Source organism: Gossypium raimondii, chromosome 10 (genome assembly GCF_025698545.1).
Source record: "Gossypium raimondii isolate GPD5lz chromosome 10, ASM2569854v1, whole genome shotgun sequence".
Lineage (NCBI taxonomy): Eukaryota > Viridiplantae > Streptophyta > Magnoliopsida > Malvales > Malvaceae > Gossypium > Gossypium raimondii.
The window spans coordinates 1,690,174-1,752,776 of NC_068574.1; the positions used below are offsets into that span (position 1 = coordinate 1,690,174).

The 62,603-nt window shown below is 32.6% G+C and overlaps 7 protein-coding genes across 17 annotated transcripts; 2 read left to right on the plus strand and 5 right to left on the minus strand.

The window, feature by feature from the left end:
• Nucleotides 1-998: 998 nt before the first annotated feature.
• LOC105776529 (uncharacterized) lies at nt 999-4,388 on the plus strand. The gene is made up of 5 exons (XM_012599233.2): nt 999-1,219; nt 1,608-2,946; nt 3,026-3,295; nt 3,451-3,606; nt 3,942-4,388. The coding sequence occupies exons 1-5, from the start codon at nt 1,212-1,214 to the stop codon at nt 4,059-4,061; spliced, it is 1,893 nt and encodes a 630-aa protein (XP_012454687.1). The 5' UTR covers nt 999-1,211; the 3' UTR covers nt 4,062-4,388.
• A 517-nt stretch (nt 4,389-4,905) lies between these two features.
• Nucleotides 4,906-10,585, minus strand: LOC105776528 (lysine-specific demethylase JMJ28). Of its 6 annotated transcripts, none has more exons than XM_052622908.1 (14): nt 9,569-10,585; nt 9,349-9,494; nt 8,938-9,038; nt 8,698-8,844; nt 8,534-8,597; nt 7,698-8,442; nt 7,036-7,365; nt 6,205-6,738; nt 6,056-6,128; nt 5,888-5,973; nt 5,579-5,698; nt 5,425-5,492; nt 5,257-5,320; nt 4,906-5,180 (listed from the first exon to the last, which is right to left on the minus strand). In XM_052622908.1, exons 1-13 carry the CDS (start codon nt 10,250-10,252, stop codon nt 5,290-5,292), a joined length of 3,129 nt encoding a protein of 1,042 aa, XP_052478868.1. In that variant the 5' UTR covers nt 10,253-10,585; the 3' UTR covers nt 4,906-5,180; nt 5,257-5,289. The 6 variants fall into 6 exon arrangements, with proteins under 6 accessions (XP_052478868.1, XP_052478871.1, XP_052478869.1 ...); XM_052622911.1 differs by having other exon boundaries at nt 5,257-5,314; nt 9,569-10,584; XM_052622909.1 differs by having other exon boundaries at nt 4,906-5,320; nt 7,698-8,439.
• A 5,259-nt stretch (nt 10,586-15,844) lies between these two features.
• LOC105776742 (PAP-specific phosphatase HAL2-like) lies at nt 15,845-18,916 on the plus strand. Its single transcript, XM_012599614.2, has 3 exons — nt 15,845-16,389; nt 17,409-18,096; nt 18,372-18,916. The coding sequence occupies exons 1-3, from the start codon at nt 15,996-15,998 to the stop codon at nt 18,673-18,675; spliced, it is 1,386 nt and encodes a 461-aa protein (XP_012455068.1). The 5' UTR covers nt 15,845-15,995; the 3' UTR covers nt 18,676-18,916.
• Nucleotides 18,917-18,995: 79 nt separating this feature from the next.
• LOC105776743 (uncharacterized) lies at nt 18,996-24,291 on the minus strand. Of its 2 annotated transcripts, none has more exons than XM_012599615.2 (15): nt 24,123-24,291; nt 23,073-23,167; nt 22,384-22,491; nt 22,085-22,120; nt 21,783-21,890; nt 21,574-21,657; nt 21,379-21,497; nt 20,841-20,942; nt 20,577-20,693; nt 20,423-20,488; nt 20,272-20,338; nt 20,061-20,114; nt 19,877-19,984; nt 19,598-19,633; nt 18,996-19,321 (listed from the first exon to the last, which is right to left on the minus strand). In XM_012599615.2, the coding sequence occupies exons 2-15, from the start codon at nt 23,130-23,132 to the stop codon at nt 19,184-19,186; spliced, it is 1,203 nt and encodes a 400-aa protein (XP_012455069.1). In that variant the 5' UTR covers nt 23,133-23,167; nt 24,123-24,291; the 3' UTR covers nt 18,996-19,183. The 2 variants fall into 2 exon arrangements, with proteins under 2 accessions (XP_012455069.1, XP_012455071.1); XM_012599617.2 differs by lacking the exon at nt 24,123-24,291 and adding an exon at nt 23,886-24,108.
• An 8,497-nt stretch (nt 24,292-32,788) lies between these two features.
• LOC105776741 (uncharacterized) lies at nt 32,789-36,840 on the minus strand. Of its 4 annotated transcripts, none has more exons than XM_012599610.2 (5): nt 36,255-36,840; nt 34,678-34,727; nt 34,498-34,575; nt 33,618-34,236; nt 32,789-33,528 (listed from the first exon to the last, which is right to left on the minus strand). In XM_012599610.2, the coding sequence occupies exons 1-5, from the start codon at nt 36,402-36,404 to the stop codon at nt 32,998-33,000; spliced, it is 1,428 nt and encodes a 475-aa protein (XP_012455064.1). In that variant the 5' UTR covers nt 36,405-36,840; the 3' UTR covers nt 32,789-32,997. The 4 variants fall into 4 exon arrangements, with proteins under 4 accessions (XP_012455064.1, XP_012455065.1, XP_012455067.1 ...); XM_012599611.2 differs by having other exon boundaries at nt 33,618-34,227; nt 36,255-36,839; XM_012599613.2 differs by having other exon boundaries at nt 33,618-34,227; nt 34,685-34,727; nt 36,255-36,360.
• A 1,807-nt stretch (nt 36,841-38,647) lies between these two features.
• On the minus strand, nt 38,648-45,447 carry LOC105776975 (katanin p80 WD40 repeat-containing subunit B1 homolog KTN80.1). Of its 2 annotated transcripts, XM_012599966.2 has the most exons (18): nt 45,099-45,446; nt 44,515-44,645; nt 44,211-44,328; nt 43,749-43,975; nt 43,552-43,654; nt 43,153-43,223; nt 42,919-42,993; nt 42,693-42,836; nt 42,394-42,556; nt 41,700-42,188; nt 41,537-41,593; nt 41,320-41,456; nt 40,368-41,159; nt 40,031-40,105; nt 39,790-39,902; nt 39,497-39,613; nt 39,324-39,392; nt 38,648-39,148 (listed from the first exon to the last, which is right to left on the minus strand). In XM_012599966.2, exons 1-18 carry the CDS (start codon nt 45,121-45,123, stop codon nt 39,091-39,093), a joined length of 2,964 nt encoding a protein of 987 aa, XP_012455420.1. In that variant the 5' UTR covers nt 45,124-45,446; the 3' UTR covers nt 38,648-39,090. The 2 variants fall into 2 exon arrangements, with proteins under 2 accessions (XP_012455420.1, XP_012455421.1); XM_012599967.2 differs by lacking the exons at nt 38,648-39,148; nt 39,324-39,392 and having other exon boundaries at nt 39,567-39,613; nt 40,006-40,105; nt 45,099-45,447.
• Nucleotides 45,448-52,833: 7,386 nt separating this feature from the next.
• LOC105777888 (protein STRUBBELIG-RECEPTOR FAMILY 3) lies at nt 52,834-58,242 on the minus strand. Its single transcript, XM_012601391.2, has 16 exons — nt 57,929-58,242; nt 57,188-57,317; nt 57,028-57,099; nt 56,723-56,788; nt 56,518-56,589; nt 56,350-56,421; nt 56,205-56,276; nt 56,040-56,105; nt 55,848-55,913; nt 55,368-55,741; nt 54,869-55,290; nt 54,488-54,759; nt 54,173-54,311; nt 53,749-53,885; nt 53,521-53,677; nt 52,834-53,314 (listed from the first exon to the last, which is right to left on the minus strand). Exons 1-16 carry the CDS (start codon nt 58,017-58,019, stop codon nt 53,252-53,254), a joined length of 2,271 nt encoding a protein of 756 aa, XP_012456845.1. The 5' UTR covers nt 58,020-58,242; the 3' UTR covers nt 52,834-53,251.
• Nucleotides 58,243-62,603: the final 4,361 nt, after the last annotated feature.

Sequence of the window (62,603 nt, forward strand, 5' to 3'; positions counted from 1 at the left end):
AGCGAATTAGATCAATTCAATTGATTAATTCGATTTTAACCGAACTATTCGTGAAGGCAAAACAGGTGCGTATAAAATCCTATCAAATCATAAAGGGTTTTTTCTTTCTTTCCAAAATTAAGGCTCATCTCCGGTAAATGATTAATGGGCTCAAATATATTAATATTTAAGCTTGAATTGAACTGTCACAATTTAGCCATTACTCTAATTAGTGAATTTATTGATTTTGGGTTGGATTAATGCTTACTGTTTAAGTTCGAATTATTTTAGTTTGATTATTTTGATTTTTTATTTAGGTTTGACAATTAATTCTGGGTCATTTTAGATTTGAGTAGCTTTAAATTAGAAGTTAAAATATAATTTTATCATTTATTAATTTATAATTTCGTCATTTTTGAAAAAAAACAAACTTTTTTTATTTATTTTAAGAGTAAAGTGTAATTTTATTATATATAATTTTATAACTTAATGGTTTTAAGGGGGTTGAAATGTAAATGTCCATTTCAGAGGTTGCCCCTATAGTCATTCTGAGTGCATGTCATTTTTGTGTTCAAGTTCGATAGGTTTAAGTTGTTGATTTTTTTAATAATTTAATTTAGTTTTTAGTTCAAATTAATCGAATCAAAATTTTGAGTTTAGGTCGGAGTTACAAGTTTAAGTTCTGGTCATTTCAAGCTCAGATTATCCTAATTTTCAAGTTTAATCATTTCGAGATTTTTTTGTTGGATTTGGAGCTCGAGTTCAAATCATTTCATCTTATTTGAGTTATTCTAAACTCACGAGATTTTTAACTTGAATCATTTTCAGGTTTAAATTGAGTGAGTTAAAAACTTTTAATTATCAAATCGAGTTTTTTTAATAAAGATCATTTCAATTTTTTTATTCGAATTAACTGGTTGAATTTTCGAGTTGGAGTCAATTAACATCTCTAGCTTAAAGGACTTAAGGTATGGGGGTGGCCGATCAAGCTTTAGCATGAATGAAGCCCATGAAAACCAATCAAAGTTTTGGCCCATCAAAGCCAGCCATTGATCTTTCTCTCCTTCTTTCTTTCTTCTTCCTCTACCGCCGCTAGGTCACGAAAAGAAAGAGAATCATCCATGAGAAAATGCATTCAACAGCATCTTCTTCTGCTACTTCAAATTTCCACCGCCTTAGCACTGTAGCCTCTTCAAAGCTCCCTCTTTTACCTTCCCTCTCTCTATATCGCCATGTCCAGGTTCGTCTCTTTAACCTCTATTTCTACTTTTTATTTTCTGGGTTTGTTAAAGGGTTCTTGGGTTTATTGGGGGATTAGTTGTGTTTAATGGTGTTAAAGCCTTTTTTTTTTGTTATAAACAGTTTGGAAGTGAAATAAAAAATGAAATGTTATTGAAGAAGGTTTACTCTGCTGTTTATTGGGCTGTAGCAAAGTGTAATTGTTTTGAATTATTACATTAAAGGCTTGAGTTTTATTGAAATAAAGTAAGTAAACTTCTTGCTGTTTTGTTGAGTGGAATTGAAGACTGGGTTTTTAATACTTTTGTGTTTCTGTGTAAGATTTAGAATTGGTTCTAAGGTTTTTCATAATTTACATGGTAGATGATGAGTGAATTGTTGGAATGCAGAATTTTGAGATTTGCAAATATTAGGAAAGCTTTGGAATCTGCTATTTCGAACCAGAGGTTGAACCGTTCGGAATTTAGGAAATATGCGACAGTGGTTTCTGTCAGGTTGCGTTTGCCGCAGTATAGAGTATTCTCCCATTATAGGTTCAACAGTGGAGGAAAGGCTCCATTCTTGTTGCAGAATACAAAGGAAGGGTTGTGTCGAGGTTATTTTGCCAAGAACCGTTCCTTCGTTTCTGCAAGTAGTGCATTAACTCATCGTGCCCAAGTTGCTTGGAAAAGGCTTACACAAAAATGTTCTGCCGGTGGTCGAACATTCCCTCAGATAAGCACGACTGCTCAAGCGGTCAGCTTAGCTTTGTCACACTCGCACTTGATAGTACCTGGTATTTTTGGCTTGACATGTGGACGAATGGCATTGGCACAGAGGACTTTAATAGAATCAGATTACTACCCATCTCAGAATACTTTATCAATGCGTGCACGAGATGGACACGCTTTTGTTTCTGCTATACTACTTTCAGCTGTAGAAGGTGTTATTTTGCTGGTGAGAGCTTTGTTTCTTGCGGTTTTGTTCTCTCCTAGCATAATAATGGCACCATTTGCCAACGCATTTGGTCCACAGTTCAGGAAAATGTGGCTTGAAGTTGTGCATCGCTCACTTGAAAAAGCAGGTCCAGCTTTCATAAAGTGGGGTCAATGGGCAGCAACAAGACCAGATCTCTTTCCTAGAGATCTATGCATCAAACTGTCAGAGCTTCACAGCAAAGCTCCTGAGCATAGCTTTGCCTACACAAAGAAAACTATTGAAAAAGCATTTGGCCGTAAGCTATCTGAAATTTTTGAGGCTTTTGAAGAAGAACCTGTGGCATCTGGAAGTATAGCTCAGGTGCACCGGGCTTCTTTGAGATTCCGCTATCCTGGTCAGCGGGTCAAGCCCATGGTAGTTGCAGTAAAGGTTAGACATCCTGGTGTTGGTGAGTCAATTAGGAGAGATTTTGTGATTATCAACTCGGTGGCTAAATTATCAACATTCATCCCTACTCTGAAATGGTTGAGATTGGATGAGAGCGTCCAGCAGTTTGCTGTTTTCATGATGTCTCAAGTTGACCTTGCAAGGGAAGCTGCCCATTTGAACCGTTTTATATACAACTTCCGAAGCTGGAGGGATGTTTCTTTTCCTAAGCCTGTGTATCCACTTGTGCATCCCGCAGTTTTAGTGGAAACTTATGAGCAAGGGGAAAGTGTTGCACACTATGTTGATGGCCTTGAAGGACATGATCGGATTAAGTCTGCACTCGCTCATATTGGAACTCATGCACTTTTAAAGATGCTTCTGGTAAGGTTTTTATGTTGTCTGCTTGAGAATTAAATTATGGCAATTCTGGTTTCTAGAAATTACAATTCTCTTCTTTCAGGTTGACAACTTTATTCATGCTGACATGCATCCGGGAAATATCCTTGTTCGGGTGTCTCAAAGCAAGGCTTCTCGAAAACAGCTTTTTAAAACAAAGCCTCATGTCATCTTCCTTGATGTAGGCATGACTGCTGAACTTTCAAAGGGTGATCGTGTTAATTTATTGGAATTTTTTAAGGCTGTTGCCCGTAGAGATGGCCATACTGCTGCAGAGTGCACGCTTAGACTATCACAAAGACAAAACTGCCCAAACCCAAAGGCTTTTATCGAGGTGATGTATATAGATTAACCCAAACCGTTCTTTATCCTCCATCATCTGTTGGTTTGTCATTTTAGATGAATGCATTAATGGTCAGTCATCATTGTTCCAATTTAGAATATCTTTTTCTGCTTGGTTTTTTAATACCTTTTTCCAACTTCCAACAGGAAGTAGAAGAAGCCTTCACTTTCTGGGGTACTCCGGAGGGTGATCTAGTCCATCCGGCTGAATGCATGCAAGAATTGCTTGAGAAAGTAAGGCGTCATAAAGTCAATATTGATGGCAATGTATGCACTGTGATGGTCACAACTTTGGTTCTTGAGGTATCGTCTTGATCAAACATTTGAGATGTCTTATATGAATTCGTTCTACTTTTGGTATCATTTACCTGCTAGAAATAACTTATCGTCCATATGTTTACTCATGCTTATTTACCGTGCTTTCTGTTTTTCAGCAGGAAACAAAATAAATAGATATTTTCATAGTCGTCAGAGTAAAATAGATGTTATGTATTCCCATCTAAGGATTGTCTCATAATAGTCCTAGGTCCAACTTGTAGAAATGCCTTCATAATATGAAGATAAACCTAGTCATTATTTCCATTTTAGATTATTGATTGAATTCGATATCATATTTTGGTACTTGTTTAAATTTGTAGGGTTGGCAAAGGAAACTTGATCCAGGATATGATGTAATGCAAACACTACAAACATTGCTACTCAAAGCTGACTGGGCAAAATCTCTTTCTTACACTATCGATGGGTTGATGGCTCCGTAGAACATTATCCGAAGTACGGTTAGCCAAATGCATCCTCCCAAGGGATCTTTAGGATCATGTATTTCTGTTTCTAGAAAAGAAAAAAAGAAACAATTTTGATAGAGCCAAGACGCTAGAATATACCGGTCGTGAAAAGCATAATGAGTATCATTGATCTTTTAACTTGAAATTTTGAGCTATGTTAAGTTTCATCCATATGTAATTATTTGTTACTTTTCCCCTATTCATTGCTGTTATATCTTTAAGCCCTGATGACTCACAGGTGAAAACAGTTAAAGGGCAACACGAGAGGAATAAAAAGTCAAAAAAACTATTCTTTTTTCTTTATATTCATTGCATAAAATGGATGGACAAACAGTCGATGAACTTAATTAGTTTAGGGTTGGAATGTTTATATGAGTTGAAGCTATATGTATTGTAATGCATTTGGGGCATCACATGACATTTCCTAGGCTGTAAATCTCTTGTTCTTTGCTGTAATATCAGTTATGGAGGTCCTGTGCTAAATTTCATTTCAGATTGCTTATAAGTTAGATAAATTAGTCTTAATATATTAAATTAAAAATAAATTAATTCTTTTGTATAACTAGATCGTACATCACATTTAAAAATTATATCACATTTTGACATGGAAATCAGTTTTTACAATAAAATTAATGAAATTTTAATAAAATTAATACATTAATTTATTTTTTATTAGAAAGACAAATGTAACCTAACTCGGTACAAATACCTTATATACAATGCGAAAATGATGAAAAGGGTTTCATAGGAGATAAGTTAATTGTGTAAAGAAATTGAATTGCATGGTTTTGCACTTAATATCAAAAACAGCAAGAGTCAATTGACAATTGTACAGATTTCAAGCTTTTCATATAAACAAATGGGAGAAATTAACTGTGGTTATATATTCAAAGAAAAAAGTAAATAGTATGAATGGTTTTCCATCCTGGGGTATAAAGTACATGGTTGATGAATATTACACATTTACAAACTCAATTGCAGCAAACTGGCCGAGTTTCATATAATTCAACTTCAATGGACAGTGGGGGGAGAGATAGAATGGACAATTGCATCAAAATCTCTGTGAATGCCACATGCTAGTTGCTGAGAGCAATGCTTCAAAAATGGGAAAAAAAAAACCATAAGAGCAGAAGTCGCCAGCAGCAATAGCCATAAACTGAGAATCTCTTACATTACATGCCATTGTTCTTTAATCCACCCTCAACTACTCACTGAGCTCAGCACTGGACCTAAACCTCAAGAATGAGACATTATGTTATAGTTGTAATTTCAGTGGTAGTTGATGAATATCATTGCTATTTGCAGATAAAAGACCTTAATAATTCCAAAAGCAACTTACTCTGAACATATAAGCTCGCGGATTTCTTTTATTGCTGCACTAATCCTATACAGGGCCATCTTCTCAACCTGATTTTAGGAGCAAAACCAGAATTATATTTGCATTAGTACAGAAAATGAACACTGTTAACTTAAGTCATATTTTGAAAATTTACCTCAAACTTTTTTGCTTTGGCTTTATGATCGTCTGGAAGCAGACGAAATTCATTGATCAACCGGATACACTCGGTCACATTTTCCGGTGAAACAAAGTCCAAAACCACATTAACACAGGACTACAGGTTGTCAGAGGAAAGAAAAGAATACTTACAGCCATATAAATTGGTAAAATTTCTAAGCAAAACAATAACTTGTAATTCATAAAATTGCAAAAGTGGAGAAGCATATCAAAATTTGCAGATAACATCAATCAGTAAGTTCTGTAACAGTTATTCAAGACTAAAGATATCGGTAGTATGTGTTACCTTAACGTTTCTAATCTGGTATGGACAGCCAGCTGGAATTATTATGGCTTCTCCAACATGTTGTTCAAATGTCCAGGGCTCAATTTCTAGAAGCAGTACAAGATCAAAAGGATTTCAGTAAGTTTGTCCTTAATTATAACAAGAGATAACAAAACCGAGTACACTCACCATACTCCTCTTTCAGCCTCCTTTTGTGACTTGTATCAAGAAAGAAATTCTGATCGAGGATTGGATGAACCACCTACAGCAGGAGTGTTAAACAATCAGCATTATGTCCATTCTGCTAGCACATTGTCAAGTCTCATAACTGGCCTTACATGTTTCTGAAAGCCACATGTATGACCAAACTCATTTGAATGCTTTCTAAGGTACTCCATAAGCTTTGGAACATCCTGTCTGCGGAAGACATCCCATTCTGCACCACAAGACTTAGCCAAATCTGTTCTTTTCCCAAAGATTTCCTGATCTTCTAATGCTTCTGAGCCGTGAATGGTATCACATGGATGTAGTGCAGCTTCAGAATTTGAATTACAGTCGGAATCAGAATCAGAGTCAGAGTCAGAGCTGTCTTCCTTATCATGTGCATCATGCACCGCAGAAGGTGATCGAGAAAGTTTTGGAACTGTGTTACGAGAATGCATTTCTTTATAGATCATACCATTCAATCCTACTTTTATGTTTTCACCATTTGACTTAGATTTTTCTTTCACTTCATTAGCCATCTTTTGATCAAGGTGAGTCTTAGCAAGTTCCCTTTCGTCTTGAAATTTTTTCTTTTTCATTAACTTTCTTATTTTATTAAGTTGCTTCATGCAAACAGGAGCATCTGTAGCATGTGCCAAAACATTAACCTGGAATAGGAGGGAGGAAAGAAACACAAATAAACGGCAAAGGTTACTTACATCTGTATGATGTTTACAATAAGGATAATGAACATACGAATTAAAGGGTCTCCAGAATAATTATATTATATATAAGCTTTGTGTCGATCAATTAGACACACATATAGGAACCGTTCATTAACAATTATCTTAGAGCAAAAGCAAGTTACGTTCCAATCAAGATAACTTCAATAAAATGCGCATCATACCAAGTTCCAAATGGGATAAAATGGCCAAGATAAAAGAGAAGGATAGAGATAGACATACCATATCACATAAACCATAACACAAATTTGTCACGGAATTGGCTTGTGCAAGTTCCTCACTGCTGCAATAAGAGATAGAGACAGATGGACCTAGGTCAGGCTTTGTGATTTCTTGTGGCAACCTTGCAGCAATGTTCAAAATGCCGCTTCCAGGATTCATATATTCTCGAAGTGGTAAAGATTGAATGATTTCAGAATAATGATCCGGGAATTGTTCTTGAAATAAAGGAGAAGAAAGCCAGCCCTTCAGTTTCAGCTTCTCATCACACATACTAGATTGTGCCAGCCCCCTTAATGACCCCAAAAATAACTGCTTAATACCAATTTCAACCTGCCAGCATATATAAGGCAAAATTGTTTATAACTTATACCTCACTTAAGATCCTAGAAGGCAGCCAAACATAATGAAAAGAACTCAAATGCCAACTCTCACGATCATTTTTTTAAATAAAAACAAAATGACTGACAAGCAAGAAATCTGATAACTGGTAGGCATACGACAGAATCAAGAAGATAGATGCACATGGAAGTTTAAATGCACTTTAATGAATGCCTTATATTAGGATTATGGAGATGGAGTGATGAACTAAAGAGGACCAGTTTATCTTCCTTTTAACTCCAAAAATTGTAATTTGATATGGCATTGTAATTTAGAAAGCTAACCTCAAACCAGTCTGAACAAGTTGTAGCTTTACTTGGCTCTTCGTTCTCAGCTTTGGCAACACTATTCTTAAGATATGAGCAAAACAAGAATATTGGATCCCAACTTAAAGCAGTAGTCCGAAGAACATTCCGAAATATTACAGGATGGCCTTTACACCAATGCTTCTGGAAGTGCTCCAGGTTATCACCATGAATGTTCAATACAGTGGGGTAAAATAGGAAGTTATCATTTGAATTCTCTCTCCTAGAAGCCTCTTGCAACTGCTTCACCCTTTTGGCTTCATCATCTGTCGCAGGACATAAGGAGCAGCATGAAAAAGTATCAAATGCTTCCGGCAATTCATAGCTGCCAACTATCTCTTCAGCACTTACTTCCAGCTCTTTGAACCAACTTTGCGGCAAAATACATCTCAGATCAAGAAGGCCATCACCACAACCACCAAACTCACTAGGTGGGCATGAGATAGGAACACTGCCATCAGGAGCTTTCTGACTAGGCAATGATACAAAAGAATCAGAATACCTACTGTCAGAGGTCTGCCTGGTTATTCTTACAGATTTCCTATCTGAAAGGCAAATACCGGGCAAACAAGTTTTCCTTCTCTTTGGGCATTTGCAGTTAACTTCTTTGATAGTTCCGAATAAATTCCCTTGAAAGATATCCCGACAACAACTTAAGCAGAGGCTATATGAACACTTTGGGCAGCTTCTATGGAAATCCAGAATGAGAGTCTTGCAGTAACTGCTGCTCCAGAATTAATATCATCACCAAAGAGCAACCAAAAACAAAATTACATAAATTTTATGAAATACATTTTAAGCAATAACGAGCATACCAACAGTATTCCTTATTGCCACCAGATTCAGCAGGTTGGACCTGAATATCACAGAGTTTTTTGCCTATGATACACAAGAAGACATCACAACCTCTTCCACTGATTAAAACAGAATGCTTTAATAATAATAATAAAAAAAATCAAGATGCGTCGTTGTAAATTACCTTGAATTTTGGCCTCCACATCAATCTCAACACTCTGGTCTTGGTTTATTTGCTTAAAAACAGGAAGGAGCATGCAGATCAAATAATGAAAATCTAACACCTTGTCTACTTTGATCTTGTCCCTTAGAAACTCCTGAAATATAAATACTTTTTTGTATTAGGCAAAACATTAGATATCAGTGCGGAAAAATGCAAGCAGCATTGCAAAATTGAGGTGTTTCAGATGATATCAGACCTTACATTCATCGTCTCTACGTTGACTCACTGAGCAGGCCCTGCAGCCACAAGTTCCACGGCATACCGGACAAGCTACCTGAACTTCTTCTCGCTTAAAAAAATAGCTGTATGCAATTCAACATCATAAGAGTCAATAAACATCCATGTTTTAACCACAACCAAATGGTTCAAAATCCATTATAGACCACATTCAAATTATAGTGATGAGACAAAGGCTAAATACATTTTGAATGCATCATTTCAAGTTGGCTGAAACAGGAAATTATGCCTTAAAGCTATTGCATTTTGATAAACTATACATTCTCATGTAGCACAGGATTTGCCTTCTTTGTCAATTAACAAACATATATGATATATCTACATTACAATCACAATTCAAAAACAGAACTAAAAATAAATAAAAGGGTCACTCACTGTTCTTTTATGCAATCCAAGCAAAAGAACTGCTGTTTACAACTAGAACACTTGATCAAATTAGGAGCACCGCCTTTTCGACACCAATGGCACCTTATTCTTCTCCCTCTCCTCAAATTTGCTCCATTCTTCTTGTATGGCAGAACCTGCAAGAATCCCATAATTCAAAAAGAACAAGAAGATATTAATAAAAATTTCAAAATAAAACCATACAAATTACCTGCAATGTACCAACAGGTAATGGTTCAATGTTCTTAGACCGAAACCGCCTTCTGGTAATGGCAACAGCATTATTATCAGTTTCTCCTACTTTAACATTAATACAAGAACCTGAAACAGAACCAGAACCGGAAGCCGAACCAGAACCAGAGCATGAACCTGCATTATCAAAATGTGGACTTGACGAAGAAATAGCCATTAACCCATTAGGCAATTCTCTCATCAAGTCACCCTTTTCATCATCATCATCATCATCATCATCATCATCAAAATCACTACACTCACTTTCTTTCCTTTTCTTTTTCTTCTTCTCAGCTTCTCTTTTCAAAACCATCCTTATAAGCTCCAATGGCAAATCCCCTCTCTTCAGTTTCATCTTACGAACAGCTTCATCTAACGCCTCCGATTCCCCTCCGATCACTCGCTTCCTCTTCACCGGCCTCGCTAATTTCAGCAACTTTGCCCTAATTTCAAGCTTATTCTTCTCAAAAACCTTCTTTTTCCTCTTTTTCCTTTGCATTTTCAAGGATTCCGGCACTTTCTGTTTATTCTGTCGATGACGGCCTTGGATATGGTGAAGCTCACAGAGCTTTTTTCCTTCCATTACACGTCGCTTACACCGCCATTGTCTCCCGTCTGTTCGATTGCACCGGAGATGGTCCGGTATAGCACCTTCCCCCTCCATTCCCCTGTTTGGCTAACTTTCCCGAATAAGAAATCAAATCTTTTCCCGGAAAAACTAATGGGGTTCTCGAGAAAACAGGGAAAAAGATTTGGGTTTAGAGTAGAAAGAGGAGAAAGCAGTTTTTTGGAAGGGTTAAAAACTTAAAAGAGTTGAAGATTAAGGGTTTATTGGGAACAGTAAGAGTATGTGTGAAAGAGTGAAAGGGAAAGTGGCAGATATGGTAATTCTGAAGAAATATAGAGTCCTGTTTGGTCCTGGAAACTTTCCAAATGATGCACAGAGAGGAAAGCTTGACAGTTTTTATCGAAAAAAGCTATCGGTTTTTCGAGTTTTTTTTATTAATTAGCTTTTAATGAGTGAAATATTTATAAACGTCTCTTTTAGCTGTTTTTTGGGGATTTTTTTTTGTAAATTTTCCCCTTCTTTTTATTCATTTGAATGTCTTTGACCATTCCTCTAGCTAATTTGCAGCAGAAAATATACTAATTTCATGTTGTTTTTTTTTGTTTTTTCTTACCATAGGTTGCAGAACATTAATATTGCAGATTTCTTTTTTAAGTGCAAGACACAAATCTAGAATCTCAAAATAAGAATAAAGTTATCTCAATGTTTATTCAAACCCAAATTTCTTATCATTCAACTCAACATGCGTTGGAATGCTGCTGCAGATTAAACTATTTTTTCATGAATTCTACAGAACATATATAATAAAATAGTGATGTAACCCTTGAAAAACTCATCCTTTTTCTTGATATACTGAATTGACCATTGCAGGTCCCATTTTCTCTCCGGTTCCAATTCTACCTTTCAAACACAAAAATTATTGGCATTCAGAGGTTAACCATCAATGCTGCAATACAAATACTAAGTCACAAAATATTGCAAAAAAGGGGTATTTTTTTTGTTGGGGAAAGAGCAAAAAAAAACATCAGTGAGTGAAGTGTTGATGAACTCATCGAAACGAAAAAACAGCTCATCAACGCTGCACTCAACAATGTTTCTTCTATATGAGATAATATATGTAAATGCTTAACTTAAATGAACCAATCAACATGCATATATATATATATGTTACGTTGAGGAAATATTTAAGTCACCTTTCAATTTCTCTGCAGCTCTTTGAATGAAGTTTGCTTGGAGTTGTTGTACTAATTTTCTTTTTGTTTTCTTGGATTGGAATCTTTACCACATTTAACACCCACAATACAACTATCGAGTTCATTTGTATGGATTGCCATAACTTTCTCTAGAGATAGTATAGTGTGTCAAAAAAAATTGTATAAGATTATTTTGGTAGGTCCATGTGAAATGGTTGGCTCTTTTTCACAATTGCAAGCAACTATTTTTCCATATACCAACTCTAAGTTAAGGCCTGAGGGTCTCTTGGTGTTGCAGCTGGTTCTGCAATAGTGTTAGTGGTTTTTTTTTTGTTTTGGATCTATTCTATAATTCACGGATATTAATTCTTTTGGGTTTATGGCTAACCCTCTTAAGAACATCACAGATACTAAACCTTTATCATGTAACATGTTAACAAAATTGGCTTCTAAGCTATTCTACTTTTCTCGTTTAGATATTTATATTTTGTCCAAAGTGATACCTATGTCGTCAATTTTATTTTATTTTACCCAAAAAGTGTAAAATGTCTAATAAGAATATATTATGTGTCACACCATTATCGGATCGTATTGTGTTTTGAAGATAAAATGAGATAAAATTTATAATTTATATATTATTTTTTATAAAAATAAAACTTTAAATATATCTATATAGAAAACATGAATTGATAAGAAAGGAGAAAATATAGCAATTATAATATCTTGAAGATTTCACCATGTAAAAGTAGAGAAGGGATTGTATGAAACAGGAATATTATCACTTTTTTAACAATTTAATGTCACATCAATTAGCAATTTCATCTTGAATGTCAGAACTTTCATTTGGATTCGATTTTTTTCAGGATAAAAATATTGATGTGGCATTAAACTATTTGAAAAGAGATAAAGATGATGTGGCGTCACTGTTTCATATAATATTTTTCATCAAATCCCACAAAATAAGCTACCATATTGGTTTGGGCAGAGCTTTAAGTAAGAAATTTAAGAAAAATAACTTATCATCATACTAAGTAGTGATAATGGGTGTTCATGAATCGACTCAACTCAGCTCATTTTGAACTAGGTTTAAATTTATCTTTTTACTCTCGAGCTGATTTTACTCATTTCAGTGAAATAGACCATTTAAGTGGGCTAGACTAAGCCCGTAAGGATGTATAACAACTATAATATCATAAAAAAATTCATCATGTGAAGATATATCAATTCTCCTAAATTATAAGTTACTCTATCCATTTGAGTCGGACTTGAGTAAAAAAATTTAAAAAAAAATCGATCCATTATCTAATTCATGAATAGATCTAAAGAGAAGTATTAGTGGGTATGATTTGGATATTATAAATTTCAGTTTCCATGTACAGTTCCATGGAGAAATCCATGCCCATTACAATTGGTTCTCTAAATTCAAGTCATGGGCTCTTGAACCATTCCATAAATGAATTAAGCACCATACATGCAAATAGAAGCCCAACGGGTTTAACAAATTACAGTGACGACCTGGCTGGGATGTAAGTGTAACGTACGAAGTTAGAATTTTTATATTAGGAGATCAAAATTGAATTATAATTTTTACCAAGGCATGACTCAAGGTCAGTCCGAAATTTAAAAAATAATGTTGGATCGAGTTTGAGTATCGTGTCTTGGATTTAGAGTTGAGTTTGAGCTTTTGTTTGTTATTATTCGGGTTTGACTTGGCTCAATTACATTCCTATAATTAAGGATGTAATTAGAAATTTTTTTGACTGAAAATAAATTATAATTTTAATAAAGGTTAAAATGTAATTTTATCATTGTACTATTTATAAAATAGTCCTTTAACATTTTCAAACTCACGAGCGGAACATTCCTTCAAATGATATCATGTACCTCTAAATAGTGCAATAAATCCACGTCTTATTATAAAATTTGTATCCAATCGATGATATTTACCTATCCAAAAAAAATCACTTAATATAAATTCTGCAAAATAAACTTAAATAATTTATTTGAAATTAATCTTACCTTTAGGAATGATAAGCTTATCTTCCTTAGTTAAAAGGTTTTTAATGACTCCTGAATATGTAAACTTAATGTCAAAATTATCTTCGCTTTTAGCTTTATTCATCATGGAAGTTAGATAAGATGGCAAGAGTCTCTCTTACATTAACTAGTAATCAAGGGTTCGATCTTCGTCTAGAGAATGAAGCAGCTTTAAAACTCATGGTTAGCAAGCATCTACTACTTTAAAATAATTTTTAAAATTTTTTTGTAATATTTGTTGAGAAAGATCAATTTGTTCATTTTCAATATTGACAGAGACCAAATGAGTATTTACACCAGTTTATTCTTCGAAATATTCAAATTATTCGAGTTATTCGAATTCTAAAATTCAGTTCAACTTGAAGGTCGAATTACTTATGCGAGTTGACTCGAATAACTTGAACAAATCAATTTGATTAGCTCGAAATTTATTTATTTTTTAATTGTTTCAAATCAAATCGAATTTTGTTCGCCCCTATTGTTATTCATTGATAGTGTATGAAACTCATGTACTAATAGTGTATCAAATATTATTCCTTTATACTCCTTGGAACAAGTGTCTGCCATAGGAACCTTAGAAGCTGAGTCATTTTGGGTCTTCTACATCTGTGCATGAGCGTGATAGAACGATCATGTGTCACTCTCTTAAATATTCTTTAATCTACATGATTTAGTCTTTTCCATGGGATAAACGGAATGTGGATAAGGAATTGACCCCTTAGCGGAAATTTTTTAAGGTTAATATACTATTTGATGATTGAGTTTAGTTTAAATGTTCAATTTAGTATCTGAGTGTTTTTAGTATGATACTTGAGTTTGGCTTAGATATTTAATTTAGTAGTTGAACTTTTTTTTTCGTTTTAATTATAGAGTACACATGTAAAATATTCATTAAGACATATAATATCATTTTATTTAAGTACTAAATTGAATAATAAAATCAAAATTTATGTACTAAATTAAGATTAAAAAAAACTCAAATATCAAACAATATAAATATATATATTTTTAAAAAGAATCTGGTGAGGTGTTCGGTCAGCAGGTAAGATTCGTAGCTGTTGACCCCTTTGGATTTACATTTATGAAAAAGCAGGGCTAAACGTATTTGATGAAATCATGGTGACCCCAAATTTGCATTAAAAAGTGTTTTAAGGTGAGTTTGGATTTACGGTGTTAGTATAAAAACAACAGTGATAGTGAGATTAGATATCGTAGTGTGAGACAAAAAGGAAGCTAAACCCACTACACTACATTCAAACGCTCATCCAAACCCACCCTTAATGTATATTAAATATATTAGTAAAATATCTCTCTAGTCCCTTTTAATTTTGAAATTGTGTAAATTAGTCCCTCCTAAAAAATTATAATAATTTAATCCATGCCAATTTTGAAAATGATGACAATTAATTGCGGTGTTAATGTCTTTCATAAATTGTACATAATTTTAATTAGTATAATAATTTTAGCCTTCGATGTTTACATATTTTGTTAATCCGGTCTTTATTTAAAAAAATTAACAAATTTAGCCTCATCATTTACACAAATATTGTGAGCTAAATTTGTTAAATCATGATCAAATTGATAAAATGTGTAAATTATGATAGCTAATTTGTTATTATATCGATCAAAATTATGTAAAATTGACGAAAAAATTAATACCGTAATTAATTATCCTCGGTTGCTCACTTTCAAAATTATCAACATTAAATTATTATTTTTTTAGAGATTCTTTACCAAATTTATTAAAATGCTGAGATTCAAGTTACCAAATTTTGCTTAGTTTAGAGCTTTGGTGTGGACGGTGACGATTTAAAGGAGGCGGGTCCATGAGTAAAATATATTCTATTTTTAATAATAAAATTCATATTTGAATTTTAAAAATCATATTATTAAAAGAAATGTTCATGATTTTAAAATAATAACTTTTATGTATGGTAAAGTAATATTTGATTAAGTAAATAAATGTGCAAGATTATGTTATCAATAAATAAATGGGAACTAAACGAGTTATGTTATTAAGAGGTATTGGATGTGGTAGTAATGTTTGAATTTGTTCAGATCGGTTGAATTTAGTTTTTATTTTTCATAAATTTTTAATAATTATTTAATTAAACCGGTCAGATTAATAATCTGATTAGTTCGATCACAAGTTCAGTTCTAATGTATATTTTTCTCGAAGAGTTTTAATGTATATTTTCTCTTGAATTTGATTATTTATATCTAATATATATTTTTTGAACTTAACAAGAACTTAAAGTTGAAATCTGTCACAAACATTGTTCCGTGATAATGATACCAAATCGGAAACAACCACATGTATAGAATTTTTAAAAACTTTTTAGTTTTTTTTAATTTTGCGTTCAAGATGAACTTAAACAATCAGATGTTTTGATTTATGACTACTTACGGTATATTGGTTGAACCAGGACACTTTAGTTTAATATAAAAAGAGGGCAAAAAGTAAGTAACACCAACATCCACCTTCCTTCTTCCCCTTCAAAGAAGAAACCAGGGTCTGCGGTCAACTTTCTCAGGCTACATATCTCATTAAATTAACTATATATATATATAAACTCCTCAAAGTTGGAGCTGAGTGTGTAATCATTATTATGCCTTCAAATTGCACAAGCCTGGTGTTCAGAGCCCCCCATGTTTTGGGACAAACCAGAATAACCAACAACACCAACAAATTAACACCAACAATCCATGTTGGAACTTGTTTCCCATGGTATGGGAAAAAAACCCACCAAAAGAAGAAGCTTTTCCACATTGTTTCTCAGTTAAAGTGTCGCCAAAACTACCCTTCTTCTTCAGTAATGGAAGATGAGAGGAATCTGGTTGTTTCCTCTTTAGGACCAGACAAGTATTCCAAGGAATTGGATGTTGCTGTAAAGGCTGTCCAGATGGCCTGTTCACTATGTCAGAAAGTTCAAGGGAGTTTGATTTCTAAAACCAATAGTCAAATCCATTCTAAAGAAGATAATTCTCCTGTTACTGTGGCTGGTATGAATTGACCAATCAAATTTTGTGCTCTTTTTTTTGTAAATTGGGGTTCTTGAGATGAAGCTGCTCTCTGATTTGTTTTTGTTGGTTATGGTTTCTTATTGTATATATATTGGGGATGTTTAGTTCTTCTAGGACCTAGGTTAATGCTTATTTCATGTTTATCCTGCATATTTGATGGTTCGTTGTAGTTCAAATTGTTGCTTCATTGTGGCAGCTATGACCAGTCCAATTTGTGCTGGTTTTTACTCCATTTTTGTGAATTGGGTTCTTGAGATAATGGTGTTTTTTCATTTGTTTTTATCGGTTTCTTATTATATATTTGTTGGGTATATTTAGTTCCTCTAGGACCTAGCCTAACGCTTCTTTCATGTTTATTCTGCATATTTGGTGGTTCATTGTAGTTCAAATTGTTGCTTCATTGTGGGAGCTATGACCAATCCAATTTGTGCTGGTTTTTAATCCTTTTTTTTGTGAATTGGGGTTCTTGAGATAATTCTGCTTTTCCGGTAAAAGTTGCAATATGAGTTCAATTACCTTTTGTCCTCTATACACAACAAATGGGTAAATTAGTCTCTCTGTCTTAGATCCAAGAGCAAATTAGTCCTATTAAAAATTTATTTTATTTTTACTTTTAAAAATTGGTCTCTGCACGTCAACATAAAGTACATCGTTTGATTATTCTGTCAGTCATGCTAGTTTTTAAAAGTAGGATAGAAATGGATTAAGTTTTTAACATAAAAGGTCAATTTGCTCTCTGATAGGGACTAATTTGCTTATTATTTTTTAGTAAAAGGGACAAAATGCAATCTGATTCCTAGTACAGGAGCCTCTATGGTACTTTGATTTTTCATTTGTTTTCATTGGTTGCTGGTTATATTTAGTTCCTCAAGTGCAAGTCCCTTTGATTTCTTGAGATTTCTACTACTGTTATGCAATGATCTATAGTGAATGAAGTTTCATCTTTTATGTGAATGGTGTTTGGTCTAGTAAAATCACAAATATTGTGTAAAAACCAGATTGGAGTGTTCAAGCAACCATTAGCTGGATACTATCCAAATCTTTCGGGTGTCGAAACGTGTCCATTCTTGCCGAAGAAGATGTCGAAAGCCTTTCTAAACCTGATTCAAAAGGGTTATTATCTGCTGTAGTGGAAACAGTCAATGACTGTCTAGTTCAAGCACCTCATTTCGGACTCAAGGGTCCAGAAAAGCTGCTTGGGAGTTCCGATGTTCTCGAAGCCATTGGTCGATGCAATTCAGAAGGAGGTCCTACTGGTAGTTTTTGGGCACTCGACCCTGTTGATGGTACATTGGGGTTCGTACGCGGTGATCAATACGCTGTCGCTTTAGCATTGATAGAGGACGGAGAAGTCGTGCTCGGTGTTCTAGGTTGCCCGAACTACCCAAAGAAGAAGGAATGGCTAAGTTATCACCACCGGTATCATAGAATTATATCTAAACTGACTCCGACAACATCTGAATCATGGGATAAAGGGTGTGTACTTTATGCAACGAAAGGCAGCGGCAAGGCTTGGATGCAACCATTACACCAGACAAATAAGCTGCTAGCATGGCCGAACTCTGCAATACCGATACGAGTATCTGCCATCGATGATCCAGCATTGGCTACTTTCTGTGAACCGGTTGAGAAGTCAAATTCGAGCCACTCCTTCACTGCAGGATTAGCTCACAGTGTTGGCCTTAGGTACATATACATATATACACATATATCCCTTTGGAACTCAAAGTTCTATATATATTGTTCTATGGGATCTCATCAAACCTAAGGGCTTGGCTAGCTTAGATTTTCAAGTCATTTCAAGTTTAGTGTTAGTTTTGGCTTTGGGTCAATCTAGATTTGGCTTGTTTGTGTTTAAGGCTTCAAGTCGGGTCATTTCGAGTCATGTTTTCAGATTCTACATGCATTAGACTATGTATCAAAACAAAGCAATGAACATAGTTCTTTTTTGTCAAATGCAGGAAGCAACCGCTGCGTGTATACAGCATGGTGAAATACGCAGCAATAGCACGAGGTGATGCCGAAATATTCATGAAGTTCGCAAGGACAGGGTACAAGGAAAAGATATGGGATCACGCGGCCGGCATGATCATCATACAAGAGGCTGGTGGTGTGGTAACTGATGCGGGAGGTTCCCCATTGGATTTTTCCAAAGGTACCTTCTTGGAAGGTCTCGATCGAGGTATAATCGCTTGTGGTGGAGCCAAACTACATGAAAGAATCATCAAATCTGTTGATGCTAGTTGGAAATGTTCTAGTCTATAGTCATTTTCATAAATTTTGTTCATTGATTTGCTATAAAAAGAAAAAAAAAAGGGTGCTAAGTCATTCTTATAAATTCATAGTTTTGGAAAAAGATTTTGGAAGAAAAGGCTGTTTTGCAAGTTAGGGTTTAATGTTTATATATAAAATGGGTCAATAAAAACACACTTCTTGTATTAGAAATTAAATTGCATTTTATTTCTTATATAAGAGGTTACAACAATGGGGTTAGCTCCTTTACTAATATAGAGCACTTAATCAAGGTTCGAAAATTTAACGTTCAACAATGTGTCTGCTACGATCGTGAGTATAAGGCACATTGGTGAGAAAAAAATTATTCAAATAATGAAATAATTAAGACCCATCCAGCAAATGCTATATGAACTGTAATAAAAAAAATTTCGGTGTAATGTATGAAACTACAACTGTATGTGTATCCAGTAAGCCCCCAGCCCCAAAAAATAAACTAACATATATTCATTGTCCATGATCCCACCATGAGCTGACAAACTCAGTTGTCTTGTCGCTTATGTTTTTTGCTGCGCCTTTGATACCTTAAAAATGGATCCACCCAGTTCTTGTCTTCTTCCACAGATTGATTCCATCGCTCTTTAAACACTTTTAGTTCCCAAGTGGATTGCCTCCGAATCTGAAACAATGCCATTAATGTAAACTGTATTAGAATATGAAGAATCTAAACATAATCGTGTCCCACAAGGCTATGTTATGTCTCGTTTTTCAGGGGTTGGGGGATCGTTGAATTGCATTCGTTCATCGGGAGAAACCCGGTTAAAACTCTGGCTACAAGGTTTATAATATCGGGTGATAAGCATTGAAATATCAAGAGGAGCTTTCCTAATATCTGTTTATCGCATCAGTTTCTTCCTGTAAGGGCTATGCCACTATTCACAATTACGAATCTCACCTCGGTTCTTAGATCAAAGCTTGAAGCACCGTGTCTCTGCACATCAGCGGGAAAATCGATTAAGAAACCGAGTGAATTACTTATCGTAGTTTTAGCTTGATGAAAAGATAACAAAATGACTCGGTGCAGGGACAACTATAATTGTAATGCAATAATAAAGGCTTCCAACAACTAAAAGAAACAAAAATTCAGACAAAACTTGAAAGCCAAAGACAGGCTTTGACACATTAAGGAGAAAAATACAGAAAGTACGAGAAGGGAAGCAGGCAAAGCAAGAACCTTCATGGTTGTCCTCATTGTGGGATGGCCGCTGCCCCCTAAACTCTGTATACCCTTATGAACAATGTACTCGCTATCAACCACGCCAACCTTCTTCGAGCGGTCACCCTGAGTAATAACATATATATCGATAGTAAGCATTTTATTTCTAAGCAAGTTGAAAACAGCATCGACTGAATTGTACCTGCGCGCAATACCCGAGTTTCATATCTACTCCCCATCCGTGTACAAGATCATTCTGAATGAAAGCAAAAGAAAAGGCTAAATGAGAAAATTATGCGTGCCATGATACACGTCTAAAGCTGCAAACTGCAAATTGACCGAAAAAGGGATCATGTGGAAATACAAGGCAGAGCCATCATTAAATGTGAAAAACGGACAACATGCAAAATTACCTGTATGAGATGCCATGCACAATACCAGGCAGACCTAGAAAAAACAGGGGCCATTCCCTCCACAAATCTACAAATAAATCACTAAAAATTAGTACAGTAATGATTAACGAGATAACGACACTAGATGTTCTTTGATAGTAGAATAACTCACCCAGTGCATGGTGGCCCCTCACTCGAATTTGAACACTTCGTTTTACCTCTGAGGTCATAAACTCTCCTGTGATTGTCAAAACTTTTCGTATAAGTATTATATGAGTAATAATATGTAAGCTTTTTATGAATAGTCATGGACAATCCTCATTCACCGATGAAACTTTTTCGTTCTGGCACGTATAGTGATCCTGTGGTGTATTTCTGTTGAATTCGGGTCTAAAGCTGGCTGAGAAATCTCTAAACCTTCCGACTTCACAATTTCTAGGTACCTGGAGAAGGAAGACTTGCCGATTAATCAAATTGTTGAGAAAACCCAAGAGAAGATCATATTATCATTCAAGAACACGTAATACCACGTTAACATGAGATAACATCATAATATTGCGTGTAACGGAAATGTTGTAAAAGCCATTTACCTTGTCGGGTCAAAATGCTCCACCCCCAAATCTTCATCCCAGAGAAATATGTAGTCGTAAACAGACACAATATCGGGATGCAGAAAGCGCTTTGCAAACCACCTGAAAGAGGGAAGAGATCACTAAGCTTAACCGATGTTCCCAAATCTTCATCATTGCCACGTGTCAAATATTCATTGGACCACATAAATAGAAGTTTACACTGTTTGTGATAGGTACATTGTGTGTAACCAAAGCCAAACATAGGTACCAAAAAGAATATTTACACTATTTTCTACAATAAGTCCCAAGCTGGAAGACTCCAACTTAAAAGCTAAAACCACTAAAAAACATCATTATCCCGACTATCCTATAGCTCGAATTATGAAATGTGTTATATTTTGAATCCCGGAGATAACATAAGTTAAACTCATCAGAAACAGATTCAGGAGAACCTACAATAGTTGCAGTGCTTTGATTTTGATACAAGCATACACATCCACCAACACATTCAACAGGATATAGAACAAAGAAACTTTTCACCAGCATCGAGCCTTACCATTTTGTTTGGTTATGAGCTACTATGTGAATGGCTTTCTCGCCCCAACCAAGATCCCACCATCCATCAACATTACCATCATAATGAAACAAAATAATGGTAAAATTCGCTGCAAGAAACTGAATTCAACAAAATTAGAAAAAAGAACGTGCAAATTCATCAAATTTGAAAGATCAACGGGATAAGATGCAATACCTTTTTCACAACATCGTCAACATAATCCTTTTGCTTGATACCAACCGGCATTGCCAGCAAGTTCTTATTTGTCGTAGCACTAGCCTGCAACGAAATAGCCATAACAAAAAGATAAAAATGAGTCATCGACCTGTTAGCCCTACCGAGATCATATGCTACTACACATTTAAGGAGAAACATGCCAACAAACAAACAGATTAGCGTCTCACTTTTGACTGTGAATTGCTTGACCATAGAGGCCTTAGTTCCAAATCCGAACGAGCTTGCATAATGCCACGAGGCAAACCTCTTAATTTCCCAAGATGCAAATGATAATCCTAGGCACAAACATACTCGTTTAGTTTCCAAGACCAGTAATCCTAGCCACAAACATGATACAAACAGCATACAAAGCAAGCACATAACAATAAGAACTATAACCAAGAAGTTTCCTAGCTCTACAATATAGCACAGAAAGGAACTAAAAACCAAATTGGCACGTATATGCTAGTAATTAAGACATGTTTTTTACCTTAACTGTTGCAAAAGGGTGAAATCTTGTTTCCATCTGATAATAAGAGAAAAAAAAAAAAGCATTTAAAAGGGATTAGAATATAGGTATAGTAAGCCTTACAAGATGCTTTTCTTGGTTTTATTATCAAACAGGTTTGTTCCACAATAAACCATTGCCAATATGAAACAAGTGAGCCAAAAAGGTAACAAAAAAGATCCCTTAAACATGACAATACCAGGAAGAACAAATCCATTTTGTCTACTAAGCCATAAACTGAAACCATTGAAATGAAGGGAGAAACAGGAGTTGGCATATACCTCTGTCTTGTGGTATTGATAATCCGTAGTTCTATACACAATGAACAACATAACTGTACAAATAACTCCCATAAATGGAAGCTGCCTCATTTTAAATCCACAATTTCCCTGCAACAGCATTAGACAATTAGAAGCTTTAAACTAAAAACTATTTGTTGAGGGGGCCGACTAGTCCTTCAAGAGAAATCTTCAAAATATCGTCCACTAGGCAACCGACTGAACCCCTTGGTCTATGCAGCTCAAGTGGTACCATATTACCCAAAAGATGACCTATATCCTATCAGTCAGGGGTTCAAACCCTACCGAGTGTGAGACTTACATGTCCCCTCGTTAGGTGGCTTGTGAATCACGCACTGTGGAGCTGGTCAACCTGCTGGTGATCTATGCAGCTCAAGTGGTACCATATTACCCAAGAGCCTATAGGTCAGGGTTCAAACCCAACAGAGTAGGTGACTCACACATGCCCTCGGTAGGTGGCTTGCTCTGCGAACCCCACCTCAAGCTCAAGCTCTCAACAAAGTTAAGAGACAAAACCCGACTCGACTCGAGGATAATATCAACAGTTGAGGGATCTGCCGGCTCCGAACCAACGATACTTCGAAGACTTATCGTGAAGGAATACACCCTAAACACTACTAAAACTTCTATTTTCCAAGGCATTCAAGCTTAAAGTAAACGAAAGAACATACCCCTTCAGCTAAAGCATTTCTTTTCTTGACCAGTGCATTCCATGATTGAAATGTCTTCATAGACAATCAAAGCTTTATTATATTACCCTCAAAACCTGCAGGAAATTGCATTTAAAGCCAAAAAAAAAAAAAAAGGAGTTATATCCAATGGTCTTCAAAGTAAATGATACAACTAATAAGCTACTTAATTTTGTTTTTCACTAAAACACCATAAATAATAATAAGAAAAAGACCCCATTTTCTTCTTTGCTTAGCTTCATCAAATAAGATAAGGAAACAAAAATGGAGGAGGAAAAGAGAAAAAATAGGGGAAGCCATTAAAACTTTAAAAACTTAAAAGGGTGTTTAAATATGTTGAAGCTATTGGCTCCCACCAAGAATGAAAAAAAACGAAGCTTGTGTATATGCATGTGCGGGTCTCAAAATGGCCAGATCTCAAAGGCGAAAAAATATATATATGTTTCACATTCTAAATTTAGAAATTAGACCGACACCCAAAAATCTAGAAAAAAAAAACAAAGACCAAAATCCCAGTAACAAATATTTTTTTTAGGAAAAAACACATAAAAATGGAGTATTTGTCAGATCTAAGGCTGTGGCTGTTACTATTGTAAACACCTCATTGAGATTTAAAACAAAAAATGAAACTATGAAAAGATAAATAAAAAAATGGTTTTTAAAAGTAAAGTTTCGGTTTTTAGATTGAAGTGAAAATAGAAAATAAAAAAAAAATGTAAACCATAAGCTTAAGTTCCCAAATTTCTTCAATCAAAAAGGAGGAGGAAAAAAAACTGAAATACTATCAACTATTACCGGATCTTGATCCACCAACCATTAAAAAAAACACCCATAAATTTGAAGAGAAAATATGATCAGAGCTGAAGCTAGGAACGAGTAAAAAAGCTTGGAATAATAATACGCCATCATCCAATACTGGTTCAACTAAAAACAAGTTGAACGAATCGGAAATAAACCCATAAATCGAAGCAACGCCACGTTTCAAAGGAGCATTCGAAAGAACAAAAAGAAGAGGAGATTTTATGAGGGGACCTTTTGCTTTAGCGGTTAAGCATTTCCATGGCGGATTTTAAGCTTTTTTTGGGGGGTTTGGGGGTTTTGTATTTTTGGGGTTTATGAGTTTTCTTTGTCGAGAAATGGATCGCCGGTGAGTCCCACAGCGGTAGACCTTCCCTGTCATCCAAATACACACATTCCTTTATTTTTATAGAAAGAAAAAAATTTTAAATTATGTTTTTTATTTATTATTATTTTTCATGTAATAACATAGAGACAGCTGCAACAACGAAAAAAAAAAACATCGATGTCGTGTGTCTCACTTCACTTTACTGTCTCTCCCTCTCACATGGATTTTCTTTTTAAAATTGTGTTAAAGATTTTAAATGGATAAATTCTATTAGTAGTCCTTATATTATACATAAGTTATAGATTTAGTTATTCTACTAATTTTGATTGTACATTTTAAATTTTGACATTTCAATCTTTATGGAACGATAAATTTTGACGTTTACAAAATTTTATGTGGAAAATATATTATCACATGTGTAATGCCATACAATGATATTTGAAATGGTGGTTGAATTGTTTTTTAATTTTTAATATTTTAATCGAATCAATTGGACCGATAAATCGATGGCTTGGATTCGACCATCAATCAAGTTCTAAAAACATTGATGTTGAATCATCTTACTATTTCCACGTAATACTTATAGAAACTCATGTTATTTTAGTTAATAAATTTATCAAATATTCTAAAAGTATAGGGATTAAAAATATCAAATTGACGAATCAGAACTAAACCCACAACTTACTAAACTAATAACAAATTGACTAATTTAAAAGTACATGGATTAATTTTGATCAAATTAAAATATAAAGACTAAATCCATAATTTATAAATAGTACGAGGACTAATAACATAATTTTATCGTTTTAAATTAGATAGACATTTTGAACGCCACTTTTGAACACTTTTTGTTTTCAAAATATCATATAAATAAAATAAATTATTATTTTAATATATTAAAAATAAATTATTGTTTCATATATTTACGGTGGCGTTTTTCTTATTTATTTATTTTTCTAAGTATAATTTAAGTCAATATCATATTATTGTAGGTATTTTTATATATCATTTTAAATTTATCAATATTTCAAAAATATTTTAATATATAATTTATACACATACAAGTATATCTTAATTATATACATATAAATTATATATGAATATAATTTTTTAAATGACAGACATATAAAATTTAAAATTATTGAATTTAATATGCTAATTATTTCTATAAACTTATAGAATTAATGATTAATTATCAATCTATTCAAAAGTGACCGAGTTTTAATTTATAGAATAGAAAATAATTTATAGAACTCATGTGTTGACATGATGGTTAGGGTATTCACTGCCGCAAATATATTTTGGTTTTGAATTGCACTAGTCGTGTTGTTATTGAAGTTTCATCCTTCTCTTATAATTCACCAAATAATATATATTATATTGTTGGTGGAAAATGGAGTTGAGTGGGTGCATAATAATTCAGATTCTTAATAATGTTTAATTAAACTATAATATAGATTAATGTTGAAGCTAAAATGACTTAGGTAGGGTGACCAAACTTTTAAAGAATAAATGTGGTGGAGATGTGCTTTGGCATTAACTAAACAAATTCATTTTTATTATATGGTCAAATGAACATAACTATGTATATGGACACTACAAACAATATTTAAATAAAGGAATCTAAAATTCACCATCGATTTATTCAAGAAAAGTTTATAAAATGTCATCTATTCATAGATTACATCAATTTAGATGTGATATCAACATATTTTATATTTATCTAAGCTTAGCTCGAGATATGATCTTAAAGTTTTACCCAAATCATTTATATTTGTAAATAATTAACTCAAACTTATTTTAGGTTTGCCCAACTTTTGTAATAACTTAAAAATACATTTATATTATTTTAATTTAATATTTAATAATTTTATATATTTTTTATGTGCTATAAATTATATGTAAAAACAGTATAATATAAAACATCACAAACTTTAAAAAAAGTTCAGACTTTGAATACTCAAGTCCAAGCTCAACCCCATATTTTAAACAAGTTTATTTTTCTTGCTCAAACCCATTTTTCAAGCCTAATATGTTTGCGCAAACCTCCCAAATTTTGACCAAGTATTTGGGCTTAGATAAATAACTTAACCCATGAACAGGTCTAAAGGTGGTAGACCTTTCAACACATTGGGTATTATTTCTAATAGGAGTTTTCTCTCTCAACTCTACCGAAAACTTGAGTACTTGAAGAGCAAGAGAGTGGGTTAGGTTGTATAAATTCACACCCATAAAAAGTGTTCTGTATGTTATAGGGTACAAGTTCTTGTCCAACCATGTGCAACACACATGATTTACCTTATCAGACGCTTGATGATGTGCTCTCTCTCTATGAGCTTGCAACCTCTTCATCCACTCGAGTTCACAGAGCAAAACATTGTCCATCCGTTGATGATGAACTCCTCAACATGTCTAACATTATCTCTTGTGAATGTTTTGTCTTTCAATTCTATTGAAAATTAGAGTGCCTAAAAATCCATTGAGTACACATAACAAAAGTGTAGGTTAGGTGGTAACATTCTCGTCAATAAAAATATCTTATATGCTACAGGACATAAGTTGGAATAAACAACACTTTGTTAACTTCTTGTCCTATTTTTTTTGTCTAAAATATAATACATGCCACAAATTGTTTCATAGCACATGTTTCGTATCTAATTTGCAAATCTGGGTCAGAATTAGAACAAATTGCAAGATTTGGTGTCATGGACGGCAGATTCCTCATTTTCTTTTTTAAAAATTAATACTACTAATTATTATTTTTTTAAATATTACCAATAAAAAAGTAATTATTTAATATTATTAGTGGAGTTTTTTTACTCTATAAATGGATTGAAAGTGTCACATTTGTTTATGTAATTAGATTTTTTTTACGACAGCCTATAATATACTTGTCAAACTCTCAACCCGATATTCATTAATATTTGATAAATTATGTTACATCCATGATAGCGAATGAAGCAGAAAACTTCATGAAAAAAAAAGCATATTCATACAAAATCAATTTATTGATTTAAACTATAGTTGAGTTTTTAAAGGTGTTGTGTGTAAATCTTTATCAGTTTTCTTTATTTAAACCTTGAGCATTCGATTTATTTTAAACTGTGGATTGTTCAATTGTTTTATTTAAAATTTTATATAAAAAAGATAAAAACTTATTATTTAAAAATTAATTTTGGGTTCTCCGTGAATCATAGTTTTCAACGAAATCGAGAGATAAAATCTCAAAATAAAATAGAATATAAACATTTCGGGCCGAATACTAAACTTATTGTCACAAACCAAATGATACCAAATCCATGTCTAAAAAATATAAATATCACACCTAAATAAACAAGTTAACCATTATTTCATAAACTAATCATTTTTTTTTCAGATTTAGGGAAACAAGTCGGTTTTAGAGAGGGTGTGTGAAAGTACATCAAATTGGATGCTTTTTCTGAAAATTCCAAATAAAACGCGTTTTTCATTCTTTTTTCAAAATTGACCTATTTCCCTAAATATTAAAAAGAGAGAGTTTATTTGATAAATTTAAGAAAAATAATGGTATATAATTAATTTAGCCAAATATTAAATATGTTGTTAGTGGAAAATATGTCGGTGCATAACTAATCATTAAGAATCTTAATAATATGTAATTAAACTATATATCTGTGTTGATTAAATTAATGTTGAAGCTAAAATGGTTTAGGTTATGATGACAACATTGCTTTTAAAAATAGGGATTTATGGTGAAGATGTGCTTTGACATTAACTAAACAATATAGCATCATCTTAATTGGCCCAACTACTATACTGTATAAGAATCAACGATGCACGTGGACGCACCCATACCAGCCTCTTTCCGTATTAAAAATATTTTACATTTAATAGGAATTAATTTGGGTTAATTTACTAGTTGGGACTTGAATTTGGCAATTATTTTTATATTGAGATTTGAGCTTTTTTTTTGTACAAGTTAGTACGTAAACTTACCAATTGTTCTCAAATTAGAGCTTGAACCTTTTTTGTGTTCAAGTTAATCTGTGATATTTCCTTGGACCAAAAAGAAGTTCACCTCCATACAGGAACAATTAACTAGTTCAATCCCTATACTCTTCATAGATTTAGAATTTAGTCCCTCAATTTTTTTTCTAAGAATTTGGGTTTTCTATTTTTCATATTTCAAAATTCAACTTCAACTATTAAGGGTATGTTTGATTGACGGAATTGATTTTCCGGAAAATCATTTCTAACTTTTCCAGCGTTTGATTGGAGGAAAACATTTTTCATTTGGAAAATGAACTCCAAAACAAGGGAAAATGGGTTACATTTTAGGGAAAATGTCTTACCCTTTCAATTTCCGTAAGACATTTTCCGTGCTCTCCTCTCTATCGCCTCCTTCATTCCTTCCTTCATTTCCGTGAAAATTGCTTCATTTATCGATTTTCCAAGAACTTGTTTTTTAATTATTCAATACTTGTTTTTTAACACAATTACAAATAATTTATTTGATATTAGTTTTTTCAATTTATAACGATTAATATTGTAGCTTAATAATTGAGTATTATTATAAATAAATCATTGCAATATATGTAAAATTAATTTAAAATATAAAAATTTATTAATATATATTAATATATGTAAAAATAACTTTTCAGAAAAAATATTTTCAAAAAATCTGCCTAGCAGCAGAAAATATTTTACACAGATTCAATCAAACACTGGAAAATATTTTCCAGTAAATCATTTTGCAGAAAAGTAAAACATTTTCCAGAAATCATTTTACGGAAAATATTTTACTGGCAATCAAACAGACCCTAAAATCGTTGAAATTCTCCTTTTAAATCCATTGGTGAGACATTTAAAAAAAAATACTTACTTGTTATTCATGTAACAAAAAAAAAGTAACGTTTTAATGAACCTGAATATAACAAGAGAAATTTAATAACGTCAACAATTGAATTTGCATTTTCAAAATCCAAAAAGGTACAAAGTTAAATTTTTGGTAAAAGTACCACGGAGGCCCTTATAATAGGAGCCAAATTACATTTTGCTTCCTCTACTAAAAAATAGGCAAATTAGTCAATGTATGTCAGATAAAAGAGTAAATTGGTTATTTTCTTAAATATTTCATCTATTTCTAAAGTTAAAAACTGGTCCACATACGTCAACATGAAGTACCCATGACACACCACGTGTAACTATTTGGTCATTATGTCAGTCATGTCAGTTTTTAATAGTAGAAATAGATGAAAATTTTAACAAAAATGATCAATTTGCACTTTAATCTAACGAACTTACACTAATTTGCCCGTTTTTAGTAAAATAGACAAAATACAATTTGATTCTTAATACAGTAACCTTCATAATCATTTTACCCTAAATTTCTTAAAACAAAACTTGAAGAATTAAATTATAAATATATAAAAAATACAATAACTTTTATATATATATATATATATATTATAATCATGGTTTAATATAGAAAATAGATAAAATTCGGGTCGACCCAATCCGACTCATGAACATCTACTCCTAACTTTGTTTCGTAATAAATTGAGTTAGGTTTTCGAGTCACCTAAAAAGAGGGAAAAGCATTGGTCAATACCTAGGTTTTTGTCTGCTTAATATAAATATAACAATTCATTTAAGTTACCTACATAGGCATAGATCCTTCCACGTATATCATAATATATAATATTTATATATATTAACTCAAATCTCTATGTCTTAACCTAGACAAAACAGAAGTGATTAATTACATTTATTACCAAAACCCATAATTAATCTTGGTTTATAAACCTGCTCACTGCACTTAATTATAAAAACAGAAATTAGCTGCACTTAATATATTATATAATATAGTTTTAATGTTATATCTGCCTGAGGATGAATCATCTTACCATATTGACGACAAATATATATTATCTTATGCATATATGTGTGCTCAAATCATTGATGATTGCTTAGTCTTGATGGTGATACGATATAACCATTATAAATACAATAAAATACATGTCCTAACGGTTATATCGTAAAATCAATTTAATATAAAATATAGTGGATGAAGAATTGGACACATGATATACACATGGATGAAATCAAAAGAATTGTTTTAGGAGGACTAGAAATTAATGATAAATGGTTGGGAGAGTTAAAATGCAAATTTATTATACTAATATGTAATTTCATAAAAATTTAAAGGATTTAATGGTAAATCTATATTTTGGGGGGGGGGGGGAGGGCAAGGACAATAATTGCTTCATTTGCCTTTGTCTCTAGATGTACATGTCACGGGCCTTGAACAAATGCACAAAGAACATTCCATAAAAGTCAATTAATTAAATGGAGCTCGTTTAACCCATTTGAACTGGCTCGATTTTTCGAACATGTGGAGAAACTCATTTACTTAAAGTCTTGGTGACTCGGTCAAACATTTATGAAAAATTAGGATTATCTTGATAAATATGGAAAATAATATTAGAATATATGTAATATGATAATATTTGATTTTATAATATTGAGGGATTATGTAAATCCCTTCAAAATCTCAATTGTAGATAGACTTTAATCTCGACTGTCGATATAAAATAAACTGTACCGCTGGATCTAGAGGAGCTCAACTATAAATAGAGGTCTTCCCCTTATTTTAAATCATCTCACCGTATCCTCATTCATAGTAATTGAACACTATTTAGGACATTTACTCAAACACATTGTGAATGTTGTTTCCTTGTGATTTATTTTCACTTTGCGAGAATTAGGTTAACTTAAACTGGTTTGAAACAAAAAAACCGCTTAAGACGGTACGGATTGCGAGACTAAAGTTCTAGTTTCTTAATTTATACATATAGTGACATTAAAAACCAAAATATTGTAGTTGTATATAAAGAGACTCGAAATTATATACCAAAAAATTTAAAACCTCCACTAATGTAAAATATTTTTTATTGAATTTAATGTTATGAATCAAATTTAAAAAAACCTTTTAAAAATAAAATTTTTAAATCGATGATTGTAATAAAAAAGGTGTTGTAGATGTTTTAATATTATCTTTTAAAAGTTAACTATTTGTTTAAAAGATTATATCATTAAAAACTATTATCTTTTTAAATTAATATTTGTCCTATAAAAGTACTCCTACTCCCATTAAAATTTGTCAACAATTTAAAATTTTTATATGCGGTGGTTTTGTTATATCACTCAGAGGCAGGCCGCCTCTCTAAAATAAAAATTATTATTTAGTTATATTAAAAAAATTAAAATTTAAAATTTAAAATTAATTAAAGTAAAATTATATTTTAGCTCTCATAAAATTATAAAAATTTGATTTAGTCATTTAAAAGTTATAAAGATATAAATTATAAAAATTAAAATTTCATTTGACCCTTAAAAATTGTTCGGTTTTCGCTCTTGTACCCACAAAGTGTGGTAGAAGAAAAAAGTAAAAATAAAAAACTTATTTATTTTAAATTAAAGGTTTTAAAAAAGAAATTAATGATATATTTCAAAAACTAATGGTAATTTTCTAAGGAAGTATTTTTCAAGTGGGGTGATTCTTTTAGAAGTATTTTTAAAAAAGAAAAGTAGTTTAAGTTATTTTGTTTAAATATATTATATACGGTCTTAAAAAAATCCCGAATATATATATATTAAGAACCAAGAAAATAAAGATTAAAAAATTATATAATATTTAGAATTATTTATAACTTCTTTCCAACTCTTAAATAGGAGAATAATGCGATTCAGCACATTCAAACACACGTTCTCTTACACTGAAAATAATACCGATACCAATCAAATTAAGACTCAATCGGCAAATCTCAACAATATTTAATTGTGTTTATAATGGATTGGACGGGGTTGCTTTAGTGAAAAAATAACTGAAAAAAGTTGCTTAAAAAATAAGTGATCAAAGTGGTTAAAGCTCATAGCTTTATCTTAGCAGAAAATGAGGTTAACCAACACCACCCAACAAGTGAGAGAGGCCATAGCCTCATTAAAAATTCATTTTTTTTATATATTTTCTATAATTATTCTGTATACTTTAAAATTAAACAACTCCAGCTAAAAATTTGTCAAATTCCTTATTTCTGTTATTTTAATTATTTTTATATTATGTGTCATGTTTGTTTTTGCTAAATTGGGCCCTAATTGTGGTTATATACCTCAAATTTGCATTGGGCCATCCAATCATTTTTGGGCATGACCCATTCAATATGGGCTTTTAAGTTCCTGGGCTCTAATAATTATTTTGGAATACAATTTGTAAAGCTTTGTGTTAAATGTTAGTTCAAATATAACGTGAATCAAAATATAAATATCCGTCCACGTACTACATATGGATTTGACATGTTAAAAGGAAAAATAAATACAAATTGTATATGCGATAAGTACACACTTGTTACAATTTGGTCCACATTTTATGGATGTATTTCATGTGCCCAAACTAATAGATAGATTGAGAGGACCTAACCAGTATGATATTAATGCTTTAAAATTTAAAACTCGGATCATGTTCTGATGAGATGATTTGATTAATATAGACTCAATTAAAAAGTTTTAAAATTTGAACAATGGTTTGAGGACATTTGGTGCAATTAACCCTAAAAATTTAAGGGTTCCCTCTTTTTCTTTTCTATTTATTTCATTTTATTTTCACTAATTACTGTTAGTGTTACAACTTACAGTGCAGTTCTGCAACTGTTTTCAAGAAAGGAAAAAACTTAATACACCACATATAGACACCTTTCTACATTTAGTACAAAAAAGAAAACCAATATACAGTATACAACACGATCACCGGGCTCGAGTTCTCTTTCTTCCTTTAGCCGGACTTTCCGATTTTTGACTAGCTTGTGCGCAACCCCCTTTTCTCGGTCGAGCCGAACCCTTTTTTGTCACCACTAACGATTCCATCGATGGAGGAGAGCTTGCATTTGTTGGTTTTTTACTAACATTAGAGTTCCCAACTACTGGATTCCTATTGTTGGCTGCATTTCCTGGCGGTTTACGATTACCGGGACGAATGCTCCGGGGCTTTGCGGGAGGCTTATGTATAGGCCTGGTAGGGGTAAAGGTGGTGATCGGAATCTTAGTTCTGCACTCCTTTAAATGCTGTCGCAGAGATGCGGTGACAATATGTCGGAGAAGTAGTGCGGATTTATATTCTCGTGTGTTCTTTGAATAGAAAACCAAGGCGTTGTTGGCGACTAATAGCATATCTCGAAAGAGTTCTCTAACGGAATTGATTGAATTACTGCCTATTCTAGATTTTATGGTGTCGAAATCCATGTGCCGAAGGATCATTTTCTTGTATCTTCCTCTTTTCTGCGAGTGAATAAAGAATGAAACCAGCGCTCGGATTAAAAATGAAAAATGGACATCGTTAGGAAACTAAACGGAGAATATGTCTTTACCTGGCTATCGAGCCTTCGTCGAAAAACGGAAGCACAATCGTTCTCTGCTACGGAACTGAAAATTCCCATTATTTCATCGATTCTGTCCTTGCTTGAATCTCTGCTTTGATCCTCGACACCTGAAGATCGAGCAATCTGAGCCGAGTTGCTAGCTGAAGTTTCTTTGCACCACGAGACACTTGCGAAATCCGATGTGCCTAGAAACTCGCTTTCTCCGACACTCCCTTCTTTGGGACTGCAATATTTTCTCTTCCTCTTTCCCCTTCTCTTCCGTATACTCCGTAACTGTCCTCCGAGTAAAGCATCCGCCAAATTATCAATGGTCGAAATTTTCTCTCTCTCAGCTGAGGTTGGTGAATTTCCCAGCTTCGAGTCCATCTCTTCAGCAGGAACTGCCACTGGGACCAGACAATCGGGTGCCCATTTTGTCTCGGCTTCCTGCGTGAAACTACCAGCAGAGAGGCCATCCTTGTATGTATCCTTACTGGAAAACTCGACTCCTTCAGATTTAACACATGGTAGGACGGATTCCGTCTGACTGGAATCATAACCAACCCGTGAATCATCTCTTTTCTCAGCCTTTAAGCTTTCAAGCTTCGATTCCAACGACCTAAAAGGACTAACATGAGTCCGGTGTAATATAAATGAAAAAAAAATGCAAGTTTTAGGATGTAAAAAATCCCAAAGAAACAATCTGAAATTAAAAACACGATCAAATCCTCAAACCCGATTTATGCATATCTTCGCTAAGCTAAGTTCAAGCTGTTATGCAAACAAAAGAAATCAGCAGATCCCGAAAAACTCGATTTAAGTAAAATGGAACTAGCCGAACTATATGATTAGCCATATCCCGGGTCGGTTACAAAGGCAAACTACTCACCCAATAGAATCTTCGGATTTCTCTAAAGCTCGTCTCAGCTCCTCCATTCGTTGTTTACGTAACTCCTCGAACCAAGCTCTAAGAAGGAAAAATCATAATAGAAATGTTAATAAAGCATCGTATTTCAGAATGTAACTATGCAAACAAGCGAATGAATGAACTCCGGACAGGATTACTCACGTGCTACCTGAGTAACGCTGTTGTAAATCCTCGTACTTAGCTTTACAAACCTGCATTAAGAAACAGACTTCATCAGATAAAATTCAAGAACAAAATTAAGCAATGCAGACAAATAATTCAATACAATTCATTACAGTATTCAATAAAAGACACACTAGGTTCAGTGAATCCACGGCGATGTCAAGAATTGTCGGAATACCGATAAAGACTGTATGTGAATATCACATAAACCAACCAACATTATGTAACTAGTTCAAATGGCAAACCCTTTGCGGGTACGAACATTGGGTCATTCTTATCAAACATTAGGACAAGTTTATGCTCTAACAACGATTGAAGTTGCAAAACATCATTCACAGTGACATCAAGAATTGTCGAAATACTAATAAAGACCGTACGTAAACGTTGCACGAGCCAACCTACATTACGTGGCTAGTGCAAAAGGCAAACCCTTTGGGGGATTCGAACTTTGGATTGTTCTTATCAAACGTTAGGACAAGCTTATACATCTAACAATCATTGAAATCATGAAACATCATTCACAGCAACATCAAGAATTGTCGGAATACTAATAAACACTGTACAGAAACGCCGCAACGGCAAACCCTTTGCAGGATTCGAACTTCATCTCGATCTTATCAAACATTAGGACAAGCTTATACGTCCAACAATAATTGAAGTTGTGAAACATCATTCACAGCGATGTCAAGAATTGTCGGAATACTAATAAAGACCGTACGTAAACGTCACACGAGCCAACCTACATTACGTAACTAGTTCAAACGGGAAACCCTTTGCGGAATTCAAACTCCGGGTCGTTCTTATCAAACATTAGGACAAGAACAATGATTGAAGTTCCATGGTTCTCAAAGGTTAGCTTGTACTATACCTAAGAAAACTAGGCATTAATTGATACAAATAAAGTAAAAGATTAGTAGATACTAATAGCTTCTATAATTAGCATTTAATTGAATCTCATTAGTCCTAATTTCTTAAAAGTTTCCACTTCCAAACTCAAACCATAATTTTTTTTTCTTTTATTGATTAATAATTACAAAGAAAATACATCCGAATGCAAAATAAATTATTACAAAACACAACTCTAGACCAAAATAATTTTGGACCGAGCATGTCTAAAGGTGAAACTCAAACTTAAATACTTGATATCGGAGTACATGATCATACATTATTAACCAATGTCTATCCACTAATCCTCATTGGTCACGTGGACATCACGTGACAAACCAGAAGCCACCATTGACATTGACCAATGACCATATCTTAAATTAAATTTTTTAGAAATAATAATTCTATTGTAATAAAAAAAATTTCAAAACCATGCAAATAGAAACATTATTATGTTAGTCAAAGTCAAGACGTGGTCGCCACATAAAATGTAAACTACCCCTTCCATTCTTTTTTTTGGCAATTTTCCCATTTATTTAATACCAATAATTAAATAAATTAAACAAACAATTAAAAAATATATAATATTGTAAATAAATTCTGAAAAAATTTATGATGATAAAGGAAAATTTATCATAATTTGAAGTAACTTAATTGGCTTAATTAATAACCTCTGGGGTGAAATCAAATGGAGAAATGGATCGGGTTCGGAGCTCCGAAGCGACGAGGTTCCAATCTCGGGCACCGTGACGGAGAACCGCCCCACCTAACAAAAGCTCTTCCCACGTGCCCCACCGCCCCGTTACCATATCCGTTCCCATATCCACGTGTATGGCCAAGATTACTTCAAAAAACGACGAAGACCCACCACCGGAAAATTTAATCAAATTAAAAAGCCACCGCCTTCGCCTTCGCCTTAAGGCACCTCCGGTGCACGTTAGCCAACGCCACCCTCTCCAAAAAAAATTCCCCGGAAATAAAAACAAAAAAGGCGGGTTTTTTAGGTTTTTTTTAATGAATTTTGAAATTCGTTTAAAAGGGTATAATTTTTTTCGAAAATTTCGAAAGAATTCAGTTGAGAAATAAAGGAGATTTGTGGAACAATGTCGAAGAATTGAAGAAAGAAAAATAGAGTTTAACGATTGCAAAGATTCAAAAAAAAAATTTTTAAAAAGGGAAGAATTTTTAAAGATTAGAAATTCTTTTTAGTGCGAAAAACATGGACGAATGGAGAAAAAAAAAAGAAATCCAATTGGGGCATGATTTATTTTTTATTTTTTTATAATTATTAGACTATTTTTGTGTTGGTTTCTGTTGGGCGGACAGACAAGATTGACCAAAATGTCGCGAATATCCACTTTGTAAATTACAATTAAATCCTTTCTTAATTAGGATTTATTCATAGATTATATTAGTCACTAATTTCAAGATTGTAAAATAAGTGGATAAATATAGTTTACTTAATCAAAGTGACAATAGATTTATATTTAAATATTTAATTTTCAGATTAAATATTAACTCAATTAATATAAGTATTGTTGTTAATATATAGGAGGACGTGAGTTCAAGTCATTAAAGCGCATTATTCTTCTATTTATAATTAAAAAGGAGCTATGAGTAACTAATGCTACCTAATCAAACTAAATTCTTAATTTTATAAATTTTAGTCATTAAATTCTTATTGCTTAAAAGTAAAATAAAATGATAAAATTACATTTTAGCTCTCATAAAATTATGTAATTTAATTTTGATCCAAAAGAATTTCTGAATTCACCCATAATCTTCCCCTCCCCTCCCAAATGATACATCTATCTTTTAATCCCTTTAAATTTTACAAAATTTTAAGTTTTGATCCTAAAAAAATATAATTTAAGTAATTTCCCAACTTCATCTTCCATGAAAGTCATGTTTGACTTCTATCTATAAATTCTTTTTGTTGCATTTAACAAATGACATTCACCCAGTTTGACTTTACTAGCTTTCACAATGATGGAACAATCAAAGTGGATTTTGTTGTACAGTTTCATGCATTCTTTTTAAACATCATTAAATAGCTGATTAATGAACCATTGGCTGCCTTAATCATAATGTTTTTTTTTAAATAAACAAAAGGATTACAAGTAATTAAATTAAAATAAAAGGAATCTTTGTAAATAATTACAATTTGAAACGTTATTTTGACCATTCGATCAGTTTTTTATTTTCTCTTTTAGGAATATATTGTAGTATTTAATTCTTTACATTTTGCAGTAGCTTATGTAACTTCGAATTTGAAGTCTTTGTAGATTTATGTTACCGTCAAAAGTAATTATCAAAGTTTTATAATTAATTGCACAAAATGTAAAATATTATAAATTTTAAAGTGGTACTACTACTTGTTATAAACATTTTTATAAAGGCTTGTTAATAGAATATATTTATAAAGTTTATGAAAGAATTTAAAACAATGAATGGCTTTCATTATTCAGGAAATAAGAGCGGACCCTTTGAAGAAAAAGAAAAGACATATTAGGAAAGATACGTTTATGGCTTTGCTCAATTACGTTGTAACCTACGGCGTACATGAAACTAACGTCTAATGAATTTGTGACCTTAAAAAAGATATTTTAACATTTAGCCCTTGAACTTGATAGTTTTTCTCAATATGATCCTTAAACTTTTTTGGTCCATATTTTTAAATGATTATGTAACACAATCTCAAAGTGCCATATCATCACAATAACAAGAATTGGAAAAAGTTGCTAAATCCAAGTACTAACGTGGTAACAAAAATATTCAAGCACTAAGAAAGTGTTAGAAAATTTTAAGGACTAAATGTTGCTTTATCTTTAAAGAAACATACAGGAAAAAAAAAGTTCGAGCGAGGACGGGACGGTTTTCGGTTAAAATAATTGTAATTATTAGCTCAAGATCGAGTTTAGATCAAACTTACGTTGTCCATCTCAAAAAACCGCCTTGTCCAATTGCCATCCCTATCTCTTATAAATGTATAATGGATTTTTTTAACTGATTTTTAATACTAAGAGACTTTGGATAAAGATGGTAACAAAGAAGAAATAAGGGGTTTTCAAGGAATTTGACAAATTTCATTGAATATATATTATAAGGTGAAGAGTATATATTTGCATTAGGGACATGCTTACATTTTTTACCAAAAAGGAAAAGGGGACTAAGAGCACTACACTAAGAGGAAGGAAAGTTTTGTGGGAGCACCAGACACATTAAGGTTCACAAGTTGGCCGGTTGGCTGGCTTCTTCCATCTTCGAGATTGAAACGGTCGCATTGCGAGTGACAAAACTTACTCGAGCTGGCATGTCGGTACTGACAAAAGCTGGAAGAGATCGATATAGTAAGGTGGCAAGATCAAATTTGTGCATCTATGAACGGACCATTCTATGGCACTTGATTGAATCTTTTTATAAGTGGTGTCGACTCAGCCACCTTTTTCTCGTTCGTGGTTTGGTAGCAGATGGTTTTATAGATGGCGCCATGGTGGCATTCGTCGATCATTCTTGAAGAACTAGATTCAGTTCTTGTGCACATCTTGCTATCACACCACCTCTCCTGTAGTAACACAAAAAGTTCATCATGTCATCTGTAGGAATTAATTACACGACTCGAGGTTTCATCACTTGATGAAAAGCTTATAATCGTCATGATATGCAAACGGATATTATCATTATAACGGAAGTTGCGATCAAGAAATGTGATAAGACCCTAAATCCTTCAAGTATCTCACCTTTCGAGTGGTGGAAGAAGTTTCAGAATCTTTTGCAGCTGTGTGAAACACTGATTGCAGCATTCTCGCCTGTGTTCGAATTTCGAAAACTCAATTTAGTTCATAGTGGCATCGCCAAATCCACAATAGACAAAAAAAACCAAGTAGATATTGATAGATAGGTATATTAGCACCTTTGCTCAGCATGTAAATCGACACCAATACCACGTGGGGCTGAAACAGTTGAGCGTATCATTGGACCAAATACAGCTACAAGCTTCAAAAGCATCTCCAACGAGATATTTACGTGCCTGAAGATTCATATCACAGAAACAAAAATCAGTATGAACATCATAACTCATAAGTAGGAATTTGTGTTATTTAAATGTTGAAAAAGAGACGAATACGAAAAGTAATGTTTTGAAAGCAACGGATGAATACAGTATCTTACAATACCCAGAAACTAAAACTCTGCAGTAAAAATTACCTTTCCGTTTTACTATCTAATAAGCCCTTAAGCACAGGAAGCAGGCCAGAAAACAGATCCAAGGTAAGAATCTCCATTTTTTCCATGATAACACTGATTACATCGACTTGCACCTGCACCAGAAGTAACTGAGTCTAAGCAAAAGAGAGAATATGTTTGACAACCCTTTAGTTACTACTCGTAACCATCATCCAAAAACCGAATAAAGCAACACACATGAAATCTTCCCATAAATACCCACAGAATGATCCGGCAGCTTCTGTAGGGCACCGATTGCACCTTTAATGTTATTCTTTTCCCAAAAATGCCGCACCACCTGTAGGTTCACCAAACAAAATCAATGAAGAAATCCAAATAAAATGTCATTCCATGTTCGTTTTTACTAAACTTAAATTTCTTTCTTTTCACTAGAACAAAAGTTCGCATCCATCACAGGTTTTCAGATGCAAATGTATGGTTCTAAATCATAACAATGATATAATATTCTACAATCCATTCATCGTACAAGTATCCACATGTCTTTGCCTAAAGCTATAATGCATCAGCTACTTATATCCACGAACACAGTTAAAATTTACCTGTAATTTTGTCAAGCGAGACCTAAGAGTGCTTAAGAATATATCATGTGTTTGCATTAGACTTTCAGTTATGATTCCATCATCAGGAGCAATTGATGTGCCCTTTGAAACTTGGCTTTCAATAATAGTAGCATTCCCATCATTAGCAGAACTCAATCCCCTCCGAGAAATTTGATTCTCAGTAACTGTACCATTTGGTCCACTTCTATCATTAACAGAAATTGCTTCCCTTCTAGAAAGTTGATTTCTAAAAATCATCCCATCTGCAGTGGAAGTTGATTCCCTTCTCATAATTTGGTTTACAGTAATGCTGTCAGAAGCAGAGGTTGGTTTCATTCTAGAAATTTGATTTCCAGTAATGGTGCCACTAGAAGCAGAGTTTGATTCTCTTCTAGAAATTCGGTTTCCAGTAATGATCCTCTCAGGGGTTATGGTTGATTCCTTTCTAGAAGTTTGGTTTCCAGTAATGACCTTATCAGGATTGGACATTAATTCCGCTCTAGGAAGTTGATCCCCAGTAACGATCCCACCGGAAGTGGGAGTTGATTCCCTTCTAGAAGTTTGGTTTCCAATAATGACCTTATCAGGAGTGGATGTTAATTCCGCTCTAGGAAGTTGATCGCCAGTAATGAGCCCATCAGAAGTGGGAGTTGATTCCCTTCTAGAAATCTGAATTCCGGTAACACTTCCCTCACAGCTTGAAGTTGATTCCATTCTAGAAATTGGACTTCCACCCTGCTTGACATCATTGGCAGAGACTGCTTTTGTTTCGGAGATTTGTCTCTCTTCTTTCTGTTAGATGAAAACATGAAAACTAAATTTAATTCAATCATGAAAACATGGAAATACGTGCACATGCAAGTCTGTCCAACTTGGTTTAGACAGTTTTCTAATATGTCAATCATGTAATAACAGAAGTTTTAAACTTCAAGAAAAGATACAATTAGCTTACCATTATGGTTGGCGTTCTATCTGTTTCAAGTACCGGGGGAGGAGTATTGTTAGTTACCGGATCATCACCGCTGTTTAATCTCTCTCTTCGTTCAAACTTCTCAACCAGAGTACGTGTTCTCCCTGAAACAACAGCCACTGCCAAGAGAGAAATTTCTAAGGATTAAAATACATCCAATTTTATACTCAGAAGACTTGCAAGGAAAGAGAGAACAAACCTCCTCTGACAATTTTGACAGAGTTTGAATCTTTGCTGCAAGTAAGGGATTCATTACCTGACAAAGTAAAAGGAAAATAATCACCAATCATTAACTTCTACCATACAAATGTATGACCATAGACTGAGGAAGAAATAATAACATGGTTTAGAACAAAACTTACAAGTTTCTTGATTAGGGGGTGTCTGAGGCGATAACACCTTTTCAGATTTCTCTGTAACACTCTTGATATTTGAGTCCTTTTCATCACAGGGTTTTCTAACTCCATCTTCTGATACAAGCCTAGTTTGAGAATTCAGATCCATTGCATTGTCTAAACCGCTTTTTACATTGCCAGGAGTTCCTGAATCAACTGTAGCCGACAGCTTTTCAAACTCAAACTTGTTGACAGATGGTCTCCTAACATGAGCTGGTTTGAGCAGCATGCCTGGTTTTGTCTTTGAAAAGGTGATGGTTTCTTTTGTAGAATTGCTAGAGTTTTTACCAATAGGATTGTCCCGTGGAACAACACTAGGTTTAGCATTGACTTCTGTTCCAGGACTCTTCTTCACTGCTTCTTGATCACTTATTTCACAGGCATCCATTGGGGGTAACACTTTTGGAGAATTCAAAGAGCCATCTTTCTGTGTGGCAATAGGATTACTACCAGCAGCTTTTTACAGAAACCGGAGCATCATGTCAGAAAATATAGCTTAAGAACTTCTACAAAAGTTTTACGTTTTGAAATTAAATTTAGTTTGACATTTGCCATCACGGGAGCAATCAAACTCCTCAAACATGGATATTAACCGTACCAACAAAGTAACAATGGGTAGAACAACTAAATCGAATAATAAAAACAACTGAAAAGCACTCACTGTCAATATATATGTTCTTTATTTCCTTTGTCTCACAATCAGGAGACAATGGCCGTGATCCCAAAGTAGACCTCATGCCATTCCCTGCTTTCACAGAAGAATAACTTCTCTCAAGATTAAATTTCTTCTCTGTTTGGTTGTTTCTTCCATATGGCTCGATATGCTGAGATGTGGGCAAACAAGGCATTAAGGAAGGAAGGTAAGCCCAATGTATTGTCGCTCAGGTTCAGAATTAAAGCAGGTCAAAACTGAACCAACATAAGAGGATGCAAAGTTAAAAAAGAATTGACTGTAAATACCGCTATATCTGCTACCCAAACTCCAACAGAATTTCGATAGTATGAGCAACCCAAAAGTTTGCCTTCATTGATGCAAAGGTCGCCAAGCGTTGACCATCCCATGTCAACAGAATCATGACAAACGACTGGCTCCCACGAATAAACCTACAATAATGACAACCAAAATTCAGATTTTTGCTTCTTAATTGTGATAGAATCGAACAGATTTTACAACTGAAGGTAAAACCTTCAAACCATCATCTGCTCCACAGAACAAAGTTCTCCCATCAGGATGAAAGGCAATTGAGTGAAAACCTGTAGCCTGAAAAGAAAAAACACGAACATTTTACAAGAGTATGATGAAAAACGTTTATTATAAACAATTACTTTTGTTTTTTTGGTTAAAGTGAGAGAATATGTTTCTCGTATTTGGAAAGTTTGCAGGGTCATGAAAAGTTAACTGTTCAAAGGTATACTTTACCTCAGGTCTGGAAGATCCAATCAGTTCAAAGGTTTCTAAATCCCAGAATTTAACCGTTCTGTCCGCTGAACCTGAAAATTTTGACCACTATCAATTATGATATTCCAAATGAAATGCTGGCTTCAATATTGAGTACATGCTCAACATACAAATGATAAAAGGAACAAATTTGAAGGTTATCAATTTTCAATATTTACAAAAGAACAATGCATGAAACATGGACGGACAAGTCTTTTTCCTAACTGAAAAAGATTGGATCTTTGCAAGCAAGTTAAGGTAGTCTATCCCACCTTAAACTGAAAAAAATAATTGTCATGAAGCAGTTAATGGCAAGCAATGCAGAAAAAGGCAAATGCACTGTAATAAACCCACCGGCTCATACTGAAGTCACAGACTCACCTGTAGCTAAGAGAAACTCAAGAGGATGGAAGTCTATGGTGCGAATATGGCCTTCATGAAACTTAAACTCGTTCAAGAGTTTTCCAGCAGTAAGATCCCAAATCTTTTCAGCAGAGACAGGATACAAATGTGAATTGATTAGATAAACACAATTGACGACTCATTCAACACAGATGATGGTATGATTCCTAGTTTACCTTTACAACATTATCAAATCCACCAGAAACTACCCAGCGACCATCAGGAGTGAATCTAATTGTACTAATGCCTCGAGTATGGCCCTTGTACGTATGAATGCATCCCTTCTTTCTGATATCCCAAACCTTCAGATTTGTGTCCATGGAACCAGATACAAAGAACTCACCAAATGGATGGAATTCCAAGGCAGTGCAATTAGATCTGTGTCCTGTTAGCCCGCGAACCACTGCACTTCAAGGATAACATCAAGCATTTTACAAGTTGATTCTTACTCAATTTCAGTTCGGAATAAAAAAAATTATCCGCATGTTCCATGTTTTAAACAGGTGAAAGTTAAAAATAAGTTGGAGTTGTGAAATATCTTATCCAACACTGTTCTCTATGCCTAACAAGCTCCCACCATGATACACTTATAGAGAAGGCTCTTAATATAATTTCCTAAGGAGGAATCAAAGACTTACTCTTTGTTTCTTCCAGGTCCCAAAGCTTTATCCCCCCCGTAGATGATCCAGCAAGCACGAAGACTTCTGCCGAATCAAAAGCTAAAGATTCCACCGGACTAGTATGACCACAGAGACTCTGCGCATTAACATGTACGTTACGATACCCTTATTTATTTTTGAAATACAACTTCACCCTTATTGGCATCTATTAATCAAAAATGTAGTTTCAAGCAACAAAAACAAATTACCCTGTAAGAGATACCAAACAAAGCTGAACTTGGCAAGAATCTAAGCAAGAGAGAAACCATATAAAAAAACTTACCATTAGAGAAGTTGGTTTCCCAATTGCCCAAACATTCACTTTATGATCATCTCCACCAGTAATAAGAAGCCTACATGTCTTTTTTCCCATACTTAGACAATTTACATTTGTTGTATGCGCCACAAATTCCTCTACATTCATTTTGTCAAGGAAGTAAGCAACTAAAAATAGAGAAAAATAAAACCCAAAGAACCTTCAAATTTCCACTTTTGGATAAATAAAACGAACATTTTTTAGAGTTTTCTCTTCAACTTGACACTAGTTGAGTTCAAACTAGCATTATCTGTTAAAGAACAAATCTTTACAAAAGCTTAAAAGTTTTCACTTAAATAAACACTAATTACTTCAAATTTTTTTCCCTTTTCCTCTATTGTCTTTAGCTAAAGCCAAAGTAGCAACCATGACGAATTTAATCAAATACAAAAAAAAAAAAAAAAAGAGCAACAAATTTGAGCTGAAATTTCGTACAAAATACAAAACAAGCTAATAATTCACTTCGTAACTTGAATAAATGAAGCTAAATCAAGCTAAGCATTTCAATAACAACAACAACAAAAATACAAGAATTTAAGCTCAAAGGATACGCAGCTTATATCCACGCTTCGCCATTTTATACCGACGAAATTATATCCAAAACGAGATCGGAATCGGAACCGGGATTTACAATGAATTTCGCGCGTAACTGTTCCTCGAGATTCAACTTAAAAAAAAAAAAAGAGACGAAAATCGGAAACTTAAAAAAGAAAAATGTTTACTTTTCTTGGAAAGTAAATCCACCAAGAATTCCAAGAAAAGCTAGGAATCAAGTTCTGGTGAGAACGTGAAAGACCTTAAATAAAATAAAATAAAATAAAAATAACAAAGAAATTAAAATTTCAGAGGAAATTTGAAAAAGAAAAATAAATCCTTGAATTGCTACGACTCATTTTAAAAACACTACAATTTTTTGTAGACCATGATATATGATTGAACCCAGTTTATCGACTGTTTATTGTAATTTACCAAAATACCCGCTCAGTCTTTTTTTATAGTCCGAAAACTTGTGTATCCGATAGTTATATCGTATCTCTATTAAATTTAAAATCGAGTTAAGTCGAATTTTTATACCGAAACAAAACACTTTTTAACGATTTTTATAATATTTACTCGATACTTCACGGAAAAAATAATTTTAGTGTGAGCCATTTTAGATTTTATATCCCTTCCCTGTCCCCATCAAGAAATAGAACTGACTAATCCTAAGTCAAAGGATCGAGAAACTCAACAACGCCACTATTTTTTTGATAAAATTATTAAATAAGGATAAAGTTCTTTTAATATTGTTTTCTCTGTTTAAAGCTTAAACTCGATATTTTAAATAAATAATTTAAATTTTTTAATCACTTGACTTCTGCTATTACTTAAATACCCCTTAGCCTTTAGCTGTCGCAGTATTGCAATCTTCTCAACACACTATTGTCTTCTACGTGTTGACGTGTCGGTTGGATCCCCCTATTCAACACTCGTGGTATAGGTTTTTTGTCTTTTCCAATCTCTTTTTTGAGAACATTATTTTTTTTTAAAAATTTATTAATTATTTTTATTTATTTATTATTTGGAGAATGATGTTAAAGGACAAAATAAAGAATTTGCGGGCAATAACAATAAACAAAATGATTCTTTAAAATTAATTCTTCATTCTCTCAATGGTCTAATTCTGGTTTTCATCCTTCTAATGTACTAAAATTTGTGCTTTAATCCTTTTTACTTTAATTGACTTAAGGTAACATCGTTAGTTGCTACCATTGAAGTGATGATGTAATTTTTTTACTGTTATTCGATCATATAATCAAAATCACGTAAAAATCAAATCAATTATATTCAACCAATAATAAATCAACCGAATGTTTAAGGTTGTTTTAAAGAAAATACATGTCACCATTTTAATGACAGTGGTTAATGGTGTTATCGATTTGGACTTACTAATAAAATAATTGATTATGCAAGACTAAAGTTGAAGGATTAAATCTCAAACTCCAACACGATTGAAGGACTAAAACCAGAATTAAACTTTTATCTTAAATTGAGAAATTTAGAATGTGTTGACGTAAATAAACTGATAAATTAGCTGACTTTAAAGTTGTTAGCTTGTCACTAGGTTGTTTATTAACTACTCTAATTATGTCACCTTTCTTTTATTTCTTTATTTTTTGGTTTAAGTTTGGACCTAATGAAAAATAAAATAAAATATCAAGTGTTTGTCAAATTGTATTTTTTTTTCTTTTTAATTTTAAGATATACTTGTTGACTGAGTCCTAACTTGATTGGCAAGTGTATTGTTGTCAATACAGGAATATGTGGGTTCGAGTACGTTGGAAGAAAAATCTGATTTGTCATATTATACTCTTATCGAAAAATGGTAAGGATGACGTTGAATCACAGTTTCACACAATCCTTTTTCCAATAACAGTTATGATCAGAACCTATATTTTTTTATTTTTTATCTTGCTAATAAGAGGTATATTTAAATATTAATCAATTAAGTATTTATAGAAATACAAACAACCAATTTCTTAAATTATAAATTAAGCAATACATAACTAGTGCTTATCAACCCTAATTAAGCTAAATCTTTAAATTACATACAATTACCAACAACTTTATTCATTCATGAAAATATTGAATAAATTTAGAATTGTTCAAAAATTGGATTATTTAAAGTTTAGGGTTCATTCGAAACATGAAAAGACTTGAACAAAAGTATAAGGTCCGAAAATAAGTTTGGATAAAAAATTTATGTTGATCTAAAATACAGGTCAAGTTTTGACTCCAGCATTCAAGACCCGAGCTCAACCCTACCTTTTATTTTATTTTATAATATATTGTTTGTTTTATTTTACATATTATGTAGTTTATATCAAATAAAATATATAATGTAATTAATGTAAACCTTAAAAAATTAAGTGAAGCTGTTCATGTTTAAATTTATAATAAAACGAGTAAACACTCCCTATTTGTAATATGCATAATTTTTTTATAAAAGAAAAGAATAAAACTAATAAATATTTTTAAAAGTAAATTTTAAAGAATAAAAATAATACAAGCCATTTATTTGAATTAAATATTTATAAATATGAATGAGATTGAACAAATATAAAATGTGCTAATATATATAGAGAGGTTTCAGAACTTATCTCGACTTGACAAAATGGGTGAAAATATGGAAAAAAATCTTAAGATTTCATAGAAAAACTCAAGTAATTTTCTTTTATGAAAAATAGTTATTTTAAATTTATATAAATAATAAAAGCATGCAATATTTTCATAATTATACACTTTTTACAATTTAATTTTTTCTATAATTTTATTGAAATTGAGATAGAATTTTCGTGCATAGGATGAAGTTATCATTAAAAGCACATATATTAATAAAATAAATACTAAAAGTAATTTTAATTAAACAGGACTAATAATAATTACATTTAAATTCAAGGTTGATGCCTTTCATGGCTAAGATGTGGTTTCAGAGTTGTAATAATTATATATCTTTCTGCAGTGTATTTAAACAACAAAAAATGCAATGATTAGTTTGTTGAGTGCCATAACAAATATGATTCTGTTGGGTCAAAGGAGCCTAATGTAAAAAAATTAGATCCATTTAAAATATGGGCTGAGTTCGGGTCCCGAACCCGACCCATTTTAAGTTTGTAATACGTAATATTATGTTATTTTTATATATTATGTATAGAACACATTAAAAAAATAAATATATACTAAATATATAATATAATATATATTTTAAAAAATAATATGGACTGACTTAAAATGGGCTTGGATTAGTCTTTTACAAATATGAACAAAATTTTAAGCTCAAATTTCTGGTCAAGTCGGACTTGGGCAAACATAAAGTATATTAATATTATGCTTAGGCTCGACCCGGCTCAACCCACGAACATATCTACTCTCGATATAGGTAGAAAAAATATAAAAGTAATTTTTAAAAAAATTATAAAAAAATATTTTCATAATGATTTAATTTATTTTATAAAAATATTTTTTAAATAAAATCCAAATAAATTAGTGTTGGATTATGTAATGATACTGATTTAATTACTCACCTAATATACCGTATAGATTAAAAGAATAGGCGGTTAACCGTTAAACCACCGTGTACCTAATACTAATGATAATTTATGCATTAGCTGTTCAAATGTCAAATTTATCATATTAAAACTAAGCTTAAATGTTTATGTGGGTCGTGGACGCAATTTGGACTATGAAACCATAGAGAGAAATAAACAGTTAATTCATCCATCTACGTTGGATCGAGTGATTAAAATAGATCTTTTTCAAATAAAATTTCGGATTTGATTTCTGTAGATTGAAAACGAAATTAAAAAATTGTTTCAGGGATTAAAGATAAATTATAAATTATCAGAGAGTTAAAGTATAATTTTACCATTTTATTAACATGTAATTTTATAAAATTTAAGAGATTAAATGGAAAATCTATCATTTTTTAAGGGCAAAGCCATTATCTACCCCTTTTATCTTAGTCCTTATTTACGAACAAATAAAACAACGCTGGGAAAATTTTACCTTATGTTTAAAAGTCGAATCCAACTTAATTCTACACTCAATTGAAACTAGATTTGTTAATGGGCCGAATTGGGTCTACTTTAAAAGTGGGAGAGTTTGAACAACAATATAAGCCTGAAAAATGAACTTGGGTAAAAAAATTCCATTTAGAAAATGAGTTAGGCCTCAAGTAAGTTTTTTTTTTTTTTGCCCAACCTGACCCGAATTTGCAACAACAAAAAGAAGTTATTTAGTTGTGTTTTCCCACTATTTTGCTGTCGTTTCACTGTTATGTTGTTACTATTCTGTTGTTATTGTTTGAATATTATATAAATATTATTTTATTGTTAATTTTGCTACTATTTTAGAGGCATTTGCATGTTAAGTTGCACCCATCTTAGTATTATTTAAGTATAAAGACTTTTTTAATTTATTTTTAATTTGTTGGGAAACATTTATTTTAATATTTTTAGTATTTTGATGTATTATATTTTTAAAATTTTATATAAAAATAATAAATAATATTAAAATTTTATATACAATTGGGCGAACCCATATTTTAACATTTTTATCCGAATCGAACTTAGATAAAATTTTAAACTTACTTTTAAGTTCAAACTTATTAAATAGTTTAGACCATACCTCTAACTGAAACTCAATATAGTGAAATTTAAAACAAAAAGTATTATATATATATATATATATGAGTAGCTTAAATGTATTAAAAATAAAGTAGCTTAGCTTAAAATATTTAATACTTGGTATTAAAGGAAAAGGGTGATGTTATCCAATGCAAATTTTGAGATAAAATATAGAGGTGAGAGGAGTAAATGTGCAGTGGCAGGGACCAATGTCCAAACATAGGACATTACATAATATTAGATGCAACTTTTGGCAGATTGTCTGTAGCGAAAATGTGCAGTGCCGCTGCCATTCCTTCTTTTATTACAACACTTTTTTTTATCTGTTGAAATTGGCCTACATCTATAACCATATTTATAATTTAAATCGTAATTTTCCAAAATTTCAAATTAAAAAATATTAATAGTAATATTAAGAGAATATAATTTTTGGTTATTGAATTTGACAATTAGACTCAATTTGATCCCTGAACTTGAAAAGTATAAAATAATAATAATGATGTGATACTCTGAAATTATGTCACATCATCACTTGAAATTAATATATATATGTATTCAAATGGATTAATTTTAGAGTGTTACTGATTCTCGATTCAATTGGCTTGATTGGTTTCATTGCTAGACCAACAATAATTACATAAATAATAAAATTTTATAAAAAATAAAATTTTATAAAAAATAAAAAAAAGTTATTAAACCGGTTCAACATATTGAACTATTGGCTTTTGTCTCAATTTTTTATTTTTACCGGTTTCGAGCAATTTCTAATTCAATCGGTTCTTCTTTTGTTGGGCCAGTATATCAATCTGTTATTGGTACAATCGATCAATCCAGTCCTGTTCTATGAACACTGGTTACACCATCAAATCTTGACGGAATCCAAGTTTAGAGACCAAAATGGAACTAGTTGCGAAATTCGGGTACTAAAATGAACAAAAAAAAGAGAGTCAAGAAACAAAGTTGATCTAGTTGCCAAGTTTAGTGGCCAAAAAAATATATTAACCCTGATATTAATTAGTGTGATTTAGATAATATTTTTATTAAAATTTACAAGAATAATTTTATTTATTAAAAAAATCATTTAATAAAACATGATTAATATATCTTTACGTAAATTTTAAATGATTTATTGAAATAATATTTCTATTAAAATATGAGACAAAAGTTTGTTATAGAGAATTAATTTAGTAAATAATATACTCCGTACTTTATGGTTGTTGTTATAAATAAAAACTTGCTATAAAAGGTAAAAATATCAATTCTATAAAAACTTCTTTTGACAGCTTAAAATAAAATTTTATTTAGGCCATTTAAATTTTTTAAATTTTAATTTAGTAAATAAAATTGTACTTTGAACTCCTTAAAATTGGTAAAATTTAATTTAATCCTTTAAAAATATAAAGATATAGGCTATTAAAATGGTGAAATTACATTTTTACTATCGTAAAAAATACAATTTAATTTCGATTCCCTCTATTTTTTTTTTGCTTCGCCCCTATTCTCTAGGCAATTTCACAAAGATAGAGGTGTTCATGCACCGAGTTGGTATAATATTAATATATTTTGCTCAAAATTTTATTTAAGTCTACTCATATTTTTAAATGATTAACCCAAACTCATTTCAGGCATGCCCATTATTATTATTATTTTCAAAATATTATTTTATTTTTAATTTAATATTTAATATCTTATATGTGTTTTCTTTTATTCAAATTTTAAATTTTAAAAACTTAGACACATTTTTAATGTTTATATAGTATTTTATTATATAGTTAATTTTATGTGATATAAATTATATAATATATATAAATAAAAATATATTACAAAAATATCAAACAGGTTAGGTCCGGCCAGACTCAAATCTTAAGGCTTTACTTGGTAAAGTAGAAATAAAATTGGAAAGACAAAAAATTGAAGGGGTAGAAAACTAGAATGATGAAAAACATAATTTTTCTTTCATAGGTGTGCTTGATACGAGAGATGACAAAAATAGAAAGAAATAAAATAAAATATTTGAAAAATGCATAATTTGGAATGATTGATTTTTATACATTAGTACGGAAAATTATCATTCCTCCTATTTTCTTTCTTCTCTATTTTTTCATCCAACCAAGCACACTTTAAATGTTTAAACAGGCTCAATCTTTTTGTTGAATCCCCGTTTTTGGGTTTCGTATTTTTGTTATAAATCCTTCCCTATTTTGAGAAAATCTTTAAACTTAAATGGATAATTAACTCATTCACCATTCTAATAATTCCCATTTCTTTGATATTTCATCACCTCATTCCATCAATCAACGGCTGGTTTAGCAGAACTCAAACTCACATAATGGTATCTTGGTTCTATTTATTGCTTAAAAAACGTGGTAGATTTTCGCAGTTGCCAACATGTTATCCATGTGGTGGATTCACATATTTATTAATGGCTTAAAATCTCTCATCTACCCATCTTCCTTCTTTATCAAAACCCTCAAACTAATCCAAGATCACCATTCGACGTGTAGAGCGGGATAAGAATGGATGTCGCTAAATTCACTTAGTTGATACATTTTATTTCATCATTAAGAAATAGATAAAATGATAATTTTATATAATAGAATAAGGTAGTATGAATTGTGCAATTATCACATCTTCTCCAGATTTCATACCCACTGTCTAGAAAAAATCTACCCCACCTCAACCTACTCACATTCGCTTTTCAAAAAAAAATCCACTCTATTTGAGACGAACCATGGTATAGTTCAAGTCTTACCATCCCTATTTACATCCATTAAACCCAATAATCTGTCTTCAACTTCCCATATTCTTTCAAACTTTAAAATTTTGGACTTAAGCCCTAAATTCATTAAGGTATATAATATATAGATATGGTCTTGTATTTTCACATATTACTCAAGAGTCAATTAATAGATTTAAAGGATGTCATATACGTCAAAACTGAAATTTCAAAACTTGAAAAATAGAGAGACTAAAATAATCGAAAAACAGAGACTAAATCTACAACTTTACATGTAGTATAAAACTACAAGGACTAAACAAATTTAATTGTTACGAAATTTTAAAAGTTGAAAGTACAAAACTAATTTGAAAAATTAAGTAGATTAAAATTGACTAAATTAAATTACAGAAATCAAATCCACAACTTATGTATATTAGATACAAGAATTAATAGCAGAGTTTGTGAAAAGAAAACAATAATAGGAACTATATAAAACATGGCGTTATAATATATAACCTAAATAAGACCTCAAATGACCACAATATAACACTTAAAACAGTTTTGGCAGAGATAAACAAAAATATTAGCACCTCCCCACTAAAAACATGAATCAAAAGGGGTGAGGACTGAAAAAAAATTTGCTGTTAGAACATCAATGGAGGTAATCTAATGCAAAACAAAAACACCGATATATATTACACGAAGCATCTAATAATCCGTGGCTTCGATCGATAGGTACCCCTTTTTTCTTTTCTTGCAGATAAACCTTGTAATCATCCATTCTTCTATGTACAGCCAAATTGCTAATAAGATTCACCTTTTAAATCATGTGTAAAAGGTCTTGGACTATTTCGGATATTGGCGGTCTGAATCCAGGTTCCGACTGCAGGAAGATAAAAACATTAGATAACTTGAGGTGGAAGGAATATGGGGACATGCTTTTTGTGGACTTTGGTTTATCCCATTCCTAGTTATAAATCGATTACCGTTCGGGAATAGAGTATGTTTAGTTCGATCTTTAAGACGGGTCATTCGGGATTTCACTTGTGTAAAAGCATGCTACAAAAGTAGGAGTGTTAAGAAGTTTACCTGCACGCATCTGGATATTATATCGGCAAAGCGTGACAATGACTTCACTGGATACACTCCGTTTAGGGTGATATCGACCATCCTAGCTAATGCATCGATATCGTGAAGCTGCTGAATTGCCCATATAACGAGAAATTGCTCCCCCAGAGGCCGTGACCTAGAAATGTTCTTTAATTATAAGCTTATGGCAAGGAAAAAGATTTAAAGCGGATGCAAGATTTGGTTTACCTATCGAAGGATTCTCGCCCGGTGAGTAGTTCTAACATTACGACGCCAAGGCTATAGACATCACTCTGGCAAGTATAGCTTCCGAACTCGATTTCCGGGGCTGCATAACCGTACGATACAAAAAGGCTTCCAGAGAACTGGGAATACATGCACCAAGATTAGCCTCAGTGTTGTAAGATAGTTAATACGAAAACTCCTATAATACGCACATCTTAACAATGTTTGAGCAATAATAGGAAAATCAGTTCCCATTCTCTTGGAACATATTTATCTATTGTTTCGTAGTGTATCCATACTCTCATAGTTCATTACCTTTTTTTTTGCAACATTTGTATTTGGTAGTAACTAAATTTTTTGTAAAACCTCAAATCATTAGGACTTGAACGGCACACAAATATATATACACAATTGTATACATAATTACCTCGCTTGTAGAGCCAGAAGACAACAATGGAGCCAAACCGCATTCCGAGACACGAACTGCAAGCTTGTCATCAAGAAGAATATTCACAGATTTGATATTCTTGTGCATAATGGGTGGTTGACAAGCTTCATGCAGATACCTTATCGAAACCACGGGAAAAAAATGAAATACTCAACTTTTGGTTGAAAGATGGCTTTAAAACATAGAGACTAAAGGCATTCGTATATGTCACAAGCATGGAATTCTAGACTCTTCCAGGTTTCTTCTAAGCATCATATGAAAGATGATATGAGCTGATAAAATATGTTTACTTACTGTATGGCTCTTGCAACTCCAAGTGCCACTCGGACACGTGCATTCCATGAGAGTTTCTTATGCATCTCATCATCAATATGCAACGCATCATACAATGTCCCGTTTCTGCAATACTGATAAACAAGTAACCGTTGGCCGTGCTCGTTACAGTAACCCACAAGCTCCACGATGTTAGGATGTCTAAGTTTAGAGATAGTAGAAATGAGTTGTAGAAATTCAGCATCAGTCTTCCACCTCGAAGCTCTAGTATCCAGTTTCTTGATCGCAAGTAGCTACAAAAGAAGGTCAAACATATGGAGAATAGAGGTTAGGAGGAAGTAAAAGAAAGTCGCATCCGCAGGGGCCTGAACATTGTTTACTACGGCATCAAAATCATCTTACCTTTCCATCTGGAAGCTCAGCCCTGTAAACACCACCGAGCATCCCTTCTCCAATAAAGTTTTCCTCAGCAAAGCTGTTTGTATACTGCTGAAGCGAGGCAATGGTAAAGGCGGTCACATCCAAAGAACACGAGTCCCTACCTCTAGAAGAGCGACCAGGTCCATTTACTTCTGTTGGCATTATTGGGCTTACACTGGCCTCCTCCACAGTAGGAAGTAAAGGAGGAGGTAGTGGCGGCCGTATTGATAAGGACTTGACATCCAAACCTCCCTTGTTTATCTCATGATTTTTCTGGTGCCTTGAACTTGCAGGCCTTGTATTTGCATCAAGAAGCTGTTCATCGTGTAAATTCGGACTTATTCCCGTATCTCCACTTTCTAGTCCATATCCATCCATTGGCCTCGTGACTGTTGCTTTATCAACTGTTATACATAGTGCCCTTGAATTACATAGAGAATTTTACAAGATCTACCACAAGGATAGACTATAATTAAGTTACCTTTCTCCGTTTGATAAGCCGGTTGAGAAGAAGATTTTTGAACTTGGTTAAGCTTTTTACTGGAGCTGTTATACGCATTTGCACCATGCTTATTAGAATCTTTGTTCCCTCTAAAGCATCTCAACACCAAAAGCAGAACCACTCCAAGAACAATAAGGGTTACAATCCCGGCAGCAGCAATCACGATAACTCTCTTATTCGTCCAAAACACTCTACCCTTTGACCACTGAGGTAATACTAGGCTAGAAGAAGGTCCGTCAGCTGGTCGTCCCCTAGGTGGTCCATGTAAAGGAGATGGAGCCCAGGCTATAAATGGAGGAAGTGCTGCTGGTGGTGAAGGAAGAATAGTGGTATTAAATGGATTTCCATCTTTCCTGCGGAAAAGACATCACGCATCATCAAGGACGATGTGGGGGTTATTGCCAGGTTGGGGTTGAACACGGAAACAGAGAAACATGCAATACAATAGCGAGGATTCACCTGAAATTTGGAATATTCAGCAACTTTGGAGGTATAGGACCAGAAAGTATGTTGTTCTCTACATTCCTACACAAGAAAAAAGTGACAATTCGTTACATGCTAAGCTACTTTCAGGTTTAATGCTTGATCATTTGGTGATAAATTTGTGAAAACAAATATTGAATGAAGGAAATAAAGAGGGAAAAAGAGTACAAATCCGAAAGGGGAAGATCCTGTAGAACATCAAGGACCCCAGAAATCTTATTATTCTGCAAATGCCTGCAAAAGAAAAAGCATACATGAATATGAGTGATTCATGGAAATAACTTCGTATGAATCAATCTAATGGCCTCATCCTTTAATGAGATTAATACTCACAATGTGGTAAGAGATGACAAATTCCCAAATGAGGGAGGTAGCTGACCGGTCAAATTATTTCCTGATAGATCCCTGAAACATAACATGTCAGAATTCAACCTAGAAATGAAAACAGGAAAACAAGCTATACGACTAGCGAGCTTACAAATCGACCAAACTCCTAAGCTCTTGAAAGGAATCTGGTATGTTGTCACTTAAACGGTTATCATCCAAAAACCTGAAAGAGAATGATGGTAGAATATTGAATGATGATGAGAAATCGATTATTGTCTCAAGCACGATTTTAGAATAAGCAAGTTCGAATTGAACTTACAATTGTGTTAGTTGTGTTAAGGCAGACAAAGTAACAGGGATGCTCCCATTGAACTGATTACCTGAAAGAAAACTAAAAAGAAGAGGGAAAAAAAAAACAAAGTTGATACAATCACGGATAAGCATAGTAAAAGAAAGGCACATAATATTATCTTTTATTAGCTGTACTCTATGAATAAATATAAAGATTGTATAGTCCAACATACAGGTTTTTGATGGTGAGAGGTATGTTGGATGGTATGCTCCCTCCAATTTGATTGTGACTCAGATCCCTGCTTCATAAAACACCGAAAAGCGGCATAAGACTATACAGAATTTTATATACATATAATATATATATGTGTGATCCTTGGAAGGCATACAATTCAAGCCATATGAACGACTTGTTGATTGCTCAAGAAGCACAAAGCTTAAAACAGCCCGAATTAATCATTCATGGAAATGCATTCGAGATATTGTCAACAATGCCAATAACATGGAAACTATACATTTAAGAAAGAAAAAGTCTTACATTATCAATATCGATTCGAAGCCTCCGATGCCTTCATCCAAAATGCCTCCAAGGTTCAAGCCACTAAGTCGTCTGAATAAACACCATTAAGCTCAACAAATTGATACAAAAATTCATTGATGAAAAACTTATGGAAAAGTAAAAGGAAAATTCCATTTACAGTTCAGTTATATTGGAGAAAACACATGAAACTCCTTGCCATCCTTCTCCACATGGATCTCCTCCAGCAGGTATCCACCCCAGAAGTGGTGGTGAACCCAAAGAAGTATATAAGCTATTTATTGCTGAAACTGGGGAACCATAAAAAAAACCAAAGAAACAATCACTAAAAGTTTCATATGACTTTGCTTAAATTAAATTTCTTCAAAAAAAATTTTAAATTGAAATAAAACTTATGCTTCTCATTACATTTGGTTGAATACAATGAGTGTTACAAGCTCAACCTTGCAAATCATGTAAGCTAAAAAAGTTAATAAACTCCATTTTTCTTGTATTTTCTATAACTTTCCTCGAACTTTCTCGACACCCAAACAGACCTTCATCATTCAACAATAACTAAATTTCCAAAAAAAGTGACGCAAACATGAGCTAAGAAACAATTACTACAGGTTTAATACGACTTTGCTTAAATTAAATTTCTTCAAAAATTTTAAAATGAAATAAAACTTATGCTTCTCACTGACACTTGGTTGAACACAATGAGTGTTACAAGCTCAGCCTTGCAAATCATGTAAGCTAAAAAAGTTAACGAACTCCATTTTTCTTGTATTTTCTATCACTTTCCTCAAACTTTCTCGACACCCAAACAGAGCTTCATCATTCAACAAGAACTAAGTCCCCCCAAAAAAAAAAAAAAAGAAGAAGTGATGCAAACATGAACTAAGATACTTTAATACTTTACCATCACGAGGGTCAGTATCTCCAGTAGAAAACGGCAGAGTCAAAACCAGCAACAACCCAACCCGTACAATACCCCAACTCACAAAACCCATTTACCTGCTCAACAGAAGAACCTTCAAACAAAAAAAAAATCCAAACTTTCTCTCCTTTTCCCAGAAAAAAAAAAAAAGAACCCCGCAATGTCTATGTTTACATAGAAATTTGGGTATCTGGGTTTTCAAAATGGAAAGCTATGGTAGAGAGAGAGTGTGTGTGTGTGACAAAGCAAGGTAGTAGAGTGCAGAGAGGCAGTGTATGAAGAGAACAGAAGAGTATTTTTTGTTTATTTATTTATTGGTCTAAATTTTCTCTGTTTCCGTTAAAACGAGAAGTGAGCTCCACTTGTGTTTGTTTGTCTCTATTATTTTCTTTCTTTAATTTAGTTAAAAAGTAAACCACGACCAAACCAACGGCATGCGAAGTTGTGTTTCTTCTGACTCGTGATTTATCTTTTCTAATTACTTTTATTTCTCCTATTCATACCGGTGAGTTTAGATGGGCGGTGCATTTACTTACGGTTAGTGTAAAAACAGCGATAGTGATGAGATTAGATACTGTAGCAACACTGTAGCGTGAGACAAAAAGTAGGCTAAACGCACTGCACCGCACCCAATCGCCCATCCAAACCCACCCTAAATCTAGAGCCGACCCAAATTTATAAGATTGTTTCAATTGAAACTACTAAATCCAGAATTAGTATTGTTTGAAGAATGTCATTATCAATCTATTTTTGAAAATTTTACAAATTTGATCTTTAATTAAGAAGTAAAATTCCTTCATCCTTATTTTTCATCTATAAAAGTCAAATCCGAGACTCTGTTTAAAAGACATCAAACTTTTAACATGAAAAGTTGATATATTTCTAAATAGGGATAAAACAAATTTAGTCTTAAAATTTAACATATTTTTCAATTTAGTCCATAAATTTGGATTTAGTTAAAGTACACTTATATATATAACACTTTGATATTGTGTCAAAATTATCATTTAAATTTTTTAACTTTTAGATGATGACATGACACAAACTCAAAATGTCATGTCATCAAACCTTAACACAGTCCAAATTTAAATACCAAGTTAACAAGTCAAATTTCAATAATAATGTAAAAAAATCAAAGACCAAATAAAAGATTTTCAAAATTTAGAAATTAAATGTTAATTTATTTCTTCTAAATATACGAAGATGTTTTAGATTCATGTAAATATTATTTATTTCTTTTTTTAAAGATGGGAAACATTTTTAAAATAAAAAAATCTTTATATGGTAATGGCTAAAATACAAGGAACGGTAAAAGTTAAAAAATAGAATAATGAAAGTTAAATTAAGCGCCGACCTACAAAATTAGTAAACTTGTTTGTCCTCATCTAACCTTAATTATAGTACCGATTGGGTTTTAGTTTAACTTGTACAAGTATTGTTGTCGATATATGAGTTAGAGATGAAATATAGATAATTTTAAATATTATATCAAAATTATAAAAAAAAGTTAATTATAGTTTACTACTAAATATGTAAAAAATATATTCTTACGTCATGAATTTTTTTTCAGATTCATGATGAAATATGTACTTTTTTATTTGTATAAAATGGTTAAAACTAAAAAAAATTGAAAAGGAAGTCATGGGCATCATCGTCATCATCATGTCATTTAATAATATAAAATAAATTTTTATTTATTTATCTTTAAGGATGTTGTGAATTGTGATTGATGGACATAATTTGCGCTTATTCCGGCTTTTATTTTGCTATATTTTTTGAAAAAATGCTGATAATCCATTGATGATTAATTAAGGATGGTAAAAAAATTATTTTGACTTAATTTGATTTTATTGGGATAGTATTTATAAATAAAAATCGAATCGAAATTTGAATAATTTTACTGTCATTCATAATCAGGAGCAAGGAAAAAATAGTAAGCAGTGGTCTTTAACTCTTTGTTAACGGTCGTAAATTAGAATCTATGACAAATACACACAGATTGTTCTTTAGAGGTTAACCAATTAAATAGAGCTCATTTAATCCATTTGAACTGGCTTGATTCGTGGAACATATGAAGAAGCTCGCATGTTAGTTTAGTGAAACACCCCATTAAAACTAGAGTTACTATAGTTAATGTAACTCCTGAATGATAAAATTGTATAGAATTTAAAATCAGTTTTACTTTGTTGTTATTCATAATCAGGGGCAAGGAAAAAGAGGTAAGTAGCGGCCTTGACCTTCATCTCCCGAAATTATATGTTAGTGTAATGGTAAATTTATAGTTTGACTCGCTAAAAAATTTATAATTCATCTCTGATCTTCTAAAACAATTTTTTTTAACTTCACCCCTGTATGTGACAATAATCATTTAACTTAAATTAAGTTTTACTTGTATTAAAAAAAAGGTTAAATCACTATTTAGGGCATAAAGCTGACAACAACTCTCACATTGGGGCTTAAACTTTCTTTTAGTCCAAGTTAGCTCCTAAAGCTGATAATTATTCCCATATTAAGGTTTGAACTTTTTTGTTGTCCAAATCAGTCTCAAAATTGATAATTGTTCCCACACTGGAGCTTAAGGTTTTCAAGGAAATTTCATGGACTGACTTGGACAAAAAAGTTTGAGCTACAATGTGAGAATAATTACTAAGTTCAGAATCTAATTTAACCAAGACCCTAATATGAAAATAATTGTCAAATTCAAGCCTCAAAAAGTAATTTAACCCTAAATTCTTTTTCCAATAATGTGTGATATATTGAATGATAAATCACAATCTGCTACATATAACATGCATGCATGCATGCCTGTCTCCCGTTTCTTTTAGCTGGATTCCTACCAGCTGCTGCCCCCTCAATGACCGAAAGCGAAAGCTTTAACGGAAACATATACATATATACACACATAACGTTAAAAAAATCTATAATTTGAGTCGAATAAATCAGATAATAATATTAATCTAACGTTTGGTTTTGACCTTTATTATATATTTGGCTCCAATATTCCGCTCCTTCTCGTCCCTGGTAGGTCTAGAGTATGGGGTTTTTTTATAAAATTAATCCTTTTATTTTTAAAATTATCAATTTAATCCATAATTTCATGTACTGTTAAATAGGAATCTATTAAGGTCAAGTTTTAATAGAATTAGCAATTTAAAAACTTTTATGAATCTCAAGTCGTGGCCAGGGGTAAAGCCAGAAAATTATCATTTTTAAGGGGTTTAAGTACAATTTTACTTTTATTAGTTTAAAATTTTAAAAATTTAAAAGGTCTTAAATGAAAAAAAATCATTTTAAAAGGGCCCACACCGCTACACCCCTGATTGTGGCCTATCGGTTGAGTGTTCATCTACCTTAAGAATAACATTTTAAACCATTTATGAAAAAACCGACCTAAATTGAGATGTTTGGATGATTTATAGAATGCAAGTTAAAAAAACCGAACATCAAATTCTATTTTTATTTAATTTATATTAATTATATTTTTTATGATTAAAATAGTAAAAATAACTTAAAAAGAATACCACATAAAAGTTATCAAAAAAAAAGTTCAAACCAGGTGATGTATGTTGACACCATTTTTCGGATGAAAAACGGGGTCGACTTGGGTTTTAAAAAATAAAACGGGAGTCGCCACCAATCCTTTTTTTATGGGGTGTGATTGGATCACCTCGAAAAGTGGTTGTTTTTAATAAACAGTTTGATTTTATTAAAACAACAAGTTTGGTCCACGAAATTCAGAAAAAACGGGTTCGAGAGTCGGTTACGCACGAGGAAGGATTAGCACCCTCGATACGCCCAAAATTGGTACATAGTTGATTAATCAATGTTTTAATGTCGAAAATTGGAAAATTTAAAGAAATTTAAAATACGATCCTTTGTTTTGAAATGACTTGTATAAAATAGGTTGCTCATATCAAAAAAAACTCTTACGATAAAATTAGAAAAGGATATTCAATTGTCCGAGTCAGATGAGGAAATTGCAACCCAATACGTTAGGGCACAATTCCTCAACATCCCGAACATTGAACATTGCCTTGGTTGTTTTTAAGAAAATCCTCATCTCGAAAAATCAACGTGTCACATCCAATGCGTTAGGACATGACATATTGAATTTCCGATAATGAGCTTTTATTTATTTTATTTTCATTTTAAAAAAGTAACCTCGATTATTTAGATTCAAGAAAGAAAATCGAACCCAATACGTTAGGGCTCGATTCTCTCAAGATCCCAAATACCGAAAGTGTTGCTTTTATTTTGAAATTTTGTTCTTAATAAATTGAGTAAAATGGATGTAAAATAACAATAATGATGCAATGTAGATAAAATGAAACAAATAAACAATAAACAATAAAAAATAATCATACGGGCCAAATAACAAATAATATTAAACTAAAGTAAGGAAATAAACAATAATAGACATATATAAAAAGGGAACAAAATTAACACAATACAAAAGATATATAAATACGTACATATATGTATAAAATTATGAAAATATGGAAAATATATGCATGTATACATTTTGAAATTATTATACATAAAAATTACGTAAGTATGTATATATGAAAATTAAAACGTATATATAGGACATACATAATATAAAGTATAATATATAATATATTAGGGAAGTATATAAATACATAAATATGTACATAAA

Coding starts and splice junctions, on each gene's coding strand:
- LOC105776528 (XM_052622908.1), bottom strand. CDS start 10,252: ATGGAGGGGGAAGGTGCTATACCGGACCATCTCCGGTGCAATCGAACA. Junction 7,366..7,697: donor CTTGTTCAGACTGGTTTGAG/GTTAGCTTTCTA, acceptor ATATGCTGGCAG/GTTGAAATTGGTATTAAGCA. Junction 5,321..5,424: donor CGCGAGCTTATATGTTCAGA/GTAAGTTGCTTT, acceptor CTCATTCTTGAG/GTTTAGGTCCAGTGCTGAGC.
- LOC105776742 (XM_012599614.2), top strand. CDS start 15,996: ATGCCTTCAAATTGCACAAGCCTGGTGTTCAGAGCCCCCCATGTTTTG. Junction 16,390..17,408: donor TTCTCCTGTTACTGTGGCTG/GTATGAATTGAC, acceptor TGTAAAAACCAG/ATTGGAGTGTTCAAGCAACC. Junction 18,097..18,371: donor GCTCACAGTGTTGGCCTTAG/GTACATATACAT, acceptor TGTCAAATGCAG/GAAGCAACCGCTGCGTGTAT.
- LOC105776741 (XM_012599610.2), bottom strand. CDS start 36,404: ATGGGAACGGATATGGTAACGGGGCGGTGGGGCACGTGGGAAGAGCTT. Junction 34,237..34,497: donor AAATCCGAAGATTCTATTGG/GTGAGTAGTTTG, acceptor GACTCATGTTAG/TCCTTTTAGGTCGTTGGAAT. Junction 33,529..33,617: donor GACGAAGGCTCGATAGCCAG/GTAAAGACATAT, acceptor ATTCACTCGCAG/AAAAGAGGAAGATACAAGAA.
- LOC105776975 (XM_012599966.2), bottom strand. CDS start 45,123: ATGGCGAAGCGTGGATATAAGCTGC. Junction 43,224..43,551: donor TGAGTTTCTCTTAGCTACAG/GTGAGTCTGTGA, acceptor CAAAATTTTCAG/GTTCAGCGGACAGAACGGTT. Junction 41,160..41,319: donor ATAGAACGCCAACCATAATG/GTAAGCTAATTG, acceptor TTCATCTAACAG/AAAGAAGAGAGACAAATCTC.
- LOC105776529 (XM_012599233.2), top strand. Junction 2,947..3,025: donor CACTTTTAAAGATGCTTCTG/GTAAGGTTTTTA, acceptor CTCTTCTTTCAG/GTTGACAACTTTATTCATGC. Junction 3,296..3,450: donor ACCCAAAGGCTTTTATCGAG/GTGATGTATATA, acceptor AACTTCCAACAG/GAAGTAGAAGAAGCCTTCAC.
- LOC105776743 (XM_012599615.2), bottom strand. CDS start 23,132: ATGAAGACATTTCAATCATGGAATGCACTGGTCAAGAAAAGAAATGCT. Junction 21,498..21,573: donor TTGACGATGTTGTGAAAAAG/GTATTGCATCTT, acceptor TGTTGAATTCAG/TTTCTTGCAGCGAATTTTAC. Junction 20,339..20,422: donor GAGGGGCCACCATGCACTGG/GTGAGTTATTCT, acceptor ATTTATTTGTAG/ATTTGTGGAGGGAATGGCCC.
- LOC105777888 (XM_012601391.2), bottom strand. CDS start 58,019: ATGGGTTTTGTGAGTTGGGGTATTGTACGGGTTGGGTTGTTGCTGGTT. Junction 56,277..56,349: donor CTTAGGAGTTTGGTCGATTT/GTAAGCTCGCTA, acceptor GTTATGTTTCAG/GGATCTATCAGGAAATAATT. Junction 53,315..53,520: donor TAATATCCAGATGCGTGCAG/GTAAACTTCTTA, acceptor ATCTTCCTGCAG/TCGGAACCTGGATTCAGACC.